Source organism: Amblyomma americanum, chromosome 2, assembly GCF_052857255.1.
Source record: "Amblyomma americanum isolate KBUSLIRL-KWMA chromosome 2, ASM5285725v1, whole genome shotgun sequence".
NCBI lineage: Eukaryota > Metazoa > Arthropoda > Arachnida > Ixodida > Ixodidae > Amblyomma > Amblyomma americanum.
This window is the reverse complement of record NC_135498.1, coordinates 102913391-102965101: the sequence shown is the minus strand read 5'-3', so window position 1 is coordinate 102965101 and position 51711 is coordinate 102913391. Positions and strand designations below refer to the sequence as shown.

At 46.5% G+C, this 51711-nt stretch overlaps 1 protein-coding gene and 1 long non-coding RNA gene across 7 annotated transcripts; one reads left to right on the top strand and one right to left on the bottom strand.

The window, feature by feature from the left end:
* Positions 1-19182: 19182 nt before the first annotated feature.
* Positions 19183-44826, bottom strand: LOC144121687 (uncharacterized). 6 transcript variants are annotated; one of them, XR_013312664.1, is made up of 11 exons: positions 44623-44826; positions 42642-42841; positions 42539-42565; positions 41527-41589; positions 41353-41424; positions 41082-41156; positions 40508-40570; positions 39831-39998; positions 33373-33484; positions 26066-26164; positions 19183-25980 (listed from the first exon to the last, which is right to left on the bottom strand). XR_013312664.1 is itself a non-coding variant. In XM_077655038.1 (10 exons), the coding sequence occupies exons 1-10, from the start codon at positions 44706-44708 to the stop codon at positions 26128-26130; spliced, it is 903 nt and encodes a 300-aa protein (XP_077511164.1). In that variant the 5' UTR covers positions 44709-44826; the 3' UTR covers positions 19183-26127. The 6 variants fall into 6 exon arrangements, 4 of the variants coding, with proteins under 4 accessions (XP_077511164.1, XP_077511167.1, XP_077511163.1 ...); XR_013312665.1 differs by lacking the exon at positions 33373-33484 and having other exon boundaries at positions 44623-44820; XM_077655038.1 differs by having other exon boundaries at positions 19183-26164.
* On the top strand, positions 33491-39416 carry LOC144121688 (uncharacterized). Its single transcript, XR_013312666.1, has 3 exons — positions 33491-33955; positions 34470-34532; positions 35042-39416. It is a non-coding gene; the product is annotated as an uncharacterized LOC144121688 (long non-coding RNA).
* Positions 44827-51711: the final 6885 nt, after the last annotated feature.

The window sequence follows — 51711 nt, the reverse complement described above, 5'->3', positions numbered from 1 at the left end:
TGTGGGGACGCCTGTCAACAGCCGTCACAAAAAGACAAGTAGTTTGCTACTCGCGGCGGTAGCGGCTCGGTTGATAGGGACACAGGTTCCCAAGGAGCTGGCGACCCGTGGGAATGTTTCGGTGTATTTTCATGTTTTTCTTTTTACTTTGTAAGGGAGAAAGTTTGAGTACTACTGTGGAAGTATAGAACGTGGCACGTAAACCTGGTGGCCCAATCATTTCGAGGGTCAATTCCCGGAATTCAATTTTCTTATAGCAATTTTGATGTTCTTTTCGTGCTGTGTATATTAAGGAGAGGGTTTTGAACCTTGCCGAAACTGGAAGGCATGCCATGCAGTTTGTAAACCAATCATGTGTTAGTTTGTTGTGATTGGGTGATGCAAGGGGTGGGCCAGGCTTCTAGGTGTTTGAAACCGGGCCCGGAGCCTGGAAAAATTGTCCTGAGCTAGATTTAGATCCCTTGTATCTTCGATGATGCCAAGGAGGGAAGATTTTCCCTTAGCCAGTTCCATGTAATCATGTTTGCCGTTTATTCTGTTGTAAATATGTGAATTCCTGTATAAAGTTTCAGTCTGCCTTCCTTCAGTCAAGTGCTGCCTGATCTCGTCTGTTATACCGTCTCGGACGGTGGGGCACCTGTTGTGAAGCCCGAAGAACGAACCCTAACTTAGTCCTAATTGCAAATGAAATACATTGATCTGCCAGTTATGCATCAGAAACAAGTACTGGAATGCATTCACGTGAGCAGCGAGCTTTAGTGCTGGAATATATGATGCTATTTATGCTCCAAAATGTTTATTTACAGGGAAGGGTTGTCAAAATTAAAAAGTAATCAGCGAAGTGCATTTGCTTGCATTTCTTCTGCCGAGACTCCATCAGCATCATCTGCAGCTTGCCCAAAGCTCCTGTGCAACGTCAGAGTTCTCATTGACACAGAAGTGGCGTGTTGCAACATCGAGCGCCGACGCTACTTCATGTGCGCTCAGCGGTGGCATTGTCTTGTCACTGTCGGCTGTTCTCATTGCACGTGAGCCCTGTGACGTCTGCTGGGAGCATGCAGATTCAATTACATCGGCGTCACTCAAGGACTCCGTCTCCACGCTGCTGTCCGCGTAGCTCGCTCTCGTGGCACCAACAAAAGCTGTCATCGCCTGAACCGCCATAATGTGCTGTATACACCAAGTGATTGCAACCCAGCAACCGCAGCACAACGAAAACCTGGAACAGCCCACCCCGAAGCATCAGCGGCGTGGGCGAGTGCTCCGGCAGCGAAAACCTGCTACGGCATGCACCGGAACGCAGGCTCCGTGAGCCTCGTTCACTGGGATTTTTTTCTCTTAAATTGTTTTACATCTGTGGTAAATTTGAAGTGTGTTTAACTCGCTATGGGTCAACTTCTATCTTCAAGGAGCAGTGTTAGCCAGTGGCTCCTAGTTCGAATTAACCTTAGCGGATGTCGATTTGTTCGAATTGTCGGGAGTTTTCCCCCATTGAAATACACAGGGCTGTGCCGGGACCCGGACATGAGTTCGAATTAACCATAAGTGCAAATTAACAAAGTCAGAAATAACGAGCTTACTGTATTTACTTCTCTACGATCAGAAGAGAAATAGATAATGCAGCCAGGATAGTGCTTAAAGAAGACAAGAATCGGTAGGGGTGCTTTACTGTGCTCTCGTTTATAAAAAAAAAGAATATCTGAGTTGATCGGATGAGTACACTTCAATGATGCAGAAAATTTATGCAGCCACAAAGTCGCACTTCGGTTTGAAGGTGCGCACATCAGCAGTTGTTCAGACTGACAGTTGTACTGGAGCACTGTCAGCAATTGGCCTTTTTCATTTTCCTGTGCTGCCACCTCACGTACAACACTGGAAGCTCCCTGGAAAAGTACTGCGCACCAACCCGGCCGGACTGAGTGCCGCTCCGGAGCACGTTTTGTTCGAATCTGTCGGCGATGGCGTGTCTTGAGCAGCACCTGGTACCTGGAGGATTTCTAGGGTTGACTGATGGCTGGGTGCGAAGTCCGAGGCAGGCTGCTGTGCCCACCAAAGAGCAAATTCTTCAGTATCTCCGATCATCCGGCACGCAAGGCGATCGCCAGCTAAGCAAGGGCTGCCACTTCAAAGATGAAGGCTACATTCGGAACATAATGTTCAATGAAATGTCCCCGATCAGTGAGGTTGGCGTCTTCCGCTGTATATGCCTGCCATCCATGAAAGGTGGATACTACATCGTGCACATCGTAGCAGTGAAAACAACTAACTGCCATTGTCCGGCCGGGTAAGTGAATATTCTTGGTATTGTGTGGTCATTGACGACTAGGAATTTGCTTCTGCTTAACTTGCATTCTACATTATTAGCATCATTTCGCGCTTGATGGCGGTAGTGCTGTTTAGCTTTATCAAATCGTGCCAAGCCTAGTTGCATAGAGGCCAATCTGCATACAGTCGTCGCAATACTGAATGTGCAGCCTCGTATGTGCTTGCTGTTGTGCGATTCCAGTTTGCAGTGTTTTAATGTAGGAACAGAGGAAATGGTGAAATGGCCAGATTTTTGCATCGAGTCTCCACTATTTCTTCTTCCGTTCAACCGTCCGCCCGTCCGTATGGATCCGTACGGATGTGCGCGCTGAAAAGCTTTTAGAGATAGCTTAAATATGCTCGATTCAGTTTTTTGCCCTGCCGAGATACAAACCTAAACCCATTTTTGGTGACGAAATGGAAGCGTGTGAGGCGCAGTATACTGCTCGGCTACCGCCACAGTGCACCTTTGCTTGTTGCTGCAAAAACAGTTGCCTGCGATAAGTGCATGCCATGGTATTGATACGTGGACTTAAACATCTGACGCATTGGCTGTGTGGGACGCTGCAGTGAAGGGCTACGTATTAATATATGCGACCTGGAATTATTTCCCCTCCACTGAAATGCGGCTGTCGTGGTCTGCATCGAAACCGCGATCTTGAGACCAGCGACCAGACGGCAAAGCCACCACAGCGAGTGAGCGTAGGTAAGCGATGGCTTCACAGAAGGAAAGCATGGAGCACAAAAAAAGAACAGAGTTGAGACATCGATAGGCAGGATGGATGATGCATGAACCACGAAAAAACATTTTTTTCTTGCCGCATCGCTTGAAAGAGGAATCAGAAGGGGCGAGAGTAAACTATGAAAAAAAAAAATGCCTGACGGCTGCAGCAACGCACCCCGCCAGCGCTGACCCCGCGCAGGAAGCCAGTTTGTTTATACTTCCAATACATTTCGCGACACCGCCGCCGGGGGATAGGCGCATGCGCAGCCGCGTCGTGAAAAAGGCGGATAAGAACAGCAGAGTCCAAAGCCCACTTCTCAGTACTGCAGTGGGACCACCAAGCAAACTCGTCAACAACAGTACAACGGACACCGTTTTCCACAATTCAATTTCAGCGTGGAATTGGACAGAAGAATATTCAATTAGTCATGCGAAATTTTCAAACACCTGTACATCCTACTATTTTACCAAGATGAATATTTTGATAACAATACCTCAACCGGTTCACCTCTTTAGTGCAGGAGCATCCTATACCTCGATGAAGTCCCAAGATTTGTGTGTGCGTGCCACCTGGGCAGGTTGCCCACAATACAGAGGGCAGATGGCAGGTTGCCCACCACAAAGTAGGCAGCCTGCACAAAGCAGCTTCAGACAAACAAACAATGGCGAAATGCGAAGAATGGCCACTCTAAGTGCTAGTGCACTAAAATAACTTTCACCAGTGTTATAAAAAGCCATGTACATACTTCAGCACATAAAAGTGTGTTTGCAGTCAACAGCCAGCAACGTACACAATTAATCCTTTGTATCCCAAGTGCCACATACGTGACACTTTTGTGTTATTTTTTCAAATGTGGAAAATGCGCTGTAAAAGCACCTAATTTCTAGCTGCCACAAATGTGGAAGACGGTACTCATGTCTCCATGTGTACTGCTGAACCGCATTCCGAGCATTGAAGAGAATGCCATAAAATTTCTGCAACAAAACCAGAGGAATGTTATCAGACAACTGGTTAGCGAATCGCTGCCAGAGTTCGATGACCTCACGACATGTTAAATGGGCACGGCCCATGTTTGTTAACAAGTATGATTGCCAAGTGCTCGACAAACATGTTAAACAACTACTGCACACAACGTAACGACGTGGCTACTGTGCAAAAGCTGACGTGAAACAGTGAAAACTGAAATCAGTGACTTCAAAGTGAAGTGCAGCCTTCAGTTATTTATAGTGTTCATTTCTGTAGTACGCTTATTGTCCTTGTCTGAATGTAAATAAACTCACATCACCAAATATATTGGGCAATGTTCTACAAGAATCAGAGTGTGTGTCCCCTCTAGCCAGCGCTTGCAACAGACCAAGCACCAGTGCTAATAAAAATAATTCCCAGAAAGACTTCATAAACCGGTGCGCAAGCTTTCTACACAGCATACAGCAAACAGACCCAGCTTCCTCAACCGCGGCTCTACAGAAGGTGGCAATGCGTCTCACCCATGGCAAAGACGTTACTTGCGGCCTTGATGACTATCTGCAGCACTACCTGATCAAAACCACAACCACTGCCGGCGAAACCGTTGCCACCGGGGGTGGGCTGGGCACTTTTGCACAGGGCCCCGTGCTGGCTCCCACGATGTCTTCGATGTTGTTTGCAACATAGCTATGTAGGAAGACAACGCCGGTGGGCCCCTGCTGGGCCCGCCACTCCTCCGGTCAGTAGAATTCGTCAAGACCCAGGACTTTTTCCGGAGCAAGAAGGCCGTATGCGCCCGCCAGATCTTGGACGCCATGGCTGGTCATGGTGTGAGAGGCCCTGAGGCCTTCCTGGACTCGAGGGTTGAAGTCATGAAGAGTCCGTGTCTCTTCGGGTCAAGGTGCCACTGCTCGCTGAACGCGGTATCAGCCCCTTTGGGCCAGTTGGTACAGTGCTGATGTGCCATGAGAGCCGATAAAAAAAATAGGCAGTTTCGCAGACAAGAGAAATAGCATCAGCATTCCAATCGAAGACCTTCGAAAAATGAAGCGCGACAATGAAGCTGTCAGTAGTACTTGTCTTGAAGCAAAATTGAATGGCTTCTTAAGAATACAACAAATGCAAGTTTTTAGGCTTCCAAAAAAAAGAACAAAATGGAATGAAATTCAGCAAGATTGGATACTTAAATGTATTGTGATGCACATGAGTCCGTGATTGTACGAGCACATTCGAAAGCATAAAATTATGGTAGTTCCAAGTCTGCCTGCATATTACGCTGCAAAGTACGAGTGGATTTGGTTCTAGTGAAAAAGTGCTCAGGCCTTGTCCTGAACTGATGTTACTCTCTCCGGCGCTCCAATGTGCACACTTTGCACCTCTAGCCACCATACTGACGAGAACAGTTTCACATGCGCGGAGCGGAGCAGGCGCAGACATCCAAAGCAGACCGCAGATGATGACAATGATTATGAGGCTATTCCCTTTGCATCAGGCGGGAGACTGTCTTTGCCCCTAGCCATTACAAAGAAAAAAAGAAGGAACAGAAAAGAAAAAAGAGAAGGGGAGAAAATGGGGAGGGGTAGGAGAGAGAAAGAGAGGGGCATGCTGACTGCACACATGCGAGTCACTGAGCGCCCTGTGAGCTGGCATCACTGCAGGTCGCACTATCGGTTCCGGTGTCTCTGAGACCACATCGCCATGCTGTGCAGTCAGCCACCACACCTGCCACTGCCTCTCTTTAGTTGCCACCACTACCGTGTACGGCACTGCCTGTCCCAAGGCGTTCGCAACCAGCAGCGCCCTCAACCAGCACCGCCGTGTCACTCACCGAAACCCCGAAAATGGCAATGACTCGGCGCGCCCTCTTCTGTAACGGACAGCTTTCTCACTTGTTTTGCCTTTTTTTGTATTCTCCGGCACGCTGCCATCGGAGGCTGCAAAACCCAGAGCCTGTTCCTAATCACACTTTCAGCACAGTGCTGAATGAACTACAGAAAAGAAAAAAGAGAAGGGGAGAAAATGGGAAGGGTAGGAGAGGGGCATGCTGACTGCACACATGCGAGTCACTGAGCGCCCTGTGAGCTGGCATCACTGCAGGTCGCACTATCGGTTCCGGTGTCTCTGAGACCGCATCGCCATGCTGTGCAGTCAGCCACCACACCTGCCACTGCCTCTCTTTAGTTGCCACCACTACCGTGTACGGCACTGCCTGTCCCAAGGCGTTCGCAACCAGCAGCGCCCTCAACCAGCACCGCCGTGTTACTCACCGAAACCCCGAAAATGGCAATGACTCGGCGCGCCCTCTTCTGTAACGGACAGCTTTCTCACTTGTTTTGCCTTTTTTTCTATTCTCCGGCACGCTGCCATCGGAGGCTGCAAAACCCAGAGCCTGTTCCTAATCACACTTTCAGCACAGTGCTGAATGAACTACAGAAAAGAAAAAAGAGAAGGGGAGAAAATGGGGAGGGGTAGGAGAGAGAAAGAGAGGGGCATGCTGACTGCACACATGCGAGTCACTGAGCGCCCTGTGAGCTGGCATCACTGCAGGTCGCACTATCGGTTCCGGTGTCTCTGAGACCACATCGCCATGCTGTGCAGTCAGCCACCACACCTGCCACTGCCTCTCTTTAGTTGCCCCCACTACCGTGTACGGCACTGCCTGTCCCAAGGCGTTCGCAACCAGCAGCGCCCTCAACCAGCACCGCCGTGTCACTCACCGAAACCCCGAAAATGGCAATGACTCGGCGCGCCCTCTTCTGTAACGGACAGCTTTCTCACTTGTTTTGCCTTTTTTTGTATTCTCCGGCACGCTGCCATCGGAGGCTGCAAAACCCAGAGCCTGTTCCTAATCACACTTTCAGCACAGTGCTGAATGAACTACAGAAAAGAAAAAAGAGAAGGGGAGAAAATGGGGAGGGGTAGGAGAAAGAGAGGGGCATGCTGACTGCACACATGCGAGTCACTGAGCGCCCTGTGAGCTGGCATCACTGCAGGTCGCACTATCGGTTCCGGTGTCTCTGAGACCACATCGCCATGCTGTGCAGTCAGCCACCACACCTGCCACCACTACCGTGTACGGCACTGCCTGTCCCAAGGCGTTCGCAACCAGCAGCGCCCTCAACCAGCACCGCCGTGTCACTCACCGAAACCCCGAAAATGGCAATGACTCGGCGCGCCCTCTTCTGTAACGGACAGCTTTCTCACTTGTTTTGCCTTTTTTTGTATTCTCCGGCACGCTGCCATCGGAGGCTGCAAAACCCAGAGCCTGTTCCTAATCACACTTTCAGCACAGTGCTGAATGAACTACAGAAAAGAAAAAAGAGAAGGGGAGAAAATGGGGAGGGGTAGGAGAGGGGCATGCTGACTGCACACATGCGAGTCACTGAGCGCCCTGTGAGCTGGCATCACTGCAGGTTGCACTATCGGTTCCGGTGTCTCTGAGACCACATCGCCATGCTGTGCAGTCAGCCACCACACCTGCCACTGCCTCTCTTTAGTTGCCACCACTACCGTGTACGGCACTGCCTGTCCCAAGGCGTTCGCAACCAGCAGCGCCCTCAACCAGCACCGCCGTGTCACTCACCGAAACCCTGAAAATGGCAATGACTCGGCGCGCCCTCTTCTGTAACGGACAGCTTTCTCACTTGTTTTGCCTTTTTTTGTATTCTCCGGCACGCTGCCATCGGAGGCTGCAAAACCCAGAGCCTGTTCCTAATCACACTTTCAGCACAGTGCTGAATGAACTACAGAAAAGAAAAAAGAGAAGGGGAGAAAATGGGGAGGGGTAGGAGAAAGAGAGGGGCATGCTGACTGCACACATGCGAGTCACTGAGCGCCCTGTGAGCTGGCATCACTGCAGGTCGCACTATCGGTTCCGGTGTCTCTGAGACCACATCGCCATGCTGTGCAGTCAGCCACCACACCTGCCACTGCCTCTCTTTAGTTGCCCCCACTACCGTGTACGGCACTGCCTGTCCCAAGGCGTTCGCAACCAGCAGCGCCCTCAACCAGCACCGCCGTGTCACTCACCGAAACCCCGAAAATGGCAATGACTCGGCGCGCCCTCTTCTGTAACGGACAGCTTTCTCACTTGTTTTGCCTTTTTTTGTATTCTCCGGCACGCTGCCATCGGAGGCTGCAAAACCCAGAGCCTGTTCCTAATCACACTTTCAGCACAGTGCTGAATGAACTACAGAAAAGAAAAAAGAGAAGGGGAGAAAATGGGGAGGGGTAGGAGAAAGAGAGGGGCATGCTGACTGCACACATGCGAGTCACTGAGCGCCCTGTGAGCTGGCATCACTGCAGGTCGCACTATCGGTTCCGGTGTCTCTGAGACCACATCGCCATGCTGTGCAGTCAGCCACCACACCTGCCACCACTACCGTGTACGGCACTGCCTGTCCCAAGGCGTTCGCAACCAGCAGCGCCCTCAACCAGCACCGCCGTGTCACTCACCGAAACCCCGAAAATGGCAATGACTCGGCGCGCCCTCTTCTGTAACGGACAGCTTTCTCACTTGTTTTGCCTTTTTTTGTATTCTCCGGCACGCTGCCATCGGAGGCTGCAAAACCCAGAGCCTGTTCCTAATCACACTTTCAGCACAGTGCTGAATGAACTACAGAAAAGAAAAAAGAGAAGGGGAGAAAATGGGGAGGGGTAGGAGAGGGGCATGCTGACTGCACACATGCGAGTCACTGAGCGCCCTGTGAGCTGGCATCACTGCAGGTTGCACTATCGGTTCCGGTGTCTCTGAGACCACATCGCCATGCTGTGCAGTCAGCCACCACACCTGCCACTGCCTCTCTTTAGTTGCCACCACTACCGTGTACGGCACTGCCTGTCCCAAGGCGTTCGCAACCAGCAGCGCCCTCAACCAGCACCGCCGTGTCACTCACCGAAACCCTGAAAATGGCAATGACTCGGCGCGCCCTCTTCTGTAACGGACAGCTTTCTCACTTGTTTTGCCTTTTTTTGTATTCTCCGGCACGCTGCCATCGGAGGCTGCAAAACCCAGAGCCTGTTCCTAATCACACTTTCAGCACAGTGCTGAATGGACTACAGAAAAGAAAAAAGAGAAGGGGAGAAAATGGGGAGGGGTAGGAGAGAGAAAGAGAGGGGCATGCTGACTGCACACATCCGAGTCACTGAGCGCCCTGTGAGCTGGCATCACTGCAGGTCGCACTATCGGTTCCGGTGTCTCTGAGACCACATCGCCATGCTGTGCAGTCAGCCACCACACCTGCCACTGCCTCTCTTTAGTTGCCACCACTACCGTGTACGGCACTGCCTGTCCCAAGGCGTTCGCAACCAGCAGCGCCCTCAACCAGCACCGCCGTGTCACTCACCGAAACCCCGAAAATGGCAATGACTCGGCGCGCCCTCTTCTGTAACGGACAGCTTTCTCACTTGTTTTGCCTTTTTTTGTATTCTCCGGCACGCTGCCATCGGAGGCTGCAAAACCCAGAGCCTGTTCCTAATCACACTTTCAGCACAGTGCTGAATGAACTACAGAAAAGAAAAAAGAGAAGGGGAGAAAATGGGGAGGGGTAGGAGAGAGAAAGAGAGGGGCATGCTGACTGCACACATGCGAGTCACTGAGCGCCCTGTGAGCTGGCATCACTGCAGGTCGCACTATCGGTTCCGGTGTCTCTGAGACCACATCGCCATGCTGTGCAGTCAGCCACCACACCTGCCACTGCCTCTCTTTAGTTGCCACCACTACCGTGTACGGCACTGCCTGTCCCGAGGCGTTCGCAACCAGCAGCGCCCTCAACCAGCACCGCCGTGTCACTCACCGAAACCCCGAAAATGGCAATGACTCGGCGCGCCCTCTTCTGTAACGGACAGCTTTCTCACTTGTTTTGCCTTTTTTTTGTATTCTCCGGCACGCTGCCATCGGAGGCTGCAAAACCCAGAGCCTGTTCCTAATCACACTTTCAGCACAGTGCTGAATGAACTGCCACGTAAGTATCAAGCGCTGACAGTACAGCAGGGCATGCAAGGCTCCAGCTCATGCCTCAAGTGGGTAGCCAGGATACGGGTTACCATGGCACCGACAGAGCAGAGGCTGCAGCCATATACGTTTTTTGGACGTTTGCACACTGCAAAGTTGAATGCGGAAATGCGGGCGCAAGCAAAGTTGCCACTTGTGCAGCAGCCAACTGTTGGCTGTGTTCACACAGCTTGTCCAGATTTCCGCTACAAGCAATCACACAAATAAGATGAAACACTGTTGTGTTGTGTTGTGTTGGGTTTTATGGCACATAGGCAGCTAAGGCAATCATGCGCCAAGCTCAAGGTATAGAACTGGTTTCCTGTAGAATGTTTAGGAATATGAAAAACCGTCGATGGTGTAGATGGCCTAAAAAGATTGTACTGCCTAGTAATAACAGAGAAGAAATTTGGAAATGGCTAATGGAAAAAGCCTTAGAGAAGGCCAGGCAGCCTTAGCAGCTATCCTTAAAAAACAAACTAAAACACAGCTGACAACTGACTGTTAAAACACAACTGACAGTGTCATAATGGACACATTTTGTCATCTGAGACTCCTGATATCTGTGTAATGCTTGAAAATTAGTTTTGCCCATTTGCTTTACTTCTGTCATCTTTAACCCTATACCACATGAAAGTTTTTGACAAAAATGTTCTGCAGATTGCAAGGCTAAAGCTTTGCCTAAAATATTTTTCAAATCCTTAGAAAACCTGAGTTTGTGCCATTCATCATACATGGCACATTGTGCAGTAGAGTATACTGTGCGAGACTCATGGGAACATCGTCTTTGTTCAAGTAGCTTACAAATATTAATATAGCCAAATAAAGGTAACACACCGTATTATGAACCTTTATGAATAGGCCCGCATGCAACAAAAGTCATCCTGTAAGACAAACAGCAGATATATGGCATAAGTCCGGTTTTTGAAGCAGAAGCATGTGCTGTATCTATAGAGGCTAATTCCATTCTCTCAGTGGTACCATACACCAAACTTCCAGTTTCGTCTCCAGTCTCATTTCACAACTTTTAAATGTGGATTTTGGCCAGAAGCTTAACATATATATTGACTAAAAGGGTGAAGCATCTCATTTTGCAAATTAAAAGGTAGTACACATCCAGGGGATATAGTAAACGGTTTGCTTGCTGTATTTTTCATAGCTATACAAAAAGAAAGGAAAACTTATTTTGAAGAAGAGGATCAAAGAAGCACTAATGCATTGAATTGTGCCACAGAACCAAAGAAAATGAGCACTTTTATTTGTGCTTATCCGCTGCCATAAAATTCCTCCTATTTTTCCCTACATGTCGCTACTTATCATAAAGGTGGTATAACTGCACTGTTCAATGATGGAATCATGCGTCTTAACGGCCAAGTTGCATGGTGTGCCATATATATCGTGAAATTCCGAACAAGCGCCCTCACACCATGCAAGGGCCCCCCCTAACCTCACTGTTAATTTCACATTTCTGCGCCGTTCCGGGAAAGCGCCCCCCACGCCCGCTCCGCCTGAATTGTGTGTAATTTCACCAGATCAACGCTCTAGACATACGTGCAGTTTATACATACAGCCACCAGTTACATGGAATGACACCTTCAAATACAGCTTTTTTTCCAAGGGTGATTAAAGACTGGAATGAACTACCATATCCAGTTGCCATATCTTCACCTGTCAGTGCTTTTACTGCTGGTTTAGAGCCTCTCATCGTCCCTGATATGAATGCGTCTTAGTATGTAAATTCCGTTTCTGATGCACATAATACGAACGTATTTTTGCCTGCGTTCACTGCATGTCACTTTTTATAGATACTGCCGCTGTTTTGTATCGTCATTGTGTTTTGCATTGTTGTCGACTTGCAGCGAGACATCTTTTCTTTGTTGTATTTTTTTCCACTCCTGTAAAGGCCCTTACCTAGGTTGACAGTATGAATGAATAAACAAACAAACACGCACCACGCCCAGGCAACACTGGCCTGCTCCATCGAGTCCAAGAATCCAATCCAATCCTGCTTTTTAAGCCATTCGCACATGGAGGAAGGAAAACTCCATGCATTCGAATGTCGGTACGGCACGCGCCATTTGTCGTCTTGTTTTGGCATTGTCAAGTCGGCAATGCATTCGTACACAGTGGAAAGAAAATTGAGGGCATACAATGGCATCAGCAAAACTGAATGAACATGTACCAAACATCTCGAGACTTCAAGCTCAACCAGAAACGGATACGGGAATAGGACAAGAATTTCGAGACGTTGCTACAGCAAACCTATGGGAAAGCAAAACTTCAAAGAAAGTTGATTAACGGCGCGCCGGTGTTTAGAGAATGTGTGTATGATGCGCTCGAGTTCTTCGAGAAGAACAGCATTCGTTTTTTTTTTCTGGTGGCAAAATGACGCCGCGATCTTGAATTTCGGCACCGTTCCGGGATAGCACCCCCCCCCCCACTTTGCCAGTAATTTCGACTTGTGGGGTGGGACGCTCGCTCGGAATTTGGAGAAAAGTCCCCGGGATGTGGGCTCAGAGCAAAAAAATTCCTTTCTGCAAGTTCCAGCAAAGCAGGTGATTGAAAAGCATAGAAGCATGACGAGACATGTGTGCTCCATCCACTGGAACGTATACCTCGAGTGGCTAGCGAGAAAAAACAAAGTAACGGGGGCTTCCAAGCACTGCACTTTCCATGTAAGGCAGGCCAAATCCCACAAAGGGAGAAGCCCAGCTGGTTTCCTATCTCCCCAGCATCTTTAATTGCAAGAGCATCACAACACTGATACTGCAGACTAATTGGGCTCGGAACGTACCGATAGGGCTTCATGTCCTCAAGTGGCCTCTTTCATCTGGTCATAGAGTGGCCCATTTCAGCTAGTCATTCCCGAGACGTCAGGCTGTTCTCAGAGTGTCTCTCGTGGAGCTTTTCGTTCAGAGCCCCGGATTACACAACCATATTTCTAGCAGAGTTTATGGCTCTGGGGCTGGCCACTTTGGCAATTCCCACAACTGTTTCTCAGGTGATATTCCTCTCAGATTGTCTCTGTTTTGCTGGCGCTGGAGTCCACACGAGACGCTTTTTTGAGACGCTCACTAAACTTTTTTCTTCCTGGATGGGTGAAAGAGGTGCGCTTCGTTTGGATACCAGGCCATTGCGGTATTTTACAAAATGAAGCAGCAGACTTTTTGGCAAAAGCAGCTCTAAATGCACCAGTTGTCAGTAGCGTCCCTAATCTTGTTCTCTTTGGAATGACTCGATTTCAGCGTTTTCAGTTTATAACCGCCGCATGCAACGATCCCTTACTCTCGACTGTCGACTACCAACATCTCATGTAACCATGAAAGACTCGTGCGTGTAAAACCCGGCAGTGTGAGATAACGATGACACTCATGTGGTGCAGGATTCCCCGTTTAAATCTGTACTTATGTAGATGCGGGTTCAGTCCCACCAAGTTCTGTGCTGCTGATGGCGAAGTAGAGACATTGGAGCACTTCTTACTCTCTTGCCGGAGGTTTGCACATCAGAGGAGAACACATCTAGAAATTCCCATTACAAAATTGGGTCTCACCTTGTCGGTTCCTCTCCTCCTCTCTTCCGGCGCGAGCGCCAGGGGTTTCGCACTGCATCAAGTTTATGAATACTTCCACAATTATATAACAGCTACCGGCAGATTCCCTTGCTGAATGTTTCCAAAAAATTTCCACATTCAAAAAAGCATTTGGGTATTTTCATATCCTTCATTATTTAACTTTCAAATATTCTCTCCCGATATTTTGTTTCTTCTTTATCTTTTAAATTACTCTGAAATTTCATCCAAGGTACAATTTTTAGCTTCACTCCAGTTTTTCCTATTTTATGGGGTATCCCCACTGCACCCTGGCCAATCCCCCGTCGTGGTTATGTGCCATGTGACCAAGGCAACAACAACAACAAAAGGCCTGCGGGAGCTCGCGCTTGAAGCTGGTCCCGCAGTGGCACACAGAGTTGTCCCCGAATACTATTTAAACATTGTATTTCCCTTAACTCAGATGGCTGAGTAAGCTTCGCTCACAGTACAAAGTGAAGAGTCAGCCGCACCTGATAACGACGACATGCTCGCATGCTTCATGACCATTTCCTCCATGTTCATGACACATGCTCAGGCTGCCGTGGCTAGGCTCAGGTGTTAATGACACTTTTAGAAGGAATGTTGGGGGGAAGAGAAAAGCAAAAGTCGTCTTCTTCAGCCTGTACACAGTCACGTTTGTTGTCATCACATCCTTTCACCAGACGCCTGCGCTCACCATGTGCATCCAACACAAAAAGTGAACTTCCATGCTTCCATTACCGCGCTTCTCAAGAACAATGCCTTCCCAGGCTGTTCTATGTCAATCTTCAGGTCCAAATAACCTAACACAATGCATTGCTCCCACACTCAAACTGTCTTGGAAACGGTGAGGAAGAAAACTCTACTTGTGCATAGTGACAGCTGGCAATTGGGAAAGTGCCCTTCTCTCCCTACAGAGGAGTACCCCCAAATCTTTTAGCACTGTCGCGAACTGATGAAAAATGAGAAACCATGAAAAATAAATAAAAGATAAAGCAATACTCTCCAACAAGTAAACCCTAGGGCATTCACACTTGTGAGTTGGTTTCGAAAGCAGCATCGCTTGGCACAGTGTAGGCATGCCGCACCTTTGCTTGCACCCTGCGTCGCTCCTGTCCTCAGTGCCACCTTCATTTACTAAACATAACGCTTGTCTAAGGGACATAAGTGCTTTTTTCCAAATTGCAAAAGCAGGTATAAGTCCTGCAAAGAAAGCCACATCTCCTTCAAGGTCCCCAAATGACCAGCAGCTATTGGAAAGTTAGAACAGGGCAATTCCAAGAAAGGATCGGCAGCTGACATCCATCGACCACTTCTACAAGCACTTCACAAATGTCATCCAGCACAGCAAATATTGCGCTAAGCCTGGAAGTGTACTAATCTTGGACAAGCCAAAGAAACCGGTACTGCTTCCTGAAGCGGCTCCGTGCATTTTTTTTTCTGAATGCCCCTCCTACATGTTGTTGGCAAGGAAAAAAAAAGGAAGCCACTGAAAGTCCGACAAAATACTGACAGCTCCGAGGAAACAACGAAATGGGCAAAAAAGGAGTGTTGGATGATCGGTCCTGAAATATCACCAATGCTGTCAACAAATTTAACGATGGAAGCAGAGCACGAGGTATCAACTGCTGTGCACGGTTCTTCTGAGCCTGTGGCATTTCATTTGTCTTGGCATGCTAGTACTACTGAACCTTCTGCAAATGCCAGTGTCAACCAAAGCAGCCAACCAAATGCCCAAAGCACCATTGCCACAAGTCAAGCATGCAACGCTTTAGTTCTGGCTCTCATGGACATGCAATTAAGAGATAGAAGCTGCAGGCCGCCCGGCCAGTGCGCGCTTATCAAACGGCGCATGTGCAGCGGCGCTGGCATCGCCAGTGGCGCTTATGAAGAAGATCTGCCTCGCGCATCAGAGAACGATTTTAGCAATCGACCAGGCCAGCAACGTCAACAGCCCGCTCTGCCGGCTCACCAGCCGCGGCTACCGGGACTCCTAAAAATGTGGTTCACCCTCCACATTCTGGGGACCCGGACGTGATTCGAACACGCAACCTACACGGCAGCCCGAGTCCCACGCAGCAGACCTCCAGCCCGGTATCGTCTGCCGTCGTTTCAGCGTCGCCAGCGGCCGAGGCATCCCCTCCTCTTCTACGGCTGCGGTCTCCGCACGACATCCCTTTGTCTGCACCCGCTGGGCCGGCGCAAAGCCCGTATCGCCCGTAACTCCCGCCGCGGGTGCATTTTCTGCAATGTCATTTTACGGCCTGCTTCAACCCAACTGGCGGCCCCACCAGTACGCCTTCCGACTGCGGCACGCCTAGCTCGCCTCCTTTTCCTCGACTTCTCCCGCCTGTTCCTGACGTCATCATCCTCATCCTTTGGCTCCACTCGCCCTTTGCGCAGCAGCCAGGCTCGACTGCCTGAGTTTGTTTCACCCACCCGGCGGCCTTCACGAACCTAACCGTGTCCTGGACTTGATTCACCCGTACAAACTTGTACATACCGTTTTTTTTTCCCCCTTTAACGCGCACCGTGCTAGGGGGGGAGCATCTGTAGCGGCGCTGGCATCGCCAGCGGCGCTGATGAAGAAGATCTGCCTCGCGCATCAGAGAACGATTTCAGCAACCGACCAGACCAGCAACATCAACAGCCCGCTCCGCCGGCTCACCAGCCGCGGCTACCGGGACTCCAATCAATGTGGTTCACCCTCTATACATAGAAGGCACATATGCGGGACATGCACAGAAGCAACCGAGAGGGGCGTAACCCTCGCTTTAAAGAGAACACATAACGGAAGGTACGGAGCCACTCGCGGAGAGAGGACGATTCACAGCGGGAGCGCTGGCTGGGATCCTTCGTATCTGTTTGCCCGGGCTTTCAGTGCCAATTTCTTTACGCCTTCCGGGACTGGTTGCCGTTGCCTTGCTTAGGCAACTGTATTGTTGCACTTGCACAGGCACGAGCATTTGTTTTAGACTTTGTTTGCATTGCTGCAATAAATACATCTTTCTTGTTGAACCTGCATTGCTTGTCGGGTGATTTGCCATTTCTGAACCTATTTGATCAGAAGGCATAGCCTTCAAAGCACAGAAATGAAGTTCATCAACGGCGACATGGTCGGTGAGCAAACTTTTGAAAAAGACACAAAAAATATATTAGGCCAAGCATGTTATTACCATGATATCAGCATACAAAGGTGCCAGCAACACTGGTTTTCAAGAACAAAAGCCTTGAACTTGTTGCTTGTCCAGCCGGTGTGAAAGTGAGCCACTGCGTCCCTGAGCATGAAGTGAGCAGCATGACTGTCCCAGCTTATGCCAGAATTGAGAATGCCAGTGATGCGTGCGCACTAGACATCGCAAGCATGGTAAAAACATTTCGCCAAAAACAGGCATGTGATGGTGGCCTTATGCAGCAAAATTTTTCTGTAATTCAACTGAAATGTGCCTCTGTTATGAAGAATCGATTCTGGAGGCACAATAAGTGCCCCGCTCTTCTCAGTGATTTGGAAGCACAATGTTGCAACACGGAAGTCATTATCAAACACGCTGCGCGCTCACGAGGAATGAAAAGAAAACTAAAGTCCAGCAGTCATACGTAAGATTTCTGCCAAGTCCAGTGACACTAGAAAAACTATGAAAGCAACACGTCGCCTGCTACTGCTTGAAAATGGCTGCAAAAAAGGAAAGAAACACTAGAGGCTGAACTATACTTCGTCTCACAAGATGTTTGCAGCACTACGGAAGGTAGAGCTCTCTCGTCCAATCAGGGCTGCAGAAACGCAGAAAATAGTCCCTCGAATATTTGAGGAGTGTATGACTATTAATCAAAACAATAAGCATTGCAACTAAAAACATGATTTGGACAGGTATATTTAAATGGTAGGGAGTGTTTCAATCACTGGTGAAATTACCAGACAAAGCCCGTACGGACACAGCTCTGCGGAGGCCTGCTGCGAGGTAGTGATGCGTCGCCACTTTCCAACATGGCGTCGGACGAGTCTGTTGTGTCTCCTGTGTGCTCTACACCGACAGTGCGCTGTTTCCCCAAGCAGGCGAAGCAGGTGGCTTTAAATGTTCTTGAAGCGCTTCGCGTCGAGTGCGGGGGCAGTTGGAGTACAAATGCGCTCATCAAGAGGACGGCAAAACTCACGCAGGTGAGCGAGCGAACGCTTTACAAGTGGACAACGGAGACGTTGAACGCGGGCCGAGTGTTGTCACCGAAGAAGCGTGCTGGCGGAAGAGGCCACGAGCGGACGAAGAAGCTGGACGATTTTGACCTGAGCGTGTTGCGAAGGGTGGTACACACCTTTTTCCAGAGAGGGGAAATTCCAACTATCGCGAAGGTGGTTGCGCATTTCGAAGAGGACGAAACGCTACCGACCGTGTCCGCAGCGACAATGCAGAGGATGTTGAAGAAACTTGGCTTCCGATATAAGAAGCGCTCTCGGAATGCGATGTTAATCGAAGCGACGCACATTGTGCAGTGTCGCTGCCGGTACCTGCGCCAGATAGCGGAGCTGCGACGCCAGGGTAGGCCTGTTTTCTTCACCGACGAAACGTGGGTTAACGCCGGCCACACGCGAAGTCGAGTGTGGACTGACTGCACCATCCAATCTGCACACCAAGCGCATCGATCCGGACTGTCGACTGGTCTACAAAACCCCAGTGGCAAAGGTGGCAGGCTTATTGTGACGCATTGCGGTAGTGAGCAAGGTTTTGTCGAAGGCGCAGCGGAAGTATTCCGAGCGAAGAAAAACTCGGGCGATTACCACGAGGAAATGAACGGGGAACACTACGAAAACTGGTTCTCCAGGAGACTTGTCCCACTACTACCACCCGGCAGCGTTATAGTGATGGACAACGCGCCATATCATTCTGTGAAGCAGGATAAAGTGCCGCGGATGAGTAGCCTCAAAAAGGACATACAGGCTTGGCTGTCCGGAAAAGGTGTCGCGTGGAGCAGCGGCATGGTGAAGGCCGAGCTCATGCAGCTTGTCAGCAATGTGAACACAGGTGGGGAGCAATACCGTGTCGACTGCATTGCTAAAGCTGCTGGCCATCTCGTTGTGCGCCTGCCACCGTACCACTGCCAACTGAACCCGATAGAGCTTGTCTGGAGCGACGTCAAGGGTTTCGTGGCCAGCCAAAACAAGACGTTTAAGCTCCAAGACGTCGAGCCTCTGGTTTGGCAAGGCATCACGCAAGTGGCTGTTGAGAAATGGAAGAATTGCGTGCAGCATATTATCAGTGAGGAAGATGTGATGAGAAAACTGGACCACATCATCGACGATGTTGTTGACCAGGGACCGGCCATTGTTGTCAACCTGGAGGACGACACAACCAGCAGTGCTGAATTCAGTTGTTATGAGGACGATGAGATGATCGAACCCGTTTAACGTGCGTTGCCTCTCGCGCAGCACATGGGCTTGTTTTGCATTTCGCCACCATCGACACTCGGCTGCCTCGGCACGCTGGAGTAAATAAATTTATATGCACATGACACGATTACTGAAATTTACTGCGACGCGACAACAGAGGAACTGATGAGAACAGTACCCTCGTTGTCTCACATATATCGGTGGACACCCGAACCGCGCAGTAAAGGAAGGGATAAAGGAGGGAGGGAAAGAAGAAAGACAATATCTCGGTGGACACCCGAACCACATCGTAAACGAAGAGATAAAGGAGGGAAAGAAGCGAGAGAAAACTGAAAATTGAAAGTTGGATTTTGAGGAAAGGCACGGCGCTGTGGGGTGGAACACCTGTGGCTCGGTGCTACTATAAATAGAGGTAGAAAGAAGCCACCTGGACATCAGGTGGATCGAGCCACAGGCGCGTAGGAACACACTAATGTAGTGCGCGCCATCCTGATTGGACGAGAGAGCTGTACCTTTCGTAGTGCTGCAAACATCTTGTGAGACGGAGTATAGTGAAGTGCAAAGAGCATGTTAAAACATCAATTGAAAATGAAACTAGAGATCCTGCACAGAAGGCGAACCTTCCAGGAACACACATGACCCTGACAGAGTGGGTAGCAACTCCAAAGGCAGCATCAAAATGCAGTAGGTGCTATAGTGACAGCTCGCTGCTACTGTATCTTTTTCTATACATCCGTACACCATTTGGCTAAAAATATCTTCAGGAGAATAATATACTGCCTTTGCCCTGCATTAGAACCATAGGAAAATGTATTGCCATGCCATGATAGGAATGAAGTACGGATTTGATTATTCTATATCTTTTTGAGGCACTCAAAAAAAAAATTGAAGCGGAGTCAGAATATTAGAAGCATGAAATGCTGCTCTTTGACGAAATGCAGACGAAATACAGGAAGTGTGTCAATTACACAACGCTGACGCACAACAGCCTCGTTCACCATGATGAAGGTTGTGGACAGAATTGTACACTTATAGATCATGAGCTTGTTTTCATGGTATATCCATTTGGGAAGGATATGTACAATCAGTTAGTGCATTTGCCTCAAAAGGAGCCACAAAAGGTAAAGTCCTGACTCAGCTGATTATTCAAGCCATAATAATGCTGGAACAGGCTGGCACCACAGCATTGTTGATGGCACAGTACATGATGGAGCGAGCACAAATAGGAAAACATGGACCCAGCTGGTGGAAAACTCGAGGCTCCCAAGCACATCTCCCTTAAATGAGCAGAAGAAAGCGTACATGTATTCTGATGTACCATACCTTTTCAAATGCATCAGACACAGGCTGATTAAGCAGCGACTCTTGAAAGTCAATGGAGAGTCGATGTACTGGACCTACATGGCCGTATACAAGGAAGGCAGCAAGAATGCTGGTGGCCTCAAGGTGTGGCCTAAAATAACAAGCCATCATATATATCCATCACGCATAGATTTGATGCATGTAAAATTTGCAATGCAAGTCTTCAGACGATCTATGGCCTCGGTAATCAAATATTACAAAGAACTGAAAGGGTTGGACGCTGTTAAAGCTGTTGGGACTATCGCCTTTCACAAAGAGAATAAATGAGTTTCTTGATGTCATGATCTGGTGGCATCCAGGTGAAGGAGTGCACAATGGAAGTCGTGGCCTCTCTCCGATTAGTGAAAGCCTGCAATGGCTCAACACATGGAAAGGGGACTACCGGAGTGGACTAATAACAAAAGATATGTTTCTGCCCCATTCAACTGCTGCAGGTCTGCGAGTTACGGTGTTATCAACATTAGACCTCACAATATTTGCTCAGTGAATGCCGGTTCAAATACGTCCTCACTGCAAAGTTAAATCAGGATCCACACGAATGATTCTTCAGGAAAACTCATCGCGCTGCAAGTGAGAAAGACCATCCTGACATGTCTACATTATTGCAACAACGCCGTATGCCAAGCTTGTACACCGAGTAATCAGCATCATGCACAACCAACCAGGCGCCATCCTCGCCCTCTTAGCTTGCTGAAACTGCCCATGTTCGACAACTGCGAAGCACGACAAGGACTAGTACTTGCCTTTCCTGCCATCCATGAAATTTTTAAGAGCGATTCAGAAAGGTCGCCACACAACAAGCTAAAAGAGAAGTTGGACGGCATTACTGAAACCGAAGAATAGGAATGCGATGAGGTTCTGCGAGCAACTGTACCAACGTGGAAGTCGTAAACACAGTTTTACATTAACCCTCGAGTGTCACGTCATATGGGTAGGCCTGCACGCTACCGTCGCAGTGTTTGCGGCGTACAAGTACACCGCATTCAAAAATTCATGCCACAATGCCAACCACACAGCCTTGGGGGGGTGGCGCCATCAGTCCGGAATTCAGAGAACCATGTTTTTTTGCAATGTTTGCTCTGTGGGTGTAGATTTGGCGGAAACTTTCCCTTTATTGAGCTCGTTTCTTCGTGATGGCGGCAGCTTGTGTGAGAACTTAAACTGAATCAGATAGCTTAATTGACGGCTCGCCTGACTCAAATTATAAGCAAGCTCAGATTTGGAAGATGATAGCACATGATTCGCAAACACAGTGGGCCCGTCACGCAATCGCACTCAGCAAAATGATGAGTGGAGCAAAGGTAGCTTCGCGCCCTGTGTTTCCCTTCGATGCATCATACTCTAGAGCATCTGAAAGTGCAAAGCTTCAACCTGATGTCCAAAAAACTGACTTTAAAATGTTTGTTGATGACGGAGTCATTTCAATGATTGTGAGTGAAACTAATGCACCTGCGTGCCAGAAAAAAGAAGATCCTGCCATTGCGTGCAAGCCGTGGCTGAAAGCGACACTGTTTTTCCGACTATTTTTTCTGCCAGCTGTTTCTTTCCCTTCTTGCAGGTTCTGCACCTGAGCTCCAGCAGAAGCAAAAGGGATTACCTGAGGGCATGCAGACCTTACATGGAAACCGTTGTAGTGAGGTTTTCTAGTCTCCTCGTTCGACATGAAGACCTTTGCATCGACAAATCCATCATGCCGTAAAAAGGATGCCTTCCATTTCGACAGTACAGTCCCCCGTAGCAGCATCACTTCGGGGTCAAGATGTTCATCTGTGCATGAAAAGTGGCTATGTAATTACAGAGGCTAGAAGACTTGAGTAGTGTCATGAGCAGGTGCCCTCGCCAGCCGCCGCGCCGAAGCCTGTTTCGATACTAGCGTAGGTGGCACTGTTCGCGGCAGGCGAGTTACCGTAAAAACCGAAATATAGGTGAAACTTTAAAAAGCCATGGTGAAAAAGTCGACCCCCATCTTATATACCAGTCATTGGTGGAAAAACTATGGAAGTCTTGCTACAATGGGCGGCTGAAGTCAACAGCCTCCATCACCATCGCCATCAGCAGCAGCATTTTGCGTTTCCGCAATTGCAAAGCTATTTTGTTAAAAGGCTGCATTTTCACATCTTGTTTCAAAATGAGTGGAAGCCGATGGCAATTCACCGTCACCTCCAAGAAAAACACGATTGAGTACGCGGAAGCTCACGGCAACCTGAAGGCAAGGCGCAAATTTGGAGTATCCGAAAAGAGCATTCAGTACTGGCGAAGGCAGAAGCTGCATATTACAACTTGCAGCCACCAGAAGGAAACATCTTTTCGTGGGCGGACTGAAGCGTATCCAGAATTGAAAGGAAAGGTTCAGGATCGCTGCCTGTGACTGCCGAATGCATCCATGTGAATGCGGTAGAGATCGCACGTGCCTCTAGACTCACGAGGGTGCAATTCAAGGGCTCGCCATCCTAGGTGCTGCGATTCATGAAGAGGAAGGGCTTTGATCTACGGCGCCGTACTTCTGTGTGCCAGAAACAAAAACGCAGGTCGATGGGCGCGCGATACTGTTAGAAAATTGGCCACGTGTACATACAAGCAGCATTTAAATGAAAATAAATACTGGCACCATTGTGCAACCTGTTGAGTTGCATTTGTTTCAAGGTAAGGGTGCCTTTCGGTACTCTTTCCATTGAAAAAGATTTTTTTCATTTTTAGAATTGGTTAGTTAGGGGGTTGACCTATATTCCAGTCCGACCTATGTCCGGTTTTTATGGTAGGCGAGCAGAGAAGACCGATGCTGCCGCTGCAGCGGCTCGTGTCGCTCGTCGAGTAAAAAGGCGTCTTTCTTGTGTGTTTTCGCTTCTCTCACTTCGCTCCTGATTGCGTGGCATGCTTGTGCACAGTGATTCAACCTTGCCGTGAATGTGATTTGTGCGCCTAGAGCATGCCTACAAAGAAAGGCAGTGACGTGTTTTGTGCCACTAGCAAAGGGGGGTATAAGTCCTGTGCCGAAAAAGTTTCACTGTTCCGTGCTCCCGAAGATGCTCTTCGTCGCGAAGAATGGGCAAGGAACATGAAACGAGAAGACAAAGTGCTGGATGAGACAAGTGTGGTGTGTTCTTGTGATTTTGATGATCGCTATGTTCAAAGAACTTTCAAGCATATCATTGATGGTGAGGTTGTCGAAATAGAGCGTGCATGGCCAGTGCTCAATGACGACGCCGTTCCCCGAACGTTCCCTGACGCACCCACCTACATGTCTAAGAATGTCCAGAAAAAAAAAAAAAGAAAAGAGGAATCTCGCAGATAGTTACGCCCTGACACCGAGGCACAGAGTGGGAAACCACCTGCTGGAAGACGGCAATGCTCAGGAACACGGAAATAAAAGCTTCTAAGAGGCAAGACCGCACCCATTCAGCGACATTCCACTGCCTTCAGTCATCTGCAGCCGAATTGTGCTGGCAAATGAGCCTGCAACGTTATGCTTTGGGTGGCACTGCAGCGCTGGGGAAGAAAATTTGTATGTCACTAAACATGTTGCTTTCATGCCGTGCTCAGAGGTCGCTTGTGCTGAGACAAGTGTGTGCCGTTACTGCGTGTTCTGTCGAAACGTAAAAGTTGAAGAATTTTGTGTCAAGACGCCTGACGACGCCGTGGCGGCAATGACAAAGGTCGATAACTTAATACCTTGCCCAGGCATTGAAATCCACCTAATCCAGCCAGGACAGTGCGTTGAGTTTGAAGGCAAGCACTTTGCAAAAAAGGGCCTCGGGAGATCAAGTGACGGCAAACTCTGCGATGCAAGTATACGAAGAAGCTGGCACTAAACAGAACATTATCAGCTTAAGAAGAAGCTGAGTATATCATACAATTAACGATGTGCAGGGAAGTCTCACCAATTGGTGTGCGCACGAAGAAAGCTGGCAAACGCCGAAAAAGTGTTGCAGAGCTTCGGGTGATCAACAAATCTCTGTCTTGGAAACAAAGATAAACGGGCTGCCACCAAAGCAGCGCCTCGCTGTTAAATCGTGTTTTGATGCAACCTGCAGAAAGTCGAGCCGTGGCATGCAGTACGGCAAGTTATGGATATTGGAATGCATCCTTATGCTTATGAGAAGCCCCACGCTCTATGAGCACATCAGGCGACACGAAATAATGGCTCTGCCTAGCAAATCGTGCCTGGATAAACATATGCAGTTTCAAAAGTGCATTTGAGTTTAGTACCAGCATTCTCTCACATGGCAGAAGAAGACCCAAGACATGGATGAGTTCATTCGCCATGGTGAACTTGTCTTAGATGAAATTTAGCTTTCGAAAAACACCAGTGTAAGACCATCTGGCGAGCTTACTGGTTTCGTAGACCTTGGACCATTTACTGACGACACAACAAAAACGGCAAAAAGTGACCATGGCCCTGTCCTCATGTTCCAGCCATTCCAAGGTGAGTTATTCAAATTGAACGGTTGCAACGCTAAATGGCTGCAAAGTCTTCAACATGCAGTTTTATCCTGGTATTTGTTAGTGATGTGTGCCATTGCTTTTATAATAAGAGTGGCTTATTGTGAGAGTGCTTCGCCTTGCAATTGATGCAGCTCATCATATAGTGCTTCAGCTTTGCAGGACTGTGGACACAAATAGTTGGCGTGCTCGCCTAACGCGGGAATGTTAAAGGGACACTGAGGAGAAATTGAAGTTGGCTTGTATCGATACAATAGCAGCTCCTGATCACAAAAACGCCACTCTTATTGAAAACAAAGCTCTTGTAATGTAGAAAATAGCAAGAACCAAAATACAGGTGTCGCCGCCACAGCCCAATCTCGCAAGCACAAGCGTGATGACTTCCTAGGACAAGAGGCGTCACCTTGGAGGAATTTTCCTTACTTCATGGAAGCCACGAATCTCTGAGGCTTGCAAAGGAAGGTTGCGCACCGCACCGCTAGCCGTCAGAAATCACAGAGTCTGCGTTTACGTCACGTAACATGTCACTCCGTTCTCTGACGTCATAAGAGTTCTCCGTGTCGTCATAAGAGTTCTCAAGTTTGAATCAGAGCGGCGGGAAAAACTTTCTCAACTTCGAATCCAAATTTCTTTGAAATAAATGCATCTTTCGCGCCCCGACAAGCGGCAACAAAGCCAAGAAATGCCGAACTATCAGATTTTGCTAACAATAAAAAAATGATAGAGTTCTCCTCAGTGTCCCTTTAAGGCACCAGTGCTTTCAAAGGTTTTGCTGGAGGCCACAATCCTCGCTAAAAAAGCAGGCCTGTTCTTCGACTTCTTGACTAGCAATGGTGCTTCGTGGAATTGTTTGCTGTGGAGGCAATTTGACATAAAAGGTACATATTTTTTATGTAACAGGATTTTTGGTCGCTAAATTTCTTTAGTTATCTCTCCGGCGGCCACATCGCTGCAGATGGCAAACTTCCCAGTAGCAGCACACTGTACCTCGAGAAAGGCCGCGCATTGCGTCACCGTCGGATCAGCTCTCTTTCGCCCACCGTGGCTGGTATTGCGGAAAGTTGCCAGTCCCTACCTTCAAGCCCACGTTCCACGGTCAGAAGGGTGCGTCAGATCGCACTATGAGGCGGCAGTGCGCCATACAGCCCGGAACGACAACACCGAGGCCTCAACAGCATACGTGATGTTCCTGCTGCTGCCGCTGCACCAGCTGCTGTCTGTCCCGCTATCCGTACCGGGTGATCTGCGCTTCGAGGGTTGGTACTCCTACACCACATCCTGCACTCAAGCGTCATCAAGCAACTGTAGTCTTTCAACCGGCCACCTACCTGCCGATCTACCACCAATTTTGGACTTATCCCGGGTTGTCGTCAGGCAACTGGAGACGATATCATCTGACCACCCTCTTCATAAGCGCAGTTTTCCCACTGTAAAGAAAGCAGTACAGAAATTGAAAACGTGCTTAGTAATGGGCACAAGTTAAAAGATTCCGCCTTTAGTGTTTCTCATGATTATTCTGCTGCCGTTCGCAAAAAGCACAGGAACTTGCTGAATTTTTCTAAACAGACAGAGAAAGAGGGGGACAAAACTAAGCTTGTATTTGACAAACTACACATCAATAAAGAGGTATATCAGTGGCATCACAACACCAGCAGTGCAGTTTGTATCTCCGTGCCACCACAAGTAAATTAAAACGTTTAAGCAGTCCTTCAACTCGCCTTCTTTCATATTCGTTTCTGCCTTGTTCCGAGCATTCAGTTAAGTTCATTTCTTTTCTTTACACTAACATCAGAAGCGTCGTTCCTAAAGCTGCTGCTCTTTCTTCATTGACTCAAATTCTGCCTTGATTGATGCGTTAACGGAAACATGGTTACACGATTGTATTCCAGACAGTAGTGTTCTGCTGAGTGAATCTTCCTTTAATCTTTTTCGTTGCGACAGGAAGTCCTGGAGAGGAGGCGGTGTTCACAATGCAATAAAGAAGGAAATTGTAGCTACGCCTGTAATAGTAACCTCTTTTATTGAATGTGTGTTTGTTTTCTTGAAATGCGACATTACTAACCTTATAAATTGGAGTGTTTTACCGACCTCCTGACATGCGTGACAGTTTCGCTGAAGAATTACATCGCCTATTAGGTGAAGTGTGTGCACGTTTCCCGAATTCTGTTTTCCTTATTCTTGGTGACTTTAATTTTCCTAACGTCAAGTCTGATATGTTGTCTGCCCCTTCTATTGACAAAGAATCTCATGCCTTCATACAGACGTGTCTTGACTTTTCGTTATGTCAAATTATTTCTAAACATACTGGGTCATCGGTGCATTCCTCATTCTGAACTTCTTTCTAACCAGTGACCCAAATATTAGTATAGATGTCGTTCATTATGAAGGGGTTTCTGACCACGACATTATTATCGGGCACATCAGCTATCTGTACAGCGAAAGAAATACTGTTCCAAAACAGGTAAGGCGCTACAGCAGGGCTAACTTTCACAAAATGAGCTCCAAATTAGCCACCTTCTCAGTGCAATACCTTTCTGACTGATCCTCTCATTCTGTTGAGGAGAACTCGATGTCGTTCAAAACTACACTTAATAACCTCATTTATCAGTGCATTCCACTTATATCAATGAAGTGCAACCCAAGTGTACCCTGGTTTGATCACAGGCTTCATAGAGCTAATAATAAGAAAAAACGTATGTATAGACAAGCCAAAGCACATAGAACTACTCATTCACTTGACAGGCATAAGCAAAGAAATAAAGAATGCCAAGTTTTACTTTAAAAAAAACCCGCAGGTAATTCTTCAGCAATGCTTTGCCAACAATCATCACCAATAACCGACACGAAGATTCTGGCACATTATTAATCCCCGCAGTTCCGATGACATTATCCTTACTGATTCGAATAACACTCCAATTTCTGCATCCGAATGTGCCCAGATGTTTGTTTCAGCATTCTCATCTGTATTTACTTTTGAAGACATCACTTCGGCTCATAGCCTAGATCCATGTCTTGAGGTTTCTATTCCCCAAATAGTTATTAATGATGAAGGAATTAAATCCCTCCTGAAAAATATTAACTAACTTCTAGCTCTGATCCTCTGAGTTTTCACAGCAAGATTCTTAAAAACATCTCTGAGAGCATTTATCCAGTATTGTCAGCATTCTTTCATCAATCATTATCATCTGGATCAATTCCCAGCGATTGGCGCGTAGCGAAAGTAATACCCATATTCAAATCTGGTGACCACTCTAATCCTCTCAACTATCGTCCAATATCCTGAACTAGCTCCATATCTAAGCTCATGAAACATGTTGTTTACACTGACATTATCGGCTATCTTGAGCACCACAACATCATATTCAAATACCAGCATGGATTTCGAAAGTGTTTCTCATGTGACATTCAACTTTCCGGTTCACTCACAACCTTTTTTCATCAGTGGACGCAGGCAAACAAGTCGATGCGCTAGCCCTTGACTTTTCTAAAGCATTCGACCGGGTCCCCGATCACAAACTTTTGCTCAGACGAACCCACTTGAACATTCATTCTGACATTATTGCCTGGGTTAAGGCATTTCCTGCATGTCGATCTCAGTTCATTTCTGTCAATAATCATCTTCCTTCCTCCTCACCTGTTTCGTGCGGTGTTCCCCAGGGAAGCGTTCTGGGACCTTTATTTTTTCTAATCTTCATAAATAACTTACAGACTTGCGCATCACCCAAAATCAGATTATTCGCTGATGACTGTGTTATATACCGTAACATCACTAATGACTCTGATTGCCAATCTTTGTAAACTGACTTAGATTCCATTAGCAACTGGTGTTCCACATAGTTAACGACCCTCAATTCCTCGAAAACAAAACTTGTCTCTTTCACTCGCGAGTCATGCCGCATCCAAACATCTAACACTCTCCTTAATAGCCCGGTTGAACCTTCTACTTCCTAAATGTATTTGGGACTACATCTTCAGTCTAATTTAACATGAAATTATGATCTTAGCCAAATTCTGGCAGCTGCTAACCGCTCTTTTGGTCTTTTAAAATGTAACCTTAAACAAGCGCCTTTTCACCTAAAAAAAACTAGCATATGTTATATTAATACGGCCTAAAATAGAATATGCGTCGGCCATCCGGGACCTGGGTCAAGCATACCTTATAGATGAGTTGGAATCTTTGCCAAACCGTGCCATTGGATTCATCTTTTTGGATTATTCTCGTTATTCTAGCGTCACCGCACTAAAGGCTCGCACCAAACTTGATATGTTATCACATCATCGCAAACTAGCATGCTTGGCTCTTTTCCATAAACTTTACCATCATGTTCGCCTGCCCGACAATTTTTTCAGACATCTGAATCTTTTTTTTCACATCGCAACCACTCACTGAAAGTTAAACCCATATCATGCCACACTTCTTTTACAAACTCTTTCAAACCTCGTACTATAGTCCACTGGAATAATCTACCATCACACATCGCTTCAGAAAGAAACCTTAAAAACTTTCAGGATCTACTAACCCAAATGTCTTTCTGGCATTACTCACTGATTTGTTAATTTGTTTTGTTCCAGCAGTTAAGTTGAGCCTCTAATGCACTATCTGTTCTCTTTTCGTGTGAACTATAATGTATATTACAGGTTATTTTTTTTTCTACTTGTGCTTTGTTCTGCATTTATGTATTGCACCTTGGTGCTTGCACATTTTTTGTTTTGCTCCTCTGTATGTAACACCCTCGACTGAGGGCCTTTAGCAGTTTGCAGTTCCTTCACCACGGCAGTTAAAGCTGCACTGCGCAGTGCTACCCTTGCTCAGCTTCTGTGTCCAAACCCCAGAGGCAGTTATGTGTGTTCGGATGGTGAGGCCCTAGTAAGCATCTTAGACAAACCAAGTCAAGTCTGCTTTGGTGTCACATTACGTCCAACAGGCTGTTTAAAGCAGATGGATGTTGGAGAGGACTTCATAAAGCTCTCTGACTATGCAGTGAGCCAAGTGAAAAGGAACTTTAAAAGATGCAATGAATGTGCAGCAGTCATCACAGTTCAAACCTTCGTGCTCTATAACAACTGGCTGCATGTGAAGTAATCTGTTCCCGAGAATGTAACACTTGTATCTTCGTCAAAGGCAGCACTTGACCTCAAGTTTTGTGAAACTGCCTTCATGTTGAATACTGAAAGTACTCAGAACAACAGAGCTATAATTAAGCAAATTAAGAAAAAAATAGTACCAGACATCACTACAACCCTACCATCTTGTCATAATGTGCCCCACAAACTAGTCAACTATTTCTTGAAAACCAGAATTCATATTTTTTGCAAGAACAAAAATTAAACCCTATGTAAACAAGATGTGGGACAAAAATGTAGGAGCAGGAGCACTGGGATGCATCAGGCAGCCAATGCAATAATGTGTGTGTTACTCTGTACGACGTGGTTTTCGTAGGAAGTCTCAAAGCAGACTTCACAAGTAATATACGGGTAATAAACGGACACCAGGGATCAACTGCAGTTGGCCCATTTTTATGACACACTGCTTTCACTGGAAAAAAAAAAAAATTTATAAGCGAGAAATGTAGGTATCACCATCACAATCCACTTTCACTGGCAAACGGTGGTATCCAAACGGGTGTTTTGCTTGCAAAACCCAAAAATTAGGCTACAACAACGCTAATTTTTAAAAAGTGATCATGAAGTCCTTTAACGTGTTTTTTTTCCTTCTTGCATGTATTATTCGATTGATTTCCATTGTTTATAATAAGCCCTTCATAGTAAGGCACCACTATTGATATATGCAGCAACAACGGCTTTGCTTTAGAGGAAAACATTATTTGCCACATTATTTTGCATTGCTCCTTGATATTGTCGTGCCCCAGTACTATGGCTCAGGTCATTTTTTGAAGTTCCACAGAGTAAGAGTTGATGTGCTGAATGCAGTTTCAAAATAATTGTTCCTAATATGTTACATATTTCCACATAAGTCACAAATACAAACCGCAGCCTTCATTACCCCTAACTCCTTGGATACAAGGTCACATTTTGATAATCGAAAATAATCTGCGATTATGGCACACTAAACAGTGCTTTTAAAAAAAATTTTTTTGAGACATCTTACAATCTGCCTCATAGAAATACTCCATGCTGTGTGTAATAATAATATTTGCACATAAAAGAGGAATGGTACAAAGTAACGTGTGAAGCTGGAGAGAAAGGTAAGAACCCATACACAGTGTGCACCTACCAGCCAGTCGCTTACACACACACACATACACAGATATGCACACATATGCCCTGTCATTTTCAGCTCTTTGGTGACAGTACAGCGCAGATGCTGTGTCTCGCACAGGCATGCAGCTGTCTCAGCGCCGTTCACTAAAACAAGCATGGCATCAGGGTTGTCTGCTGCTTGTCTTTTACGGAGTACGCACATCGAGCACGGTAGGCATCTTGCACTGATAGCATGACAAGAGAACTCGGTGGGAGGCTAGTACAGAAGAACTCGTGCAGCATGAAGTTGAATCAAGTGCCAAAGTGCAGGTGGCACTAGCTGCACTGTCAAATCGAGTGTGAAAGCCCACTTCCGCATGTAATGGACACTCGTCCTATGCTAACAGCCATAGAGTTAATATACTGACTCTAGAGGAAAATCAGTGCATTGAGCCAATACAAGTCAACAGGCAACGCATGAAAGCCGCCCTGATCCAATGGTTTGTGTGTTGCCAGCTGTTTAGAAGCTTGCCAAATCTGGGGAAAGGACGGAATTTGAACCTGGCAACGCAGTTAGTTGAAAATTGCGGCATGCAGTGTAGTTGTCGACTACTGTAAACAATGGCACAATTGTTAGATATGCAGCATTTCTGATGGTGTGTAGCGTCGCATACCTGTTGTAACCACATCGGTGCTTGGTTCTCTAAATGTTCTTTGAAGGCGAGTACCATGGTTGTGATGCGCTTGGAGTGCAATTAGTCTGTCGTGCCCATGGGATTATGTATGTCGTCAGAAATTTCCTTTGGAGCAAGAAGACGAATACAATACCCAATGAAATGGTGCCTATGTCCGCAGCGACAGCTCTGCCTGGTTTATTTTGAGTGGTCATCGTTTTGTTATATAGTAAATGTCGAAGGTTTCTTGAACTGCCTCGAGCCTCCCTTTTTTTCGTATTTGCCAAGGGCAAAGTTGCCATGCCTTTTCTGGTGCGGGACAAGCTCGTAATGGGATTATTCGTCCACGGCAACGCTCACAGCATCCTCACGAATGACTGTAGCAACAGCTTGCCGGTATATATAGCAGCAGCTAGATGGAAGTAGAAATGCACAAAACAGTGTTACCTTTACATACCACATGAATTAGTACTGCAAAACATTCTTCGAAACGCATTTAAGCGCTAGTGAGAAAGCACCGCCCATTAACCGCTACAAGTACCACCAATGTGTACTTTGCACATTTCACAACAGGTACAACCAGTCATGAAACATGCAGATGTATCATTTGGCACGTTTACTCGGGGGTGATGTAAGATGCCCGATCCTTTCAGAGCTTTTTCCTTGCCTACAACGCATGAGGGTGGCATCGCGGTGCATGAGCGCGAGTGACTCTTAGTCGTATTTGGCTTCTCTCTTTCAGCGTCTTAATCCCATAGCTTAATCCTCTTAAGCAGTCCAAAACCACACTCGAAAACAGAAGTTTTAAACCGAAACACCAAAAACATTTACTCGGTTTACTCGAGAACATCGTTCACAATCGTCCGATATTAAATCAAAGCGCCAGTATGCTAAAACATGGCGAAATAAGTTTAAAAGCTAGAAAATACGTGTAAGGCTCTTATATAACTTTTTCTTCCGCAGCTTTCGGGATTCAAGTCAAAACATTTACCCAACCTTGACTCAGCATGAAAAAACCGTCCTGATCACAATAATGGGTTGTAAGATGGCTATTAACTGATGCAGACCAGTTTGCAGGCTTGATTTACCCCCTAGCTAAGAGCAGCTGCCCAAATTTCTGAATTTTCCCCCTTTTATACTATTTTTTTCTTTCTCCCGGTTTTGGAGCACGCCTGCACCCACCGGTACACAATTTTGTGTGGTTAAATGGGGTTTAACGTCCCAAAGCGGCTCAGGCTATGAGGGACGCCGTATTGGAGGGCTCCGGAAATTTCGACCACCTGTAGTGCTTTAACGAACACTGAAAAGGCCTGAAAAATTCCGCTTCCATTGAAATGCGAACGCCGCGCCCGGGATCGAAACCGCGTCTTCCAGGTCAGCAGGCGAGCACCATAACCACTGAGCCACCGCGGCTGCCCTGCCACAGAGGGTACAGCCACAGATCATAAGGCGTACAAAAATATAATAACAAATGCGTTAAACAAGCTCAAGCGCATGCAGTGCGCGTTGCTGCCGATTGCAGCCACACCATTCGGCAGCACTTCGCACAGAACTCTACAACACCTCGGCAGAAGCCACAAGCGCGCTGTTCTCACGCGCTCAAGGGGCCAACGATAAAGGCCTGCGGAAGCTCGCGCTTGAAGCTGCTCCCGCAGTGGCACACAAAGTTGTCCCCGAATACCGTTTAAGCATTGTATTTCCCTTAACTCAGATGGCTGAGTAAGCTTCGCTCACAGTACAAAGTGAAGAGGCAGCCGCACCTGATAACGACGACATGCTCGCATGCTTCAAGACAATTTCCTCCATGTTCATGACCCATCCTCGGGCTGTCGTGGCTAGGCTCAGGTCTTAATGACACTTTTAGAAGGAATGCTGGGGAAGAGAACAGCAAAAGCCGTCTTCTTCAGCCTGTACACAGTCACGTTTGTTGTCATCACATCCTTTCACCAGACGCCTGCGCTCACCATGTGCATCCAACACAAAAAGTGAACTTCCATGCTTCCATTACCGCGCTTCTCAAGAACAATGCCTTCCCAGGCTGTTCTATGTCAATCTTCAGGTCCAAATAACCTAACACAATGCATTGCTCCCACACTCAAACTGTCTTGGAAACGGTGAGGAAGAAAACTCTGCTTATGCATAGTGACAGCTGGCAATTGGGAAAGTGCCCTCCTCTCCCTACAGAGGAGTACCCCCAAATCTTTTAGCACTGTCGCGAACTGATGAAAAATGAGAAACCATGAAAAATAAATAAAAGATGAAGCAATACTCTCCCACACTCTTCACGTGCCCCGCAGCTCACTGATGTGCAGACTACGCCCCCTCCCCCAGCTGACGAAGAAGGTAGGTGCAATGCACTAATAGTGCAGTGATAATCTATGAAAATTCAACAATGGACTGCAGCACTATTGCTGCAGATTTGCACGTAATAAATTAACCCTCTGCAATAGCAGCAGTGTGCAATTATGTCGTGGTGTGCAATAATTAGGAGCACGTCGGCACATCTTACTGTACCACTACTTCGGATGCCAGACATTTGTTTCAGAAGAGAAGAAACAAGTGTTAACTTTATGCTCACCAACTAGTATTTCATATATTTTTCTGTGTGCATATGTATGAATGCATTGTTTACGTGGTGGACCCCTGTGTTATCTGTACAGAATTATATTTACAGGTAATTTTTCATTCAGCTCAATGAAAACATTGGATAACCTTCTCAGGTACTTGTTGTGGAAATTGCTTCACTAGCCTGTTGCTTACCATTCACATACACGCTGCGTAGCCAGGCTAAAAATGTGCACCTGAGAATTAAAATACTTGGTTGAAGCCTCCCACAGTGTGTTTATTTATTTGACAGGTGCTGCCCAAAGCACACCCATCAGAGTGATTGCATCAGCATCATGGGACTCACCTGATTATGGTAAGTACTCAAGAAAACATTAGAATTTATTGCAAACTACAACCTTCCACTTCAATGAAAAAGTATGCATCGGTAACCTTGATATATTCATGATGGGTATCGGCAGGCCCGTAACAGCGTGTAGGTATCGCTTTACTGCACATAAATATTTCTGGTTTTTTCCATTTGCTTAACTCAAGCTTGTCATGAAAAATTGCTCTGAATATTAAGCAGGCAAAACACATGGATAACAATGAGATCCATTAACTATTACCCTGTCTGTATTACGAGCAACTAGTTTCCATTTAAGCGAGGCGTAAAGTTGGTCGCCAGAAAAAACTGTCCCTATCAGCGAGGATCATATTAACGGGGCACGACTGTATTCATCATTTCACACAAAAACATTGCCCTGCAAGTTTGGCAACCTGTAGCCCTGTGACTGCACCCTAATCTTGATTTTGTGAGGGATGTAGATGTAGGTCTCGCTCTGAGGCAAACATAAATATGCTTTTTTTATATATTTTTTGCAGCTGAAGCTGGTCCTAGTGGCCTCAGCGGTGCCAAAGAGAGTGTCAGACAGCCAGTGATGACACCAGCATCAGGAACGCCCAAGAGTCGGCGGAGGAAGGGCGCAGTTGTGTACACCCCTCGCACCAAAAAGCGCTTCGAGAAGTTGCATTCTCGAAGCGACAGGTACCGAAAGGCACTGAGTCGGATTAGGAAAAGGCACGACACAAGGCGAGTAATGCAGCAGGAGGCTCTCAACAAGCTTTAACCGCATTTGCCACAAGACCTTTTTGAATTGGTTAAAGCTCAAATCAGCCTCTGCTTATTTCCGAAATCCAAAAAGCACTGGTCAAAACAAATGAAACAATTCGCTCTCAATTTGTTCTTTCACTCTCCAAAAGCTTATCGCTTCCTCAGAGAAATGCTCCATTTGCCACATGTGAGGACACTAAGGCGCTGGCTGGCAGACATCCCAATGACACCTGGTATCATTCCAGGTGCCATGGATGCAATAGAATCAATTACAAAAGATTGGCCACTACAAGACAAAGCATGCTGTCTTTTATTCGATGAAATATCCTTGAAAAAAAATTTGATGTATGATCAATCAAAAGATATTGTAATTGGCTTCACAGATGATGGGAATACTAGGACTTCTCGTGTGGCAAACATAGCCCTTGTTATGGCGGTGTCTGGCATATCAAGAAGTTGGATGCAGCCAGTAGCCTTTGCAGCGTCCCACAATGCAACTTCAGTTCTTGCAATGCGCAAGCTGCTATTAGATTTAATTCAGCAGCTTCAAACCAAAGGTCTTCTGGTGAAAGCGGTCATTTGTGATCAAGGGTCGAACAATGTGAGTCTGTCAAGAATGCTCATCCATTCTATCCATGAACCATATTTTGTTGTCAACAACCGCAAAATATACTTCATGTTTGACACCCCACACCTAATCAAATGCACAAGAAATAATTTGCGACGACATAAGCTCACCATTGGCTCTGAGGTTGTTGACTGGACACACATCGAAACCCTTTACAAAAAAACTCGTCACATTGATCGGGCCTCCAAAACACCAGTTGAGCATCTCAAAAGCAGATTGGCAAAAAAACTAAAAGAGCAACACATCTACAGGATGCCCTTTGCTGACATGAGAGTGAAGTACGCCACACAAGTGTTCAGCGAATCCGTATCTGTGGCACTCCTCTCTCATTGCCATTCAAGAGCTTCCTGTTGATGCAAAATTTACAGCAGAGTTCACGGAAAGGATGGATAAGCTTTTTGACTGCCTGAACAGTTCGGCCCTGAAAAGGCAGGACGACAAGTTGCGGTACGCAATGACAGAAGGCTCGGAACATCATGTCTTCCTTGAGTCGTGCATAGATTGGATCGCCCAATGGCATTTTGGTGGTCCTCTGGACAAGCAACCACACACCATCAAAGGTTGGCAGATTACAATCAAAGCCTTACTTCTGCTGTGGACAGATCTAAAGGCAGATTTCGATTACACTCATCTTTTCACTCGTCGGTTGCAGCAGGATCCGTTGGAAAATTTTTTTGCAGTAGTTCGTCAAAAACATGGCTGCAATGAGACACCTAATGTGTACCAATTCGTGGCTGCTGTAAAACATATTTGGATTGGCCAACTTTTCAAACTTTCGCAAGGAAACTGCGAAGTGACAACACATGCGTTCCTCACCAACTTGGAGAGTGTTTCTGCAGTATTGTCACCAAGCAGCACTCCAAGCACAAGCCACAGCAGGCAGCAAGGCTCAGGTTCATCTGACTTGCAGGCGTCTTCACAAGATGCCCCTGACATAGTATACGAAAATGTTGTGTACCATGTCGCTGGCACTCTTGTGAAGAGCTTTCTTGACCAGAGAACCACAGAATGCACATGTGAGGGAACACTCCTTGCAGCAGACGGTGGCTCTCTCCATGGACGACACCAATTCTTTGCACTACTCAAGGAGAATGGTGTTCCCGAGCACCTTTTCCAGTCAATTGCCGCAACTTCTGAGGCATGTCTAAATTATATAAAGAAATTGGATTCGGCCTTCAGAAAAGAAATCTCTTGCTGTGCTCATTTGTCCAATGTGTCCAGGAATCTTGTTGAGAGGATGCCTAACCAGCAAGCTGTTTTCTGTTCATTAGGCTGCAAAATTAAATTCCTTAAATTATTCTGCCGCACAAGGCTGCATTGGCACCTTTCCTTTTTAAACAGGAGCATGACGTCAAAAACAAAACAGAGTGCTCCTGCCAGAAAGAGGCGCAAATTAGCCGGCTAAATTCATGAGGCACTGTGTTAGGATATTATTGTATTTGGATTTTTAATGCTGCCTACTTACTACACATGTGCTCTCTCTTTAACTTTTTGTTGTACTATTTATTTTTTATGTATATAAGTATTTATGTACCTGTTTATCCGTAATTCTGCTCCGATTGCACATATACTGTACTGACTGCTTTTGCTCCTGCTGCGTTACTTCTTTTACAAAGTACAAGTTTGCCTTCTAGAAGCCTTGTGTGCCTTGTTAGTATGAGCATTGCTATGACCATTGGTTCTCAAATTAATATTGCTGAATGCTAACAACTTACAAGAGGTGCTAGGGAAACCGTTTTGTTTTGGCTTCTCTTTCTTCCTGCGTGACAAGTATACAGGCTCAGTGCCCTTCAAGGAATGCCAGAATTCAGTTAATGACTGGCTGTATGCTAACCATAGTTCTTATGATCAGTAACAGTGCCATTTGTGCAAAAAGTAAATTTGTGAAGCACACCATAATGTTGAAGCATACATCGATTCAGGTGCTCGCAAAAACCAAAAAGTGCTCTGCGGAACCCAGGAGTTCTTGTGGTATATAACTTGGCAACCTCTGGTCATGGCTTGCCCTCTGTTATGCTGCTGGGAAAATTGGTGATAGCTACAGTTCATTTCATACATAAGGTACAGCACAGTGAAATGTACGAAAGTAATCAGCAAGGAAAAATGAAGGGAGGTATGTTATTCCGTGCTTGTTTTGTGGCCGAGTGGTCTGAGGATTGACAAAGCAACAGCGTGTCGTCAGCAATAACAGTGCATTTAATCAAGCTCATGACAAATGCGTCATGTAGTAAGCCTGTAGGCAAAGCATTCACCATGTTTCGCTCACCACAAGGAACGCACTACTTTTTGGTCATGGATGCAGGCAGCGCAAACAAGAGCGCTAGCTTTGACAGCATTGCACCTGATGTATGAAACAGAGAGCAGAACCCACAGGCAGCAAACGCGGACTGGCTCAGGTGCTCGGCTCTGTAACATTTAAGAGGGGTGTACGCATAAGATGAAAAATGTTTGACATGTTTGCTGGTGTCCAATACAAGCGTGCTCGAAATATGCTGCGGTGCTATTTGTAGTTGCTTTTTTTTTCCTTCTGGAAGTTGTAGCGTTTGGGGTTTCACCTTTTGGAGCAACACATGGGTCATGAGGGGCACAATAGCAGCGGCCGGCGCATTACGCTGAACTGTGGCGTCCATAAGCGTTTGCAGATACTGTACAGTACACGGACCACTTGCAATTTACCATTCAGTAATATAATAACTGGACATTGTGGTAGATGCAGTATAATGCCACATAGAGAAACATTACTGGCCTGTTACGAACCCTGTGCGTTTTCATTTCTCAGATGAGTTATTTATACGCACGCATATTTTCTTACACCCCAATGTGTCATCGCAAGCTGAATTAATGACCTCCAATTACTGTTCGTCACCAGCCACGGCCACAACTGTTCAGAGAATTTTCATAAAGTCGCTTCTCCACACAATTCTCGGCCTGCCCTGGTTGCATCTTCCTCCCCTTGGTATCTACAAAACAAAGAAACCAAAATAGGGCATGGCAGACGAGCTGTGTCCTAAAGCATGCAAGCCTGTAACTCATCTGCCAAGAGCTAAACGTGCCCAAGGTTACCTAAGTTCTTTTCATGGCATCTGTTTACTAAGTTATAGCACTGCAGCATATTATGTTGTCCTTAGTCTGATGCAACGAGTGAAAGGCTGAAACTTTTCGCTGCCCTTCTCTGTATGTGTGTATGCATAGCCACAGACAGATACATTTCAATACATCTCGGATGTTGTACTTCACTGCTGTTCATCTGAACCTGCACAAAAGCATATGCTACATGAATGTAGCACATGCTTATATGTACCGGACCTACCTTGATAGTACCTTACCTCTTTGTACCCTGTATATATTCTCTGTGCACTCGCTCATGTGTTCTAGGTTTCCATAATGGAATTTATTAATTTTGATTTTTAGAACGATTGTCACTGATATTGCAATGCCCAAGATGCCTAAAATCACTTTTGTACATCGATTGTCACTACTGATGTTTCCTTTAATAAACTGTTCTTTGGAGAAAACTATTTACGTTTTTGGTACTCGAGCGAGCGCCCTAAGCAGCTGCTAATCAGCCGCGCTGGCCGCGCCGCTCGCCACCATGCACCGTGCTGCCTCAACAGACACATCGAAATGCAAAAGCGGGTAAGCAGATGTCGTAAGTACTTAGGAAATCAAGCGGGAATGCAGCGCGGGAGCAGCAAGTCACCAGTATTTACGAAGCTTGCATCGAGCTAGCGGCCGCCAGCACCACGAACGCGCGAGCAACCGCCCGCAACCAACCAGGTAAACAAACGCCGCCATATTGGATTTTTCTGGATTGGCTTGGCTGAGCTTGTTTCAAAAAGTTTTGAGCAATTTATGCCTTTACCGCCAACTCCCAGGCACCGCCACCGTCGCATTTCAAAATCGTCCCCATTGGCTCTACGGGAATGTCATACCCTTGCTGTCGCTTCGAGAATGCAACTTCTCGAAGCGCTTTTTGGTGCGAGGGGTGTACACAACTGCGCCCTTCCTCCGCCGACTCTTGGGCGTTCCTGATGCTGGTGTCATCACTGGCTGTCTGACACTCTCTTTGGCACCGCTGAGGCCACTAGGACCAGCTTCAGCTGCAAAAAATATATAAAAAAAGCATATTTATGTTTGCCTCAGAGCGAGACCTACATCTACATCCCTCACAAAATCAAGATTAGGGTGCAGTCACAGGGCTACAGGTTGCCAAACTTGCAGGGCAATGTTTTTGTGTGAAATGATGAATACAGTCGTGCCCCGTTAATATGATCCTCGCTGATAGGGACAGTTTTTTCTGGCGACCAACTTTACGCCTCGCTTAAATGGAAACTAGTTGCTCGTAATACAGACAGGGTAATAGTTAATGGATCTCATTGTTATCCATGTGTTTTGCCTGCTTAATATTCAGAGCAATTTTTCATGACAAGCTTGAGTTAAGCAAATGGAAAAAACCAGAAATATTTATGTGCAGTAAAGCGATACCTACACGCTGTTACGGGCCTGCCGATACCCATCATGAATATATCAAGGTTACCGATGCATACTTTTTCATTGAAGTGGAAGGTTGTAGTTTGCAATAAATTCTAATGTTTTCTTGAGTACTTACCATAATCAGGTGAGTCCCATGATGCTGATGCAATCACTCTGATGGGTGTGCTTTGGGCAGCACCTGTCAAATAAATAAACACACTGTGGGAGGCTTCAACCAAGTATTTTAATTCTCAGGTGCACATTTTTAGCCTGGCTACGCAGCGTGTATGTGAATGGTAAGCAACAGGCTAGTGAAGCAATTTCCACAAGTACCTGAGAAGGCTATCCAATGTTTTCATTGAGCTGAATGAAAAATTACCTGTAAATATAATTCTGTACAGATAACACAGGGGTCCACCACGTAAACAATGCATTCATACATATGCACACAGAAAAATATATGAAATACTAGTTGGTGAGCATAAAGTTAACACTTGTTTCTTCTCTTCTGAAACAAATGTCTGGCATCCGAAGTAGTGGTACAGTAAGATGTGCCGACGTGCACCTAATTATTGCACACCACGACATAATTGCACACTGCTGCTATTGCAGAGGGTTAATTTATTACGTGCAAATCTGCAGCAATAGTGCTGCAGTCCATTGTTGAATTTTCATAGATTATCACTGCACTATTAGTGCATTGCACCTACCTTCTTCGTCAGCTGGGGGAGGGGGCGTAGTCTGCACATCAGTGAGCTGCGGGGCACGTGAAGAGTGTGGGTCGTCTGCAATTAAACGACCACTTAGACACTCCCAATCTAAAGAAATCAGCCAGCAAAGTAATTACATATGTTTATTTTTTTGTGCTATGACAGAGCCCTCAGCATAAGTAATACTGCATTACAGGGTTAGCCTGAACCAAATGAAAAGTTCTTCATTTCAAGCTGTAATGTAAAACAGATCCTGACTTAGTGCACCTACCTGTGTCATGGACAGCAGAATCTGCACCAGCAATTGTGCCTAGCCCAAGTGTTGATGGCAACGGCAAGTAGTCTGAAATATAGGTACCACTTAGTTACTCCCAAGGAAAAGAAACCAACTGGTGTAGTGAGACATTAGGAATGTTTTCCTATGCAAGATTGCAGGAAGACTTACCGTGACCAAGCATGACTTCCACTGGTGCAGCAGTGGACTGTAGTGGTGAAGCGGATTCAATGCCTATGCGAACAAGGAAAAAAAGATAGCCAATCAAGCTCTGCATAGCAGCACCTTCTGCTCAGTGCACAGTATGGCCTTGATGTTCTATTTGGAACGGTTTCTCTTGCTGGGAGTTAGTGTGATCTTAAATTGGGCTTAAATCGTTTTTGTGAGTTTGTAGGCAGTTACGATTAAAAAGGAAAAATTTGTGCGATCAATATACCGCGACATACAAAATAGCGCAGCAGCACACAGGAAGAAGAATGAAAACACACAAACGAACACTTTACTGTGAACCACGAGGCCATAAATTCACTTGATGTGCATTGTAGGAAATACAAATCAAACTGCAAACCTATCTATGAAGCGTGCAATGTCACCACTATTAATGCTTGCAAACTTATTCCCGAAATCATTCAGGAAGAAATCAGATAGCCTAAGTGACATGTGCATCGCTAAATATCCTGGCGGGTTGCTCCTCAAAGAACCATTTTTACCTTAGAAACCGGTAAAATGTTTACCCTCCATGCTTGCACAATATGCGGCCACTTCATGTATAATTACCGCCTCGTGTGTCACAATAAGCTGCTGGCAGTTTGTGCGTGTGTGTGTTCTTTCTTGACCCTGTGTGCTATTTTGGAGTGAATTCGCGCAGTCTGCCCTCTATTCACCGCAGCGAACAGTAAGTAATAATGACAAGAATACTAAACATAGAGTTGTAAAAATTATTTTCCTCACTGCTGCTGGAGTGCACTATCCAGCATCTGATTGTTAATATGGTTAAGAGAAATTTAAGCTACAACATGGTACACAACTGCAGTCTGATGCAACTGAAACAATGGCCACATGACATTGAAGCAGGAAAGTTTTGTGCCCGGGAAGTGATGTTTGCAGTTAGCCTCTATGAATGCAATTGTTCCCTTTGGTCTTACATTTGCAGGATGGGTTTTTCTGAAAATAGTGCCCTCACCTTGTGCCGCACCTTCTTCATAGAAATCTGCAACAAAAAAGCCACAGGATATACTGAGGGATCAAGCTTGGGAAGAATTTACTGGGAGAGGAATTTTACTTACCCGGGTGCACCAAGGCTCTCAGACGAGGCTCATGCACCTTCACGGAAGGGACTGCTTCATGTGTGAGCCTTGTGCAGGCATCACTAGTGAAGCAATCCCTCGTGAAGTGCTTTGAGCAGAGCCTGTATGTTTTGTAGACCTTTTCCCTTGGTGTCTCCAGGAGTTCAAGCCTATTGGCATATTTCAGCCAAATGGAGAATCTGAAAAACAGCCAAATAACATGATTTCATACATTTTAAAGGTTTGCATACCTCACTTCAGGAATGCTTATTAGCATCTCCTTACACAGCAAAGGGGTACGAACATTATATAACATATATGCGTGAAAACAACTGTGGCAGGATGCAAGCAAAATAAGACAGCAGTTTGTAACAATGTGCCACAGCCTGCTAGTCTATTGCTATGCTGGCCAATCGAAACGATGAATGAAATCACCTTTTTAATGTCTGGCTATGATCGACAAGCCAGAACCTTTAAAATTCTTGAGCTTATGTTTTCTTTTGTGATCTGCTTTTGGTTTAAGTAACAATAACTAGTTCTTTGTTCCAACTGCTTTTTGGGTGTGGCATAATTTTGTGCAGCAGATAGAAATGGGGACAGAGCTTCACTGCAGACTTAAGCTCTATCTGATCATAGCAATTATTCCACTCACACTTTTCTCTAGGTAACTGCATACTAACCACCACCCATGATTCGTTCTTTTATAATTCCTCCATTAAACACAAGTGCCAATGTAGCTATGCTATGGCAGACAGCTGCTTGCCCACAAATTTGAAGTCTGGATTAAGAACAGCAGGTAAATGAACCAGTAGGCACAGTTTTTCATATTTTGCTTTCACTGTGATCAAATGGGAAGTGTGAAAGGGATGTGAGCAGAACATCAACAGGAAACACTGCTCTTTCAAGAAACTGAAGGTGCAGGCAAATAGCATGGGTCCAGAAGAAGGGGAACAAAGTGCTTAAGCAAGGGAAATGTCCCAAAAAAGACACAGACAAGAAGAAAGCGACCTTCGCCTTCCCCTCACCCACCCGCCGGAAACGAGCGTTTCCGGCGTACTAGGCGAAACTATTTGCGAGCTTCCCAAAAGCTGTCAAGGACAAGGCGCGAGATAAGAGACATATGTGAGGAGATGGGAATAATGCGGAGAGTTCAGAGCCCTCCAAGGTCAGTCGTGCGCCCCGCGAGCGAGCAGCGTAGAGGACAGCCGGGGTGGAGTGTGGAGCGAAATTTACAATGCTGGAGCGGCAGCACTACGGTAGGCAATAGTTTCGAGAAACGCTTCCACGGAGTACATGGGTGGTTGAGCGCGGATATCGCGAGGAAAAGCTCCGGTAAAAGTAAGAAAAACAAGACCGGCGGACTTTCTATATGCGGCTCACGGCGTGCAATGGACTTTCAGCGCGGTGTCCAACACTAGTGGTGTTAGTCTGAACAGCTCGATAATTTATGTGACGTGCATTACTGCTGCAGAAACCATGCACGAACACGCAAGAAATAATATTCAAGCGCGCTGAACTCCGTAAAGAAACAGCCAAACTGAGCATTACAATTACTCCGCTGACGACGCTATAGGCACAGAAGTTAGAATATTCATATTTAAAATACACTCTGAGGGCACCGGAATCTGCGGGGAATAAGCTTTTAAAGGCAGCGAGAAAAGTCAGTGAGTCAGACACACACACACACACATGCGAACAAACAAGCAAGGTAACTAACGGTCCCACGCTTATGAGAGGCAACGGCTGTTGGGCCATCTCAAACTGCAGCACCTTCCCTTAATTTTGCTTTAATGTCCTTAAACGTACTTATCAAACTCATCTCGCAAAACCAAAGCCACTGCAGTAAACAGCGCCAGGTAAAACTAGTTCTATTCCGTCGGCAATTTCAAATGGTAACGACCAAGGGCGGTCAAAACAAAGGCACAACGGTCGCCAACGGCTATGCAAAGAGGGATACGATAGTCAGTGAATTCATAAATACCTGTGGTCAGAAGGAAATCTGAAGAGATGTTCTCCACTCTTGCCGGATGTGCTGCACCACTTCGCGCAACAATACATATGCGACATGACGCTGAGGACGGTAATCACGCTGGTCCAGTGCGCACGTCGCGTCGGCAGTCGCTCGCGTAGTTTCGGCAAGTGGCCAAACTGCAATAAGCCGGCGGTTCGCCGGCCGCTCCGAAAAAGAGCGTTTTTAAAAGGCCCAGATAGATGGCGCTTCTTTCTACACTGTTAGTACGTTGTTTCGTCTTTTTAACACCAGATGGACATAGTTGTCCAAAATTTCTGAGTTTTGGTTGTTTGAAAAAAAAAAGAAGTTGGCGTCTCCTCTCTTTCTGTTGTCGTTTGCTGCGTGTCGAGCATGGCGTCGAGAAGGAAGAAAGCTCTCACGTGTGAGGAAATTCTCGAGCTGGTGTTCCAAAGTGATGATGAAAGTGACTGTGATGACGATCCAGAAGCTACCTCGGACCACGATAGTGGCGACGATGAGAGTGACGGTGAGAACAGCAGTGGTTGTGAAAGCGATGTGTGTGTACCTGAAGGCACTCCGCTCTCCTGCCCACCACCTTCCAAAAAGCCAAGAAATGAAGATTGGCAGTGGGAGGAAAAAGACCGTTCAGATAAGGTCTCCAAACTGCCTTTTACCGGTAGTCCTGGAGTCAAACGAGGGATCCAGCTCAAAGTAGGTGAGAGTCCTACTGCTTTGGGATTGTTCAACGCACTCCTTGGAGACGATTTTTGGGAGATGATTGCAAGGCACAGCAACGCTTATGCAAGGCAGAAACAGGCTTCTAAGCCGGACCCCACGTGGCATGAAACGACACCAGGAGAGATAAAAGTTTATTTCGCGCTGTGTGTGCTAATGAGCCAGGTACGAAAGAGCAGCATCCAGGCATATTGGTCACAAAGAAGTGTGATCTGCACACCATTTTTTGCGACAGTGATGCCCAGGCAACGTTTCTGGGCGCTCTCCCGATATTTACATCTCTGTGACAGCAACCTTGCAGCAACTGATGACAAGCTGGGGAAGCTACGACCAGTACTGGACTATATCATCAAGTCTATAGGAAGTGCCTACTCTCCAGAAGAAGGTCTCGCTGTGGACGAGAGTTTGATGAAATTTCGTGGTCGTCTCGCATACGTGCAATTCAACCCATCAAAACGAGCCCGTTTTGGTGTAAAGTTTTACAAGCTGTGCGAATCTGCTAGTGGCTACTGCCTGAACTTCTCTGTCTACACAGGAAAATGTGAGCAAACTACCGCTACCATTGGAATGTTGTGTAGCGAGGCCGTCGTCATCAACCTTGTCGGCGATCGTCTCACGGACGGTCACACAATCTATGTGGACAATTGGTATTCTTCACCACTCCTTTTCCTTCACATAAACCAAGCAGGATCAAACGCTGTGGGTACTGTTAGGGTGCACCGTAAGAACATGCCCAAGGAGCTAAAAAAGATGAAGCTAAAAAAAGGCGAGTGCAAGGCCTTCTTCTCGCACGGCATCATGGCTTTGACATGGCAGGACAAGAAGCCTGTCAATATGCTCTCTACGTGTCACAACACAGCCAGTGTGACTGACACCGGCAAGAAAAATCGCCAGAGTGGCCTGCCTGTTTTGAAGCCCCAGGTTGTGCAGGACTACAACCGTGGAATGGGAGGTGGGGATCGAGAAGATCAACAGCTCGCATCCTTTCCTATAATGCGAAGGTACGCAAAAGGATACAAAAAGATATTTTTTTACATCATGGATATCGCTGTTTACAACAGCTACATCCTATCGGCCAAGATCACAGGAAAGCGAGTGAGCTATACAGACTGGAAAGTCGACCTGGCGGAACAGCTCATCGAAGAGACTGTGCTACCGGGATACCGGCGACGAGGCAAATTGCCTGTTGGTGATTCACCGATGCGGTTAGAAGCTTGTGAGTGGGCTCACTTCCCTCGTCAAATCCCACCGAACGCAATCAAGCAAAATCCATCCAGGCAATGTCACGTCTGTAAAGCACACGGGAAGAAGAGCGAGAGCCGGTGGGAGTGCGAGAAATGTGGAGTGGCACTTCACATGCCCGTCTGCTTCAAGACCTTCCACACTCGCAAGGTACTCTGAGTGCAGTGCTTGCGGAAAACATTCCTGAACGAAATAAAACAAAAAATGTTCACGTGGGAGGCAATAGCCAGAGTTATGGAGGTTTCTTTACGATGCCATACACGGCAGTCTGTGGCGCCAAAAGTTGCGCGGAACAGGTCGCGGGAACGGCCGTCGAAGCCGCGGAAGCGAATGGGTTTTTAACTAGAGGGAAAGCTGGCGCTTGCCAATTGGAGTTTGCCTGGACTTCGTCAAAACCACATGAACCACCATGGGAGCTCTAAGCATCATGGGGCAGAGAGCTACTGACTGCAGAACCACAACTTTCGGCCAAAAAATCATAAAAAACAAACGTTGTTCGATAATCAAGAATGTCTTAGAATTCAATATCCAGTCTATAAATTGCAATTTAACAGAGTATATTGAGGGGCCAGTTGGTCAGGCATATTATAAACAAAAACGTAGCATATGAACGGGACGAAGACAGGACGGTCGCTACACTTACAACTGAATGAATGAAATGCACAGTAAACCGCACCCCATCCCAGAGCAACAACACGCATGCGCATAACATAAAACAAGGTAAAAACAAGCTGATAATCTTAAAACGTGTGGAAAAAGATAAAAAGGAAAAAAAGAGAAAGAGCGATAGATAATAAAAGGGGCTAAGAAAACTCAAGTGCGTTTTAAAAACTTCAATTCCTTCTCCATCAGATACACGTATGGGGTACCAATGCACGTGCCTTCACTACATTTAGAAATTTCCTGGGCTTCCAAGATTTCCCTAGCCAATTGGGTTTTACCACGCCCTAAAATCTTAGTACGATTAAGCAGGGGAAAACAACCATTGCACTTCTTGCAATGCACTGGTACGTGTTCCCCAGTTTGTTGGCGAAGTGAAGAGGCATGTTCACCCAGCCTCACGTTTAGACACCTGCCCGTCTGCCCAACGTACACAGACCCACATCGGAGAGGGAACTGATAAACAATATCTGTTGCGCATGAGACGTACGGTTTTCTATGTTTTGTGCCACAACCTGGTTCTCTTTCCCTCTCTTGATCTGCTAAAGCACATAGCAAATTGCCAGCTTGAGGGGCGTAGAAAACACGATGTCAACCCCAAATTTCGCTGCCACTCTCTTCAAGTTGTGGGAGAGCCTGTGTACATATGGCATAACCTCAAACTTCCTTTTCTTTTGGTCACCTGGTGTGATATGTCGTAACAGGAGCTCTTGTTTTTCTTTTCGCAGTTTCTTTCTGAGAGCATCTGCAACTGCCACAAGAACATCGGCAGGGAAGCCTGCGCTTCCTTAAGTCTCTCGACCTGAATGTCAAAACGTTTTCCCACTCTGTGAGGGCATGACTTTAGAAGTGCTGACCTAAAACATGTAGCTGCTATGCCTCGCTTTATGAGCTTTGAATGGGAAGAGTCGTAAGGCAGAAGCGCTTTTTTGGATCGAGGTTGGTGAGCCCAGCAAATTTGCCCACCAGTATTAAAATATAGGTGAATATCCTAAAACTGAATGGAATCATGAGCCGCTAGCTCAATGGAGAAGTTCAATGAATTCATGATTCCTTTGAAACGAGTTAGTATCGAGTCTGCTACTAAAACCAAGTCATCTCTAGGAGAAAGTTTGAGGACAACAAGAAAATCATCGACATATCTAAAAATACGCACAATGTGCTCGTCACTAAACTGAGACTGAAGCAATCGTCCAAACTTAGCCAGAAAAATTTCGCAAAGCACAGGGGCGACACAAGGTAGATGGGCGACACTTGACCCAATACAAATGCCACGTTTCTGAATGTAGAAATGCTGTCTATTGTTAACAATCGTGGAATTTAGGTGCATAGACAGGAGTTCCAAAAAAGAATCAATGCTGACACCACAAGAATTCTGAAAGGACACCGGTCCCGCCTCTTCAATGCACTCCCTCGCCGCAATAAGCAGTTCGTCGTGCGGCACCGAGTGAAAAAGTTCCTCAATGTCCACAGAGAAAGCCGAATTAGCACCGCACAAATCACCCCGCAGGATGTCAACTAGTTCGGACGAAGTTTGGACGATTGCTTCAGTCTCAGTTGAGTGGCGAGCACATTGTGCGTATTTTTAGATATGTCGATGATTTTCTTGTTGTCCTCAAACTTTCTCCTAGAGATGACTTGGTTTTAGTAGCAGACTCGATACTAACTCGTTTCAAAGAAATCATGAATTCATTGAACTTCTCCATTGAACTACCGGCTCATGATTCCATTCAGTTTTTAGATATTCACCTGTATTTTAATACTGGTGGGCAAATTTGCTGGGCCTACGAACCTCGATCCAAAAAAGCGCTTCTGCCTTACGACTCTTCCCATTCGAAGCTCATAAAGCGAGGCATAGCAGCTAAATGTTTTAGGTCAGCACTTCTAAAGTCATGCCCTCACAGAGTGGGAAAAAGTTTTGACATTCAGTTCGAGATACTTAAGGAAGCAGGCTTCCCTGCCGATGTTCTTGTGGCAGTTGCAGATGCTCTCAGAAAGAAACTGCGAAAAGAAAAACAAGAGCTCCTGTTACGACATATCACACCAGGTGACCAAAAGAAAAGGAAGTTTGAGGTTATGCCATATGTACACAGGCTCTCCCACAACTTGAAGAGAGTGGCAGCGAAATTTGGGGTTGACATCGTGTTTTCTACGCCCCTCAAGCTGGCAATTTGCTATGTGCTTTAGCAGATCAAGAGAGGGAAAGAGAACCAGGTTGTGGTACAAAACATAGAAAACCGTACGTCTCATGCGCAACAGATATTGTTTATCAGTTCCCTCTCCGATGTGGGTCTGTGAACGTTGGGCAGACGGGCAGGTGCCTAAACGTGAGGCTGGGTGAACATGCCTCTTCACTTCGCGAACAAACTGGGGAACACGTACCAGTGCATTGCAAGAAGTGCAATGGTTGTTTTCCCCTGCTTAATCGTACTAAGATTTTAGGGCGTGGTAAAACCCAATTGGCTAGGGAAATCTTGGAAGCCCAGGAAATTTCTAAATGTAGTGAAGGCACGTGCATTGGTACCCCATACGTGTATCTGATGGAGAAGGAATTGAAGTTTTTAAAACGCACTTGAGTTTTCTTAGCCCCTTTTATTATCTATCGCTCTTTCTCTCTTCTCCTTTTTTATCTTTTTCCACGCGTTTTAAGATTATCAGTTTGTTTTTACCTTGTTTTATGTTACGCGCATGCGTGTTGTTGCTCTGGAATGGGGTGTGGTTTACTGTCGCATTTCATTCATTACAGCTGTAAGTGTAGCAACCGTCCTGTCTTCGCCCTTCTTCGTCCCGTCCATATGCTACGTTTTTGTTTATAATATAAATTGCAACAAATGAGCAGAAAAGCATGTAAATATAAAGTTTGCCCAAAATAGGCGTTGGCTTGCTCTCATATTGGTCAAGTATTGCAGACAAAAAAAGGCAGCATTTCGTACTTAACATGCACTTTTTTAATAAGAAATGTGTTCTTGAAAAAAATGTCGCTTCAACACTAAGTGGTTTTTAATGACATTTAAAAAACAAAATCCATTTATCTGCGTCGTGTGATGTTGCGTTTTCGCTACTATGGCTTTTGCTCACTACGTTTGTGCCAAAGTCGTCTGCGCCGTGGACAGAACGGAACATCCAATAAAAACTAAAACCACTCTTCGTTCATGAAAAAAAAAACTCTCCCGCACCAAGTAGCTCATCGCCCCCTTATGCTTTGAGCGCTCATGATGACTCAGGTGTAGCGCCGCCAGCTGTCCCTCTAGTTAATAGTAAGAAACTCTATGCCATCAACGGAAAGCCCCTTAATGAAGCAAAAGTAACGGAAAGCTTTGAACTTTCCGGCGTCTCTCCTCTCCTAGCGTTTTTGTCGAATAAACGAGCCTCCCATTGGCCGAGACACCGCGGTCACGTGTTAGCGCGCGCTTTTTAGCTCCGCAGCAGACGCCGGCGCCATTGTCGGGGGTAAAGCCCGTCTATTCGGGAGAAAACGTCATGGAGGGGCTCTATAGTGAGGGGTAAAAATCGCGCTTCGTTTTTTGATCAACTGAGTTTTAGCGGGAAGCGTTTCCAGAGCTTTGACAGTGACAGTACTACGCGCTGTGGCGGCGTCGAGCTTCTTTCTGTTGCGCTTACGGGTGCAACAACCGTAGAAGCAGCGAGAAAATGTTTTCGTCATTCCGTCCGGAAAAACCAATGCGGCTCGCCGAATGGCTTGACTTCGTAAGATCGGCCAGGAAAGCATTGATAATGTTCTAGATTCGCGTCATTACGAATGGAGTGGCCGTTCTTCAGTTGCAGCGTTTTTTACGGAGGATTTGGTGTGAAGCGCGAGCGACTGGAGTCTTGATGCCGTTTGGCATGGTTATAGAAGGATTCGTTCGCTCGCGGGCTACGAAAGCCGTGCTTCTAATTGTCTTAATTAACCCCGCCGCTCACGCTCCTGGCTGTGCTAGGCTCTGTGCGAGTAAACCTTTCGAGGCGCTTGCATTGCGCACGCAAAAACATCTCGTGTGCTTGGCAGAGGAATTTGCGGATGCATTTGTAAATTCCAGACCAGGCATTCATCCCTGCGCTCTGCCTGCTACGTCTCCGTCTGTTATGGACGCCCCGTTCACACTTCGAGAACTACAGACAGCGCTCCGCAGCCTGCGGCGTCGCTGTGCACCAGGTCCTGACGGCATTACCAATCAAATGTTACAGAACCTGCCTCTGGAACACCGGAAGATGCTACTAACCTATCTCAATCGAGTGTGGGAGTCTGGTGACGTTCCCCCTTCATGGAAGGTGGCTTGTGTAGTCCCACTGCTGAAGGCCAGCAAAGAGATGACAGACGCGGCCTCGTATCGTCCTGTATCGCTGACGTCGCGTGTGGCTAAGCTCATGGAGAAGATGGCAAGTAAGCGTTTGTCTTGGTGGCTTGAGGATAGAAGGGCACTACCAACATGCATGACTGGATTCCGCACAGGTTTAAGC

Bases quoted from the DNA above. Each gene is read 5' to 3' on its own strand.
- LOC144121687 (XM_077655037.1), bottom strand. From the start codon at position 44,708: ATGTCGCATATGTATTGTTGCGCGAAGTGGTGCAGCACATCCGGCAAG. The intron at 41,157-41,352 runs GTAGGTGCACTA...GTTTAATTGCAG, and splicing joins TTCTGCTGTCCATGACACAG to ACGACCCACACTCTTCACGT. The intron at 32,025-33,372 runs GTGCGGCTGCCT...ACTTCCATCTAG, and splicing joins GAGCATGTCGTCGTTATCAG to CTGCTGCTATATATACCGGC.